The 72089-nt window shown below is 40.9% G+C and overlaps 1 protein-coding gene across 1 annotated transcript; it reads left to right on the top strand.

The window, feature by feature from the left end:
- Positions 1 to 22174: 22174 nt before the first annotated feature.
- On the top strand, positions 22175 to 67021 carry MAP3K7CL (MAP3K7 C-terminal like). Its single transcript, XM_068981541.1, has 5 exons — positions 22175 to 22200; positions 24267 to 24375; positions 39022 to 39083; positions 50832 to 50947; positions 66841 to 67021. The coding sequence occupies exons 2-5, from the start codon at positions 24306 to 24308 to the stop codon at positions 67019 to 67021; spliced, it is 429 nt and encodes a 142-aa protein (XP_068837642.1). The 5' UTR covers positions 22175 to 22200; positions 24267 to 24305.
- The last annotated feature ends 5068 nt before the right edge of the window (positions 67022 to 72089 follow it).

Below are 72089 nucleotides of genomic sequence, written 5' to 3'. Positions count from 1 at the left end.
TCCCGTCTTGATTAGCTGATTCCCCCAGAATACCTTTACTCTTCCTTCCACCTTCCCTCCCACATGAGACCTTTGGAACGTTTACTCCAAATCCTCCTTACCTCCCAGCTTTCATTCTCAACTCCACTACTTTGGGGTGAGATAGTGGAGAATTTTTGATTCTGCACTCCTGTTAGAATTTCTTCTTGCAGTATATTTTTTCTTCAAGAGTGCCATTATGAGAACAATTCAGGGTTGTGTTTAAAGAACATGAGATCTGGAGCCAGACTATGTGGGTCTGAATATGGGCTCTGCCCCTTCCCTGTCTTGTGACTGTAGCGAAAGTCACAAGTTAAATAAATCTAATCACTCTGCACTTCAGTTTCCTCCTTGGTGAAGTGGGGTTAATATTAGTATTGTTCTCATAAGGGATTTCGTGAATGTTTAGTTACTGAATGACTGGAACTTAAAACAGCATTTCTTTTATAGTTGAGTAAGTGTTCACTTATTAATGCTTTTATACACATTATTAGATATTAAGTCTTTGTTCATTTACATATATATTATCAAGATATATATGTGTATAGCTACACTACATGTATATATATATATACGCATACATACATTTCCTGGGAGTGAGATGGTAAAGGTGGGTGGCATATTTAGAGGGTCTGGAGTAAGGTGGGTCTTTCAATATGGCAGAGGTTGATTGGGCTTTGGGAAAGTTTGTAATATAATAATTGGGAGACGTAAAGAGAGTTGTAAGGCCAATCAGGAAGCAAACACACTCATCTGATAAAGTGGTTAATGGAAATGTTGTTCTGAGAAGGTGATGTTTGCTCTGATGAGGTCTGGTGAGTGGTCTAGTGCTTGGATAAATGACTTTTTTTTTTTTTTTTTTGAGAAGTTTCCAGAAATGCTTAAGTTACTTGCAACTTCATCTTCCAAGTTTCCTGGAATAGTAGAGCGATGTTAATGTAGATAGTGAACTCTGTGGTGATAGATGGTTCCTGGGTTCGGGGGTCAAAGTCAGACACCATTCTCTTATGCTTGTCTGCTACCAGCCATAGTCTTCAACAGGTGCATCTTCAACTCTGCTCTTTGAGGGTCAGAGTTTCTGACTTCTGGCTGCACACAGAGCAGTGATGCCACTAAAAGGAATTCAGGGCCAGATTGGAGGGACAGTTTGTCTCACAAAAGACAAAGGCAGAATGGATTTGAGGATGGGGAAGACTCTTTGGAATCCTTACTTGGTCCCTTACAGTTCTAAGCAGGGAGATAGGTTGGGAGACCTTCTAAAGGAGACTGTTGTTGGTTAACTGACTAAATCTTTAAAGTCATAGAGACTCATATGATTAAGCAGAAAACCATAATAGTCTAAGAACACTGGGATCCTGTTGGCTTTACCAAATCCGACTAGAAAATAATATGCAGGTTTATAGTGAAAGACAAGAAAGCCTGGCACGCTTCAGTCCATGGAGTTGCAAAGATTTGGACACAACTAAGCAACTGAACAATGACAACAACAACAAATGCAGGTTTATCAGAGAATCAGTTCAGTTCATTTCAGTCGCTCAGTTGTGTCCAACTCTTTGTGCCATGCCAGGCTTCCCTGTCCATCACCAACTCCCAGAGCTTGCTCAAACTCATGTCCAGAGAGTCAGTGATGCCATCCAACCATCTCATCCTCTGTCATCCCCTTTCCCTCCTGCCTTCAATCTTTCCAAGCATCACGGTCTTTTCCAATGAGTCAGTTCTTTGCATCAGGTGGCCAAAGTGTTGGAGTTTCAGCTTCAGCATCAGTCCTTCCAATGAATATCTAAGGACTGATTTCCTTTAGGATTGACTGGTTGGATCTCTCAAGGGACTCTTGGGAGTCTTCTCCAACGCCACATTTCAAAAGCATCAGTTCTTTGATGCTCAGCTTTCTTTATTGTCCAACTCTCACATCCATACATGACTACTGGAAAAACCATAGCTTTGACTAGATGGACCTTTGTTGGCAAAGTAACGTCTCTGCTTTTTAATATGCTGTCTAGGTTGGTCATAGCTTTTCTTCCAAGGAGCAAGCGTCTTTTAATTTCATGGTTGCAGTCACCATCTGAAGTGATTTTGGAGCCCCCCGCAAAATAACATCTGTCACTGTTCCTCATCTATTTGCTATGAAGTGATGAGACTGGATGCCATGATCTTAGTTTTCTGAACAGTGAGTTTTAAGCCAGCTTTTGCACTCTCTTCTTTCACTTAGTTCCTCGACCAGGGATCAGACCCACACTCCCTGCAGTGACAGCGTGGAGTCTTAACTACTGGCTGTGCTGTGCTTAGTTGCTCAGTTATGTGATTCTTTACGACCCTTTTAACTGTAGGCTCCTCTGTCCCTGGATTCTCCAGGCAAGAATACACTGGCGTAGGCTGCCATTTCCTCCTCAGGGGATCTTCCTGATCCAGGGATCAAATCTGTGTCTTCTGTGTCTCCTGCATTGCAGACTGATTCTTTACCTGCTGAGCCATCAGAGAAGCCCTTTAACCACTGAACCACCAGGGAATTCTCGGAGTAGATTTAAAAAAAATTTTTTTAAACTTAAATGACCTATATTTGGGAGATAGTTTTATAATTAATAAAAACAAAAGATTTTTATTCTGATATTTAAAAAGTCAAAAGCAGAATGCAGACAGAAAACTAAATAGCAAATACGAAGATAATGATGGTAAGTCTCAGAGTCTACAAGCTATGGCTCTGGCCCTGGACTCACAAGGAATGTCTGCAGTCCATCCCCTTGAGCTCATAGATTTTTGTCAAAGCAAAACACCCACAGTTCCCTTAGATAGAAGACAGAGATGGGAAGGGTCAGGCAGGAACTCTGAAAGCCAAAGGAGGCAAGATGCTTCTCTCAACGGGGGACTTGACCTTCGACTCCAGGCCCTCAGGAAATCTTGACTCTTTTCTTTAGTATTTGATCCTTAGCTGATGCAAGCCTTTTATTTATGTTCACCCATTGGCCAACAGGCTGTTGGGCTGTTTTCACGTCTATAAAAGGCAGTGCAGAGTGTTTCCTTTGATCTGACCCGCCCCTGCTGTGGCTTCACCATTCCCAGCTAACTTGGTCTTCCCCATGTAAGGGCTCTGGATCCCACTCCTAAAAGCTCTAATTTGGGGATTAGAGCTTGAAATAGCCCCAAAGGTATCCTGTTTAGCTTGTCATTTAAATAGCTAAGCCCCTGCCATGGCCATTTAAAACCCTCTCACCTTTCATTTAGCTAAGCAGTTCTTTTTTCAAATTGGGCTTGTTTGTGAATACAACATCTCTTTTTCTTTATCCACTGCGATTCTGCATCTATAAAAAGCATTGATTGAGGGAAGAGAGAGTGAAATCAACACTCCTTATAGTAAACGACCTTAGCTGGGATTGTAGAACTAGCTGAGAACTGATCATAATGGCTTCCAGCATCTCCGTTGTGGCTGCAGAGGCATGTAGGGTGTGACTCCTGGCTCCAGGAATGACTAGCTTTTTGACTTTGGGCAAGTTACTTAACTGCTCTTTGCCTCAGTTTCTGCACCTGTAAAATGGGAGTGTTGCTTGTCCGTAGCTAAATCGTGTCTGACTCTTTGTGACCCCGTGGACTGCAGCACGCCAGGCTCCTCTGTCCTTCACTGTCTCCCGGAGTTTGCTGTAACTCATTTCCACTGAGTTGGTGATGCCATCCAATCATCTCTTCCTCTGTCACCCGTTTCTCCTCCTGCCCGAAATCTTTCCCAGCATCAGGGTCTTTTCTAATGACTTGGCTCTTCACATCAGAAATGACAAGCTTTTTGACTCTGGGCAAGTTGCTTAATCTCTGTTTGCCTCAGTTTCTGTACCTGTAAAATGGGAGTGAGAATAGAGTTAATCACCTACCCCGGGATTGGTTGCATAATCTGTAGAGCTCCTTGTTTAAATTCTGATGTTATAAGAATGCTGGGCCCAGTTTCTAGAAGGTGGGAGCAGAGCATTAAACCAAGCATGAGGTCCTTCTGAGCATGAAGCCACTGTTGCTGCCCAAGAAGCTGGCCCTGCTCCTAGCACAGTTGTGAGGATTAAATGAATTATTGCATTTAAAGTCCTTAAAGCAGTGTCAGGCACATATGCAACCTCTGTAAATGTTATTTAAATCTAAAAATAAAGCAGTGGATGAATTGGGAACTGAAGAGCTTATTGACAGCTCAGGAAGCAGTGAGTTGGAGGTAAAGTGAGGCTTAGTCGGGGTCTGTTCTATGTAGGGCAGTTGTGGTCATTGGTGTCTGATTCTTTACAGTCCCACGGACTGTAGCCTGACAGGCTCCTCTGTCCATGGGATTTCCCAGGCAAGAATCCTGGAGTGGGCTGCCATTTTGTTCACCACCAGGTGCTATGGTTCCCTGCCTAATTTATTTATTAATAATATACTCCATGCTTTCTCCAGTGAGATTCATTCAATCAGTATTTTTTTAATGACTTTTATGTTCCCTGCACAGTGATAGGCAGTGATACTACGAAGCTCATGAGTTTTATTTCATTTACTTGTTCTGTTCTATTTATTTAAAGTGCTGTAAAACTCTAGAATAGACCTCAAGATATACCAACTTTGTCATTGGACAAGACATGGAATTCTTACCTTATTAAGCCATAAGAATTTAGAAGAGTCAAGAAAATGATGTTGGAATCTTGCTATCAAAATATGAATGAAACTTGTGAGTATGAATTATTTTAAGAAGATATTGGGAGATTGGGGTTGACATATACACACTGTTGCTGTTGTTGCTATTGCTAAGTCACTTCAGTCGTGTCTGACTCTGTGCGACCCCATAGACAGCAGCCCACCAGGCTCCCCCGTCCCTGGGATTCTCCAGGCAAGAACACTGGAGTGGGTTGCCATTTCCTTCTCCAATGCATGAAAGTGAAAAGTGAAAGGGAAGTCGCTCAGTCGTGTTCGACTCTTCACAACCCCATGGACTTGCAGCCTACCAGGTCTTCCGTCCATGGGGTTTTCCAGGCAAGAGTACTGGAGTGGGGTGCCATCGTCTTCTCCATATACACACTACTATGTATAAAATGGATAATTAATGAGAACCTATTGTGCACAGCAGGGAACTCTGTTCAATGCTTTGTGGTACCCTAAATGGGAAGGAAATCTAAAAAAGAGGAGAATCACGTGTATGTGTAGCTGGTTCCCTCTGGTGCACAACAGAAACTAAGGCAACATTCTAAAGCAACTACACCCCAATTAAGAAAAAGATAAATGTAGATATAAATGTAAATTACACATGAGTTTTCTCATGGGGTGAATCAGGGGGTAATTTAGGTGAGCCAAAAGAAATCTTCTAGTTCTAACATTAGTAATATAATTACATGTATCCCAATTCTTCTTTCTCACTGCCCATGTAGACACAACTTGAAAGTCCTAGTTAAAATTATTCTATTTTTTATTCTTAATGTGCCCTTAAAGAAAATTATTAAAACATCTCAGATCAATGGCAGATAAAATTTTCTTAAAATCTTAGTTAAAAAAAACCTAAATGGAGTACAAAATACTATTCCGTCGATATTCTGATTCATCTTCATTTACTTTTTTCTTGGTAAAAAGGGAATGTCATTCTTCATTGTGAGTTTCAGAATCTAAATGTGGAAAGAGAATTCTAAAAGCATGCTAATTAGGCTCTGAAGAGAATTCTTTAAGATTTTGAATATATAAATAATTTTACCACTCAAAGTATGAACTAGCTATAGTTAGTCCAGAGGACTTATTTATTTAGTTTTTAGTCCAGAGGACTTTTTAAAGCAATTTACTTTTCTTCCTGTTCAGGAGTGTTTTTCTGCCATTTTCCCGGAACTTAGACCAGAAAGGGCCCTATAGTACAGACTTGTCTAATTTGAATTGTTTGGATTAATCTGACAACCCCTGAAGTATCCCTTTGATTCTTATCTCGGTCATGGTAACCTTGGAACAGATTTTTCGTTGGTTAATAAAGCAAGCTCTCCTTTCATACACAAAAGCACTTGTGAACACTGTCCTAATTATTGATAGATTTCTTATATTTAACATATTCTCCAATCTCAAAAGGAGATAATCTCCTGTCCTTCACTGGGATTTGTCTGTTCCAGGAAAATGTCAATTTCTATTTGTAAACTCTTCTAGGAAATCTTCATTCTCCTTTAGCTGGAGCAATGATGGGAAGCTGCTCCTTCTCTGATGGGCTTAACAATGCTATTTCTACATCTCATTTGAGAGGCTGGGCAGCCATTCATTTGTGGTTAATACTGTAATTCTTAAAATGTATTTTTAAGAAGGGGATGGAAATAGCTGAAAGCTCCATTTTAGTCTGAATGCTATCACTGCTCAGGCACATTCAGAACTGTCAGCAAAATGCTGTCTGTGTTGAGCAACGCTCATGAATTGAAAGTAGCTAAGCTAAAAAAAGGGAAATTGACAGGTGTCTTATTAGGCCCTAGCTATTAGTCATTTTTGTATCTGCACAAGTAATTGACACTCCACTTCTAAACAAAGAGGGTGCATTTGCATGCTTTCAGGAAGAAGTCCTGCTGGGTGATTCTAATACACTATTTTAGGACGTCACGGCTTAATTTGTAAAATGTTTTGATGAACCAAATATGATCTCTTCCTTGTCACTTTTCTGGACGTCCTCAGGGTTCACAGTATAATCAAGGACTGAATGGATTTTGCTCGGGTATGAAATATCTGATGACTCAGGGAGTTTGGCAGTAAAATTGGGGGTGGTGTTGGTAAGTGGCTTCAACAGGAAAAAGAAGAGGGATTATCTCCCTTCTGTTCTTTTCTTGACAATTGCTGTAAATATATTTTTGGTTCATTACTGAATCAAAACTAGGGAAGGAATTCTGAAGATAATTCTTCTTTCAATTAGGGGTTGTTCCATTTCCTAAAATGAAAAAAAAAAAATTAGAATTGTAAGGAACTTTAGAGCATCAATTTTAAATCTCTCCCTTACAGATGAGAAACTGTTGTTCAGAAATGTGAAGTGGCGATCTCAATGTGGCTAAATGAGATAAAGACAGAATGGAGATGAAAAGGTTACTAAAACAGTTTGATAAAATTTATGGAACTAGATTCCTCTTTCTTCTATGTTTGTGTTAGTGACTTTTTCCACAAAGAGGTGAATTGCTAAAACCACATCATACTCCCCACTTCTGCATTTTGGAGTCACTTTACTTTTGACCCAGCCTCGGAAAACATGGAGTATGTCTAAACTGATAATCTGATGGCAAAGTCCGAGTTGGTGATTTGATGAATTAAACACCACCACCTCAACAATAAAATGTTTACCTACCAACAGCTTCTCATTTAGGTGATTGCTGTAACTTCTTAAGTTATCGGTCTTTGTGACATTATTCAGGAATAGTGTAACCCCAAAGTGACTGTGCCCTTTGGGTAAACTCTATTGTCTCCCTGTAACCAAAGGGAAGTGGGTCCGCCAGGAAAGAGTTGGGAGCAGCGCTACACGTAGCTAAGTGCTTTACATGCAAATGATCAAAGAGCTTTGGGAATACCAAAGGTAGAATGATTATGCAGAGGAGGTGACAGCAGAGATAGCCTTGATCTGTAAGAGTACAAAATTGACACCAAGACTGAACGCTGAAAGCTATCCTCTAGGCGAGAGTGAGTCAACACGGGGATCTTTCAACATTCTAATTGCTATCTCACTTTTACATGGACTTTGACTTACATTAAAGAATCAAAACCCAAACAAACAAAACAACCCTGCAGGGCTCAAGCTTCCTCCTTGCCATATTGAAGACTAGCTCCATTTCCTTGCAGTCTCCAGTGACATTTGTGAGAACTACAAAAACATTTCTGGCTACTGATTCATTTTTTTTCTCATTTTCTGAGAAGTGTAATCTGCTTTGATACTCAGCCTTCCCTGCTTGTAGTTTGACTCAGCCCTCTCAGGGCTACTATTAATAATTCTCTCTTACCACTTTCCCACTTTCTTTCCAGCTCACAAAATTTTGTTTCTATTGTCTTCTTTCCCATTCTCCACTTCCTTATGAATTTATACCTAAAAGCACAACAAAAGCCCAAACAAACAAAAAATACAACAGCAAAAGTTTATTATTTTAGTAGAAGGATTTTGAAAACAGAAAAATGTTGAAGCTACCGTATTTACCTGGAAGTTTCTTTAGAAACAGAGCTAAAGTTCAGTTCAGTCGCTCAGTCATGTCTGACTCTTTGTGACCCGTGAATTGCAGCACGCCAGGCCTCCCTGTCCATCACCAACTCCCGGAGTTCAGTCAAACTCATGTCCATGGAGTCGGTGATGCCATCCAGCCATCTCATTCTCTGTCGTCCCCTTCTCCTCCTGCCCCCAGTCCCTCCCAGCATCAGAGTCTTTTCCAGTGAGTCAACTCTTCACATGAGGTGGCCAAAGTTCTGGAGTTTCAGCTTTAGCATCAGTCCTTCCAATGAACACCCAGGACTGATCTCCTTTAGAATGGACTGGTTGGATCTCCTTGCAGTCCAAAGGACTCTCAAGAGTCTTCTCCAACACCACAGTTCAAAAGCATCAATTCTTTTGTGCTCAGCTTTTTTCACAGTCCAACTCTCACATCCATACATGACTACTGGAAAAACCATAGCCTTGACTAGATGGACCTTTGTTGGCAAAGTGATGTCTCTGCTTCTTAATATGCTATCTAGGTTGGTCATAACTTTCCTTCCAAGAAGTAAGTGTCTTTTAATTTCATGGCTGCAGTCACCATCTGCAGTGATTTTGGAGCCCCCAAAAATAAAGTCTGACACTATTTCCACTGTTTCCCCATCTATTTCCCATGAAGTGATGAGACCAGATGCCATGATCTTCGTTTTCTGAATGTTGAGCTTTAAGCTAACTTTTTCACTCTCTTTCACTTTCATCAAGAGGCTTTTTAGTTCCTCTTCACTTTCTGCCATAAGGGTGGTGTCATCTGCATATCTGAGGTTATTGATATTTCTCCCAGCAATCTTGATACCAGCTTGTGCTTCTTCCAGCCCAGTGTTTCTCATGATGTACTCTACATATAAGTTAAATAAGCAGGGTGATAATATACAGCCTTGATGTACTCCTTTTCCTATTTGGAACCATTCTGTTGTTCCATGTCCAGTTCTAACTTTTGCTTTCTGATCTGGATATAGGTTTCTCAAGAGGCAGATCAAGTGGTCTGGGTATTTCCATCTCTTTCAGAATTTTCCACAGTTTATTGTGATCCACACAGTGGAACTTTTTAACAATTAAACAAAATTTTTTGTATTGAGGTATAGCTGATGGTGGCTCAGACAGTAGTAATCCGCCTATAATGTGGGAGACTTGGGTTTGATCCCTGGGTTGGGAAGATCCCCTAAGAAGGGAACGGCAACCCACTCCAGTGTCCTTGCCTGGAGAATCTCCATGGACAGAGGAGCCTGGTGGGCTACAGTCTATGGGGTCACAAAGAGTCAGACATGACTGAGTGGCTAAGCATAACACAGCATGTAGCCGATTAGCAATGTTGTGATAGTTTCAGATGAACACTGAAGGGATTCAGCCATGCGTATATATGAATGGATCTTAATTAGCAGCTTTTGAAGTTCATAAAGTACTGTTTGAAATAAAGGCTACAAAATCACGAATGTCCTCTAGAACATATTCATTACATAAGCTGACTGATGGCCCTACATCTGTGAACTGTATGAGTTGGCACAGTGGGCAGTGGGGTTATCTTGGAAGTGATTTCTACACTAGTTTGACCAGTAACACACTTTATACTGAGACAGAGAACCACATAAATATATGGATGGTAAATGTAGTCCCAGTGCAACTTCCATTTAGCCAAATTTTCACAACTGCTCCATCTCCACTCAAGTGTGGAAATGTGACAGAGGGGATGTTGGATGGTAAAGGACAGAAGTCTTAACAAATACATTGAAAATAACCAGCTGTCTTTGTGCTTTTGGATAAACCCATTTTGAAGCAAAAAGCCTTCTGGATTTCCTAGTGATATGAGCCCATAAATACTCTTTGTTATCCAAGCCAATGTTGCATTAGTTTTTGACTCTTGCAATGAAAAGAAGACTAATTTAGATCTAAAACTTCTTTTGTCTTTCCTCTCATATTCACATGGGAGATTTGCCTGGCCTTTGGTCTTCTCCTTCCTAGAAGGCTCTCACAGTGAAGCCATACACTGAAAGGGCAGAAAGGCACTGTATTTAATGGATCATGAAGCTCAGTGTTTGGGATTTTTAGAAACAGTTCAATGAGTTTCCTTAATAATTTTAGTGAAGTTGTGACCTTAAAATTGAAGCTTATTTGAGAAATGTGTGAAAGCCACTCAGGATACATTTCTTTAGGCCTTTAAATTTTAACAGGCTTATGTTCATGGGTTAATAGGATACAAAGGAAGCAGTTGTGGTTAGAACCAAAAAAGGAGGTCAACATTTACAGATGCCAGATGTTCAGCATTTTTCTCAAATAATGTACAAAGGCCGAGGATGTCATGGACACCACTCAAACATGAGTTTCAAAGCAGGTCACAGAGGGGAAAGTCCCACAACGAATCAAGTGTCCTGCATGTGGCAATGTGGACAGGAAGAACCCTAATGGACCAGTACCAGAGAGTGAGGAGTCCTATGTTCAAGCTGTGTGCACTTGCTTATTCTCAGGAAAGCAGTCTGTCATGTTAAATTAATGTGGTCAAATTGTAGTTTAACTTTGGTACTTTCAGTTCAGTTCAGTCGCTCAGTTGTGTCCGACTCTTTGTGACCCCATGAATCACAGCACTCCAGGCCTCCCTGTCCATCACCATCTCCCGGAGTTCACTCAGACTCACGTCCATCAAGTCCGTGATGCCATCCAGCCATCTCATCCTGGGTCGTCCCCTCCTTCTCCTGCCTCCAATCTCTCCCAGCATCAGAGTCTTTTCCAATGAGTCAGCTCTTCGCATGAGGTGTCCAAAGTACTGGAGCTTCAGCTTTAGCATCAGTCCTTCCAAAGAAATCCCAGGGTTGATCTCCTTCAGAATGGACTGGTTGGATCTCCTTGCTGTCCAAGGGACTATCAAGAGTCTTCTCCAACACCACAGTTCAAAAGCATCAATTCTTTGGCACTCAGTCTTCTTCACAGTCCAGCTCTCACATCTATACATGACCACAGGAAAAACCACAGCCTTGACTAGACGGACCTTAGTTGGCAAAGTAATGTCTCTGTTTTTGAATATACTATCTATGTTGGTCATAACTTTTCTTCCAAGGAGTAAGCGTCTTTTAATTTCATGGCTGCAGTCACCATCTGCAGTGATTTTGGAGCCCAAAAAAATAAAGTCTGACACTGTTTCTACTGTTTCCCCATCTATTTCCCATGAAGTGATGGGACCAGATGCCATGATCTTCATTTTCTGGATGTTGAGCTTTAAGCCAACTTTTTCACTCTCCTCTTTGACTTTCATCAAGAGGCTTTTTAGCTTCTCTTCACTTTCTGCCATAAGGGTGGTGTCATCTGCATATCTGAGGTTATTGATGTTTCTCCCGGCAATCTTGATTTGTATTCAATTTGTAAAGCTAGTTTTATAACAGCGTCATAAACTTTTATAACTCTAAAACTCTTTAAATAAAGAGTTCCTTAAGAAGCTTGCACACAGTTTTAGGCTGTCCTTAAGTAACATTGTTATCAAAATCATCTAAGTTAATATTGGAGAATGTTTTCTTTTAAGAATAGAAGACACACATATTTACTGCCTATGAAGTAGTCCTGCAAAAAACAAAATCAAGTTTGAACCTGATCAATTTCTCGAGCTCATTGTTGATTTACAAGTAATCTAGAAGACAGAGAAGTGTGATAAATGATATGATGGGGGTACAGTTGTGGGAAACTGGTTTTGAAGACAAATAAACTGCCCCAAATTAGTTGGCAGTGGTACTTACAGATTTTTTAAAATGCAATAGAAGTAGCAATCAGTTCTGTATTTGAAACTTATTTGGGTCTTGATTAAAAATAAACAATAAGCTAAAAAATAATAGAAGACATTTGTGAGAAAACCAGAAGTTTTGAATGTTGTCTGGATGTTTGATGGTGTTGCTATTGCTGTCGTGTTTGGCATGAGAGTACTCTTTTGTTGTGTAAAAGAGGGGAGTGGTCTTGCCTGTTGGGGAATTTTACAGACAATAACTTTTTGTTTTCTTTAAGATAACATGAAAATGATAAACTAAATTTATCTGCTCTATAGTAACAAGTTTTAAAATTTTGTCTCAGCAATCCTCCCAGATTGTGTTCTTAGAAAAGATGCAAATGTTGAAATACAAGATCAACATGGCTTCTCATAGTCAAGACTATTCAAGGGAATTTCATCCTCTCTCCAAAAGCTCGATGTTATTTTAGTTATTGTAGAAGTGGGAACATGTGAATCAAATCTGTTGTTGTTTAATTGCTAAGTCATGCTGACTCTCTTGCAACTCCATGGACAGTAGCCCACCAGGCTCCTCTGTCCATGGGATTTCCCAGACAAGAATACTGGAGTGGGTTGCTGTTTCCTTCTCCAGAGGATCTTCCCAACCCAGGGATAGAACCCGTGTCTCCTGCATTGGCAGGTGGATTCTTTACCACTGAGCCATCAGGGAAGCCCAAATCAAACCTACCCAACTGTAAATAATATGTGTGAAGTGTGAAGTGTTAGTCACTCAGTTGTGTCTGACTCTTCACGACTGTAGCCTGTCAGGCAAGAATACTGCAGTGGGTAGGCATTCCCTTCTCCAGGGGATCTTCCTGACCCAGGCATTGAACCTGGGTCTCCTGAGTTGCAGGTAGATTCTTTACTGTCTGAGCCACCTCATATAGAATTTGAATAGTTTTTTTGTTAAAAACTTATAATATATAAGCTTATATATTATAATTTAAATGGTTTTATATTATAAGCTTATAATATAAATCCATTCAAGTCGTATATGAGATTAGAAGGCAAAACGATGCCTCCCCCCCACCTCCCTGCAACACCTATACTATATTATCCCAGTTTGGGAAAACTTAACTTTTCCTTTGCTTGCTTGTTGGCTAATTCTATAGGTTAATAGTGTGAAAACTATGGACCTTGGTTCAGATCTGTCCCACTACCTGTTTTGGTGTGGTCCATGAGCTAAGAATTTTTTTTAAATTTTTAAATCATTGACAAAGATTAATAAGAGAATAATATTTGGTGACAGTTGGAAATTGTATGAAATTCTAATTTCATTGTCTATAAATACAGCTTTATGGAAACACAGATGAGCCTGTTTTTACTATTTTTGTAAATAAAGTTTTATTGGCATCCATTGAACCATTTATATTTTGTCTATTGCTGCTTTCCATGATAGAAATGACAGAGATGAGCATAGTCATTACTCAGTAGTGGATTGGTTCCAGCAAGCCCCATGGCCAAATCCGTGGATGCTTTAGTCCCTTATATGAAATAGTGTAGTACAGTGTTGTGTGTCTACAGGTTCTGTATCTCCAGATTATACATCCGTGGATTCATGGAGCCACAAAGGTTGAATCCATGCATGGATTCAGAGGGTCCACAGTAAATGCCACAGAGATCATAGGGCTTCCTAAGCCTAAAATATTTACTCTCTGGTCCTTTACAGCAAAACTTTGCAGACCACTGGCATAGGTGAAAACACTGAAGTCTCAGAAGTGTTTGGTCTCAACTTGCACAGCTTTCTGAAGGCAGAATCATAATTCAGACTTAGATCTTCTAAATCTTCCAGTGCTGTTAGTCTTCCCTATATTTTGCCCCCTTGAAATCATAATTTCTGCTCATATAGTGCTTATTATCTTTCCAGCATTGTTATAATTACTTTCCTTATATTATCTTTTAATCATCAAAATTGCCGATGATAGGCACTGTAGTTATTCCCCATACTTGGGAAAATTGGGGCACAGATTTGTTAACTAGTTTTATGAAAGTCCCACAACAGCAAGAGACAGAGCCAGGTTGGGGACCCAGGAAGCCTGGCTCTTAAACACTGAGTAGTGGGAAGGAGGCTCAAGAGGGGAGGGATATATGTATACTTATAGCTGATTCACTTTGCTGTACAGCAGAAACCAATACAACATTTAAAGCAATTATCCTCCAGTCAAAAAAAATAAAAAGAAAAAAACACTGCATAGTATTTGGCCCCTTTCCATGAGAAAAACACCAAGCCCAAGAAACAGAACACTTTTGGGTGTTTTAGTGCTTCTAGTTCTAATGCCTCTCTTGAATTTTATGATATAAAAATGATAGAGAGTTGGTCATTCGGCTATCTCAACCGTGCAGTGAACTTGGGCTAGGCAAGTGGCTCCCAGTCACCTTTAAAATAAAAGACTGTGACAGTGTACGACCAGAAGTTCTTGGAGGAGGGCCACCTAGTTCTTGCTTTGGGGCTCCCATCTTCATGCTATGATCTTTCGCTATATTACGAAGACAAGCAGGTTTGGGAAGGAATGGCAACATCACTGCAAGTAAGGATCACAAACAGGCTTCTCTGGGGCCGAGGGAAATCCTAGCTGAGGTTTGACCAGGGTCAGGAGCAGAGGAAAGGACCACGCAAAAGAGCAACTGTGTGAGACCCTCTCACCGCATACACAGGACCTCAGGATGCTTTCTCACCCTTCCACTCTCAGTCCTGGAAACAAGGGAAGAATCTAACCTCCTGAATCTGTTGCAGGGAAAAGCCAATTCTGACTCTTTGTTGGAACTGTTCTTTTTTTTTTTTTTTTGGCTTGCTTTTCGTAGCATTTGCCAACAAAGATCCGTCTAGTCAAAGCTATGGTTTTTCCAGTAGTCATGTAGGATGTGAGAGTTGGACTATAAAGAAAGCTGAGCACCAAATAATTGATGCTTTTGAACTGTGGTGTTGGAGAAGACTCTTGAGAGTCCCTTGGACTGCAAGGAGATCCAACTGGTCCATCCTCAAGGAGATCAGTCCTGAATATTCATTGGAAGGATTGATGCTGAAGCTCCAATACTTTGGCCACCTGATATGAAGAACTGACTCACTGGAAAAGATCCTAATGCTGGGAAAGATTGAAGACAGGAGGAAAAGGGGACGATAGAGGATGAGACGGTTGGATGGCATCACCAACTTGACAGACATGAGTTTGAGCAAGCTCCAGGAGTTGGTGATGGACAGGGAAGCCTGGCGTGCTGCCGTCCATGGGGTCTCAAAGAGTCGGACATGATTGAACAACTGAACTGAACTGAACTTCCGGAACCTTTGCCATTATAATCATATATAATGGCCTGCCTCAGAGAGTCCTTTCCCTCTACATTAAACTAAAATGCCTTTGTTCAGAATCCTGTATGCCTATGGATGGCAGGAAGAAAGAAATGAACACGTCCTTTGCCTGAGGCTTGCCATTCTAGGAGTATTTGCAAGATGAATGGCCTTTTTACTTTGTTTCTTCACCTCTCCCCATCTCTGATCCGTAAAAGAAAGTGACCTCCAGACCCCATAAGAGGGTTAGTTTGAGACATTTATCTGCCCTCTTCTATTCCTTGCCCCAACACCTCATCTCCAATTCATTGGCCTGTCATGGGGTGAAGAGCTGGACTTGGTAACAAATCTATTCAGCTTTTTTTTTTTTTTAAATTAATTAATGGTTGCGCTGGGTCTTTGTTGCTCGGCGGGCTTTCTCTAGCTGTGGCAAATGGGGACTGCTCTTTGTTGTGATGCAAGGGCTTCTCACCGTGGCATCTCTCGTGGAGGAGCACAGGCTTTGGTAGTTGCAGGAGGTGGGCCCAGCAGTTGTGGCATGTGGGCTGTAGAGCTCGGGCTTAGTGGCCCTGTGGCATCCGGAATCTTCCTGGACCAGGGATCGAACCTGCATTGGTAGGCGGATTCTTATCCATTGTACCACCAGGGGAGTCGTACACAGCTTTTTTTTTTTTATTTAATTTCCTTATTTGCTTCTGCTGGGGCTTAGTTGTGGCATGCAGAATCTAGTTCCCTGACTAGTGATCAAACCCCAGGCCCCCTGTATTGTGTGTGGAGTCTTAGCCACAGGACCATCAGGAAGTTCCTTTACAGCTTTATAACAGATTTGCATTCACTAGCTCAAAGCAGCCTACTAAAATCCTTGTACCTTTTTGCTTACTTAAGTATTCATTCCCTCGTGTTTGTTTCAAGCAGATGTACCAGTCCTTTATATGATAGAACAATAGGGTTCAGAAGGAGCTTGGGGGCTTTTGTGTGATTGGTGGAAGAAAAGTCTGACATACAAGAATTTTTTGTGGGGATGGAGTTGGAGGGATGAAGAGATAATTTTCTCCAAGGAGACTGCTCCTGGCACTCTGGGGGAGCTATGTCTCCTGGAGCTTCAGATTGCGGTGAGGTGAGGCAGGAGCTGGTAAACTATACCCTGCGTCCTCAATGTGTCCGATTCTTTGCGACCCCAGGAACTGTAGCTTGCCAGGCTCTTCTATCCCTGGAGTTTCTCCAGACAAGAATACTGGAGTGGGTTGCCATGCCTTCCTCCTGGGGATCTTCCTGACCCAAGAAGTGAGCCTGTGTCTTTATGTCTCCTGCGTTGGTAGGTGGGTTCTTCACTACTAGTGCCAACTGGGAAGTAAACTGTGGCTGTGGGGCAAATCTAGGCTGCTATCTGTTTTTGTAGATAAAGTTTTATTGGAACCCAGATACGTCCATTTGTTTCCTGCTCTTGTAAATCAATGGAGGCCCTCCATTCAAATGATCTTTTTTTAAAAAAATAGCATTATTTATTTTTGGCTGTGCTGGGTCTTCGATGCTGCATGCAAGCTTTCTCTAGTTGTGGTGTGCAGGCTTCTCACTGCAGCGGCTTCTCTCATTGCAGAGCATGGGTTCTAGGTGCACAGGTTCCGTAGTTGTGGGGCCCTGGCCTAACGGCTCCTTGGCATGCGGAGTCTTCCTGGACCAAGGATTGAACCTGTGTTCCCTGCATTGGCAGGTGGACGCCCATCCACCGCACCACAGGGACGTCCCAAGCACACCTTGTCTGTGGCTGCTTTTGTGCTACCGTGGCAGAGCTGAGTAGCTGTGGCAGCGATCACAGTAGTTCATCCAGTGTGGGACATTTATTATTTGATCCTTTACTGAAAAAATTACTGACTGATGATTTTAAGGGAAGACTAATTACTTCACTATCATAAACCATTTCTTTTTTGGAGATTATAGGTTGCATATGTCAGATAGCAGGGGGAAACTAACTTTAAATTATTGATGAAAATGTCTTTAAAGCCGTTCTCTAAATGCTGCACAGAAATTTTTTAAATTTCTGTTTACATTTTTAAAATTTTTAAAATGTTTAATGTTTACATTTATAAAACCCTGGACCCAATCCTAGCCATGGCAGAGCCATGGGAATGGGTATTTTTAAAAGGCATGAACCTGGAATGAGGAAGTTTGGGAAATACTAGCCTGGTACATACCAAGTCTTCCCAAGATGCCTATTGAATTGTGTCAAGAAATTGAGATCACATTAATTATGACAACAGTCTGTACCCTGAGCTGCTGTGTGTATTATAAACCACAATTCGGAAGCAAGTCAAGGGTTCGTTATTTGAAAATCTCCTTGATTTCTATTAAAAATAACTTTCCAGGACTCTCTTGGTGGTACAGTGGATAAGAATCTCCTGCCAACGCAGGGGATACAGTTCTGATCCCTGGTCCTCTATTCCTGGTCTGGGAGGATCCCACAAGCCTTGCAGCAACTAAGTTCTTGTGCCACAGCTACTGAACCCATGTGCCTAGAGCCTGCGCTCTGTAACAAGAGAAGCCACCGCAACGAGAAGCCTGTGCACCGCACGCAGAGTAACACCCGCTCGCTGCAGCTAGAGAAAGCCCTCAAGCAGCAGGGAAGACCCAGCACAACCAAAAAGTAAATAAACAAAAAACCTTACAAAAAATAGCTTTCCATGTAACAATAAAAACCCATTTACTGCTGAAAAGAACAAAACAAAAATTTTAGATGTTGCTCCTAGCCAGAGACATACCGCTAATCTGTTGATATTTTGAGGTACACACCCTATTCTTTCTGGATTGAATTAGTATACTTCTATTGAATTCTTAAAATACCATGTAGTTATTTTGGGTTACAATTGTGGGAAGGGATTTCACTTGAGTTTCAGATTTGTTACCCTCTTGGAAGTGTTTAGATAAAGAGCCAAGAAATACATCACTGCTCCCATGGGAACAGAAGAACTGGTGAATATTATTATTTAAAGCCTTGAATTTGCGTGATTGGGCTTGGACAGAGCACATTTAGAATATTTAGATGTAGTCTTTTTGCTCCTTTGTTGTGATTGTCATTGTCCTTTAATGACGTCTTTTCCTTTGTATTTCTTTACCAACTGGGCATCATCACACCGCTGCTAATGTCATGAGAATGTAGCTGGACATAGCAGACCACACAATAGGTGGTCCCCAGGACTACTATGAAGATGCTGGAGAATTATCTGAATAAAAACCTATGCTACATCTGTCAGGTGCTTTTGACAACATCATAAGAGGTGATATTTCTGTTGTGTCTAGCATATAACTGCCTTTTTCTTTCTCTGGTTGGCTTGCCAAGGGCTTTGATGATCAGGGCAGAGGAAAAAGATGCTACCTCCTTCTGAGGCCTTCCATTATGAAGGGTCAGTTTCACTGGACTCCAGATGCCTTCAGTTACTGATTCCCTGATTTGGGAGCCAGTGCAGAATTGGTATCCACTTCCTCATCAGCGCACACAGGATCCACCAACTGCAGTTTTCTTGAAGTTGAACTTAGGTGTCACGGTAAAGATGATGTCAGGGGAACCTAGATGCGAGACCATACCTTCGTCTCCTTCAGACCCAAACTTGAGAGTCAGGCATTGTTATTTGCTTGTTTTTTTTGGCCATCCTGGGCTTCCGTTGCTGCTCGTGGGCTTCCTCTAGTTGAGGTGAGCAGGGGCTACTCTTTGGGTGTGTGGGCTTCTCGTTGAGGTGGCTTCTTTTATTCCAGAGCACAGCCTCGAGGTGCAGGGGCTCAGTTGTTGTGGCCCATAGGCCTTGACTGCTGGCTCAGCAGTTGTGATGCACAAGCTTAGCTGCCTTGCAACATGTGGAATCTTCCAGGACCAGGGATCAAATATGTGTCCCCTGCATTGGCAGATGGTTTCTTAACCACTGGACCACAAGGAAGTTCGAGAGTCAGACACTGTTAACAGAACAACCCAATCTGATCTTTCATACAGAGTGCCTCCTGGTACAGTGGAAATAGCGTGGACCCAGGGATCGAATCCAGGTCTCCTGCATTGCAGGCAGATTCTTTACCAGGGAAGCCCCAAAATGAGAGAAACTGAATCTTTCCTGGGTCGTTATTCCATAATGATTATTTCTCCTTGAACCCGTTACTTAAATTGTCTGAGTCTCAGTTTCCTCATCCATTAAATAGAGATGACAGGATTGACCATGTTTATTTCACAGGATTATTGGGAAGATGAAGATGAACCTCTTGGATAAGACTCTTTGATAAATTTTAATGCAATAGATAAATGATGTTTCCATAAAATAACATCAAACAGTATAATAATTTCTGGAAAGATTTGCCGATAGAAATGCAAATCGGCTTATATGTGAATGCTTTTAATCATTTGCATCTATACCTCTTATTACTGTTCCTGGGCTTTCCAGGTGGCGCAGTGGTAAAGAAGCTGCCTGCCATTGCAGGAGATGGGTCAGGAAGATCCCCTGGAGGAGGAAATGACAACTCACTCCAGTATTCTTACCTGGGAACTCTCATGGGCAGAGGAGCCCGGTGAGCTACAGTCCATGGGGTCGCAAAAAGTCAGACACAACTGAGCATACACACACACACACACATACATACACTATGTATAGCATAACAAATTAGCCTTTTATTCATTAGAGCAAGGAAACTTGCTATATCCTTTTACTTATTTATTTAACATTTCTTGAGCAATTTAAAGTTTACAGGAAAAAATGAGTGGAAATCATGCAGCTCCCATCTATCTCCTCCCTCCACTTCTCCTCCCTTAATTTCCCCAATTCTTAACATCTTGCATTAGTATGGTACATTTGTTACAATTGATGAGTCCATATAGACACATTATTATTAACCAAAGTCTGTAGTTTGTAACCGTTGGTGTTGTACTTTTTATGGGTTGTGACAAATGTATAATGACATAAATCCATCATTAGAGTGTCATACAGAATAGTCTCACTGCCCTAAAACCCCACGAGCCACCTATTTATCCCCCTCTCCCTCTCCACCCCTCTTCCCCTCTCCCCAAACACCGTTAACTGCTGGTCTTTGTACTGTCTCCGTAATTGTGCCTTTTCCAGAACGCCTTGTAGTTGGAATCATACAGTATGCAGTCTTTTCACACTGGACTCTCTCACTTGATAATACACACTTCAGCTTCCTCTGTGTCTTTTTGTGGCTTGATAACTTATTTCATTTTATCACTGACTAATATTTCATTGTGTGGATATACAGTTTGTTTAGCCATTCACCTATGAAAGGATGTGTCGTTTGCCTCCAAGTTTTGGCAATCATGAATGAAGCTGTTGTAAACATCTGTGTGTAAGTGTTTGTGTGGACACAAGTTTTCAGTTCCTTTGGGTAAATACCAGGCAGTGTGACTGTTGGATCATATGCTAAGAATATGTTCAGTTTTGTAGAAAACTACCAAATTGTCCAGTACCAAGTGGCCACACCATTTTTCACCCTTACCAGTATTTGGCATTGCCAATGATTTTTTTTTTTTTTTTGGATCCTGGCCATTCTAATAGCGTATCTATTAGGGTATCTCATTTTGCTTTGATTTGCAATTTCCTAACGACATACGGTATTCAGCATCTTTTCATGATTATTTGTTGTCTGTATATCTTTGTTTGTGAGATGTCTATTCGGAGATTTTGCCCACTGGATTGTTTTCCTGTTGCTGAGTTGTAAGAGTTCTTTTTATGTTTCGGATATCTGTCCTTTACCTAGTATGTATTTTGCAAAGATTTTTCTCCCAGTTTGTACATTCTCTCTCTTTTATTTATTTTTAATTGGAGGATAATTGCTGTACAATGTTATGTTGGTTTCTGCCATACAGCAACATGAATCAATCAGAGGTATACATATGTCCCCTCCCTCTTGAACCTTCCTCCCACCTCCCACCCATTCCACCCCTCTAGGTTGGCACAGAGACCAGGCTGAGCTTTTTGTGTTATACAGCAAACTCCCACTGGCTACCTATTTTACATATGGTAATATCTATGTTTCCATGTTCCTCTCTCAATTTGTCCCATCCTCTCCTTCCTCCACTGTGTCCACAAGTGTGTTCTCCATGTCTTCATCTCTATTGCTGCCCTGCAAATAGGTTCATCAGTACCACCTTTCTAGATTCCATATATACGTGTTAATATACAATGTTTGTTTTGATGCATCCTCCTAATATTTGTTTATCTTTCATCATTTAAACTCCAACATCCGACTCTTCTGAAGTACTTCTGACCTCCAGGTTGATGGCTGTTAAAAAGTTTGGACAGTTTGAACTCTCCCGGCCTGTTTACCATTGACTCTTGTTGCGCGGTCAGTTGCATCGTAGATGGGATCAAGTCATCAAGCCCAACAGCAGCTCAACCTCAGCCCTCACGTTCTTCCGCGGAATCATCGCTCTATCATCTCCTCCGAGTCCGCCGATGGCCCGTCCAAGTTGGCCGGGTCCCGGGGAGCCGATTGGAGCGGCCGAAACATTTTTGCTGACTGCAGTCATGCTCTCCCGGCCCGTTTGCTGGAATAGACACAGACACCGATTGGGTCACGCTGAAGACATTCCTGTCTTGTGAAGCAAGTCTGTTTGTATTTTAGGTTTGCCAGGACTAATGAATTAAAACATTTGGACGCTCCGCAACTTGCTGTTTATCAATGCCTCTTGACAGGAGGAGGGTTTTTCTTTTGCGCTTGCTTTTTCTAGAAGCATGACAACATCCTGGCTGCGGGAGAGGCAAGGAAAGGAGAGAGGGGTCGTGGAGGGAAGCGGAACAGGGAGAGGCCCCGTGGGACGCCGGGGTCTGGGGGACAGCAGGTAGCAGCGAGCCGCCCTCCCAGCTGTCACTGCTGCTCAGATTGTCACGCTGCTATGTGGCAGGTGCAGCCTGGACTGCCACTAGGTCTCCACTCCACAAAGGCAGCGACCGGCCAAGGCAGTGGCTGGCCCTGGATTACACGAGTCCAGACACTCGACTAAGTGAGGTAAGGCGACAGGTGTGAAAGGCCAACGAAACGCTCAGAGCACCAGCAACTTCACCAAAGCTCTGCTACCGCCCCGAGGAGGAATCAGCCCATTTCCCCCAGGCGGTGTGATGAAAAGGCAAGTGGGTGAAGGGGCTGACACCGTGTGGAACTCCAGATCCACCCAACTTTGCCGCCCGCCATCCTTTGGGAGGCAGACAGATGTTCTCCGTTGTGTGGAGGGGAGGGGCTCTAATTAGCTGTGTTGATCAATTTCATTCTCCCTCACCCCTTGGCTGGAAACCCTGCCAGGGATCTCTCTACAGAACCCCCGGAGGCAAATTTCCACCCCTTGTGGTTTCTGTCTTGGTGCAAGAAAGCACTGGGAGATTTAGCCATAGGAGGAGTGAAGCTTTTCACCCTCAGATGTTCCGATAATATGGTTTGGTGATGGTACAGGGTGTGATGATAAGACTTTTTCTTTTGGCTGCAACTTTAAGGGGATTTTTATTGTTTGTTTTGTTTAATTTGAGACAGTCTGTTCTATTCCCTAGGAACAGGTGGCTAACGAGATGGTTGATTCTAACCAGACGAGACTACACACAAATGTATGTCAGAGCTAAGATAAAGCAAATTTTGAGTCAAGTAACAGTGATTTTATATTACCCTTTTCTTGAGTCGAATGTTTCATGTTAATACTTTTTTCTAACTTAGAATGACATGACTTGGAGTGCTTTATGGTTCATTGCTATTGCAGTGTTAAATGAATGGGCCAAGTATGATTCTAACTGGGTGATAAACAGTTGCTGGTTTTTCTCCAAAGCTATACTAGGTGTTTAATATAATAAGCCTGTTCTCTTTTCATGTACTGGGTAAGATGATTCCATATGTATGTATGTCTAAATATACATACATATATATATATATGCATTTGCTTTCACTCTATAAATAATTATGAAAACAAAATTCAGTTTTCTAGAACACTATTTTTAGATAGAGAAAAGTTATGGGAAAGAATCAGAACCCTTGCTGTGAGAAAATGCCCTGCTACAGCAGTTCCCAGAATCTCACTAAGGATGGGTAAATAGATGGTTTATATTTTGCCATTTTTAGAAACATTTTCCTTAAAATATCATTCAGAGTTTTTGGTTTACTGTCTCCATGAGAAGGAAAATAGAGGGCTTAGGGGGATGCTTGATTAAAAATAGAGACGTTAAATATATGGGTTTAAATGACAAAGATATCGTGTATTTATAATAACATCTTTTCCTAGTTCCATTGAATAAAAACAATCAAATATCTTTGTTAAAATGTACTTGGGCTACATTCTGTTATTTTAACAAAGAATACTTATATATTTTCACCCACCCCAATCCATCTTATCTGTAGTATGTTTTTCCATTCATTTCTATCTTAGTTTATTAATTCAATGACAATTTAGTAGGTGGGGTGGAGTATGCGTAGGATGTTTTAGGATTTTCTTTTGCTTATATTGTATGTTGTCTTTTGCTTTTATCATATCTATTTTAGAAATGTTTGATAGACTTGTAGGTAGTTAATCAGATATTTAAAGCACATACTATTCATAATATAACGGGGGAATGTCTTTAAGTAGTCTTTGGTATTGAAATAATTAAGTAGTCATTGAAATAATTCCATGATATGATACTCATTTGTTACCACTCCCAGATCAATAATTCAGATCCAATTTAGGCTTCTGAGTGTGAAGAGCTGTCTGATGCCTTATTAAGATTCATTATCCCCCTCAATTAAAAATAAAGCACTATGTAAGACCTCAAAGGGCCAGGGCTGGATGGGTCAGTATAGGGGATATTAAAAAAAGTGAGGTGGGTGGAGATTTTGCTCCATCCTGTAAATCTCATTCTAGATGTATTTCTAAAGGAAATTTTTTTTTTTATAAGCCAGAAAAAGAATTTTAAGTGGAGCAGGTGTAGGGAAAGGAAGCTAGGAGCTAGAAACAGCTTTAAAATAAGAAAACATTGCTTACTAATTTTCTTTTCTAATTTCCAAAGGGCTCTTGGGATGATGTTGGATAAAGTGACCATGGCTCTGTCTTGTCCTTGCAGCTGGAAGACCCAGAGGAAGGCCAAGGCTCAGGTGCCCACATGATCAGCACAGCCAGGGTACCTGCAGATAAGCCAGTACGCATTGCCTTCAGCCTCGACAATGCTGCAGGTATGCTCTGCTCTGAGGAAAAGAGCCTCCCTACCCCCACCCCACCTGCTGCCTTCTTACCATCTTCTTTTTCATGAAGGGTATTTAAAAATGCATGCCTGGGGAATTCTCTGGTGGTCCAGTGGTTAGGACTCTGCACTTCCTCTGCAGGGGCCACGGGTTCTATCCTTGGTCAGGGAACTAAGATCTTGCATGCTGCATGACCTAAAAAAGAGAATGCCTGATATGACCCAGTGATGGGGAGTATGATTTTTTTTTTTTTTTTTTAATCACACATTGTTGAAGTGTGGCTTCCAGAAATCCCTCTGGTGATATTTCCATCTCCAAACCTTGGGTGGTTGGAGCACATTTCTTTTTCACTTTCTCCGTTTTCGCTTTCTTTTATTATAAAATTCATGGAGCTATAGCAATTTCAAAGGAGAGCAAATTATGTCATTGTTCAAACTGCATGAGGAAACGTGTACTAAGAGCTGGCACTTGGCTAGGTAAGATAAAAATATCACTGTCCTGGTTCGAGTAGCATTTCCTGAAGCCCAGTTCCAAATGCTGGTTTCTCACTGGTGCTCCCACACTTCCGGCTAAATAAACAGTCTCCAGCAGGAGTGATGAATGGGACAGGTGAGGCAGACCCTCTTGAAACAGTTCGGTCTGAGGTGAGGCTGCCATACTTAGAGCCTTGTGTCACGGCTTCCTTCAGTGACCTCTTAACACGCATATTCAGTTGCACCTCCTTTAACAGGGGACCCCAGGTGGTGTGAGGTCACAGATGTGAGGAAGGGAAGGCTTGGGTTTCTTCCGCTGGCATCAGCTTTTGCTTGCAGTCTAATGTCATCCATTAAAGTCACATAATCATACACGTTAAACCACACCATCATTTAAACCTTAGATCTTCTGAGAGTTGATTCTTTCCTTCCCTCCTTTTCTTCCTTCCTTCCTTCTTATGGTGCTCCTGGAGGAAGGAACACTTTAAAAAGTAATGATTGAAAGAGGACAAAGTAATACAGAGTAAGAATCTGGGCTCTGTGATGGCTGACATTACACAGCCCATTCAGACTTGACTATGTGCGTGCAGTCGCTCAGTCTTCGCGACCCCATGGACTGCAGCCCTCCAGGCTCCTCTGTCCATGGAGTTTTCCAGGCAAGGATACTGGAGTGGGTTGACATTTCCTCCTCCATCAGACTTTACTAGATTGCATGATTATGGTGGTGACAATTACCCTGGGGTTCCTAGACTGTGCAGCCCCCAGGGGCGGATTCGTTCTGCAGGTGAAAGAGGTGAAGCCTTGATTCTTCATCACTTGCTCTTTCTGACACTTTCCCCATGGCTGGTGTTATTCTGTATTCCCACTCAATGTTGCCCTGAAAGACAATGGTGAAGGGAAATCCTCCCAACTGGCGAATCAACCCATCCTAACTTAGAAATGACAGTGACTATCCGTTGCATTTGTCTATTCATTAGACTTTCCTTTATACTATTTCTGATCTTTGGAATAACCATGCTGTGTACCTATTAGTATTCTTAATTTGCAGAGACAAAGATTGAAGTCCAGAGACCACACTGTTAGTAAATAACAGAGTTATGATTTAAACTCACATCCCTGGACTGGACTGTTTAAACCCTCTCCATTATTCCAAGCTGCGTCTCTAAGAAGAAAAAGAAAACTACGTGTGTAGGGAGAAAGAGTCTGTAAGAACTCTCTATACTTTCTACTTAATTTATCTATAAACCTAGAACTGCTCTGAAGAATAAAGTCTCCTGTTAAAACAAAAAGAAAAACCAAACAAAAAAAAAAGAAAAGCTCCTTCTGTTTTTATGCATTTCCTAAATGCAAGATTTTGAGGAATAACAAGTGCTTGACTGGCTGGCTCTCGAGACAGACACATGTAAACCCAAACTCCAGGGAGAAAGCAAATGTACAGTTTTCTTCATTGTGCTTCTGTTCCACATGAGCAAGACAAGTCCTGTTATAATCAACAGAGTTCCAGAGAAAATGTAGTATATAAAGCTTGTTTGTTCTAAATAGTATGATTTTGTCATAATTTGGGATGACACAAATAAATGTTCCCTCATTTTCATTTTAACAAAATTTATGTACAGAAAAGAGCCATGGAGAGAGGAGGCTCTTGCTCTCTGGGTTGCATGAATAGATTCTTCCTTGAAAATACAAGATGTACAACTTGTAATTAATTTACCATCATCTTTTGAGCACTGAGAATTCTTGCATATTTTTCATCAGTCAATTTTGATTGGTTTGTTCCAGTCTCTTTCAAATGTCCCAAGAATGTCCACTTCTGAAATTCATGGGTTTTTTTTGATATGGTAGCTTCCAATAACGGTTGTCATTTATTTCAAGTAATTCCTGCCTTTTACCCCTACAGAAGGATGGTTATGAAGTTTTATGAACAACCTTCAAAAATTAAATTTTAAAAAAGATCAATGCATTCGCATAGATCTAGAAAAGGCACCTAATTAGAGAATCCAAGATAGGAGTTAGAGTTCCCTGTTTCTCGATCTTTCTTAAAATAATCACTGGAGAGCACTCATCAAAAACGTATGTTCCATGGCCCTAGTCCTACCGTAGTAAGTTATGACCGAAGTCCAACAATCTGTATTTCCCAATTCACCTGAAGTTACAAGTGTACAGAAAGATGCTTTGCAGACACTTGGGGACACTCCCTCTGAATTCTTGAGTAAGGAGTGTGTGGAGTGTCACACCACGCAATACTTGCCATCACACGCACTGTGCATGCCTTTTGAATTCCAGTGCATGTTGTCTATAACCACACATGTAGGAGGGAAAACAAAGGAAAACATCTCATTTATAGTAAGTGAGAAAACCAAGTCAGCGTTTACAAAGTGATTCCATATTACTGAATTTATTGTAGGGAATAAGGAGAGTCCACGAGAAAAGGAGCCGTCTTTGTCTATGAATGGTGACTTGTTCATTTCTCAAAAGCCTAATGCAGTGCTTACTCCTCTAGTCATCTCTTTTCTTCATATTTTTCTGAGACAATTTAGTGTGAAAGTTAAGGGCCTAGGGCTTTGGAACTAGTGAGGGGTGGTTTCCAGATTCATTTCCATCACTGTATGGTCTTGCATAAGTCACTCAAATTTTCTGAACTTCAGTTTCCCATATGTGTTTAGTAATAACTCATAGAGTTGTTGGAAGAATGAAATAACACTATATATATAAAGGGGGCTTCCCAGGTGGCTCAGTGGTAAAGAATCCACCTGCAATGTGGGAGATGTGGTTTCAGTCCTGGGTAGGGAAGATCCCCTGGTGAAGGAAATGACAGCCTACTCCTGTATTCTAGCCTGGGAGTCCCCTGGACAGAGGAGCCTGGTGGGCTACAGTCCATGGGGTTGCAAAGAGTCAGACATGATTTAGTGACTAAAACAATAATAGCAATGTAGATAAACCATTTAGCATCATGTTTGATATGAATTAAGGACTAAACTAGCCCCTCTGTTAATGATGACTGATTCTGGAGAATTAAGCTAAGTATAAACCATGAAGCAGCTGTATGTTTCACCTACATCTCACACTTCTACCTCATGTCAAGGTAGGGTTTACAGGATAAATGAGCAGCAACTATTTAGCGACTCCTTATCCACTTGGTGGATTGTGGGTGTCTCTGCTTCTGCTCTTATTAATTAGATGAGCTTTACGTAGTTTCTGTATTTCTAGTACTCTGTCAAAGTCTGGTGGGCTCTGCCACAGAGAAGTACAATGAGATCTCCTATGGGTTTTAAAAGGCAGAGAGATTTTGGGGAAAAATCTGTCACCCAGAGCAGATGGGTACAGCTTCTTGGAAGATGTGATAGTCATCATGGGCTTGAAGGCAGGTAGGGTATAGAAAGAGAGTGTAGGAGAGATACCATTTCTGGAAACCAGGTGTAAAAAAGGACGCTACACATCTTCTGGGGCTTCCCTGGTGGCTCAGCAGTAAAGAATGTGCCTGCAATGCAGACGATGCGATGCGGATTTGATCCCTGAGTTGGGAAGATCCCCTGGAGAAGAAAATGGCAACCCACTCCAGTATTCTTCCCTAGGAAATCCCAGGGGCAGAGGAGTCTAGTAGGCTATAGTCCAGGGGGTCGCAAAGAGTCGGACATGACTTAGTGAGTCAACATCAACAACAACACATCTTTTTAACAATTCTTTTCTCCTTCAGACAGAAATCATTAGCAAAACCAATGTCAGGAAGAGCACAGTTTGTTCAGGAAATGCTTAAACTCTCTTCAACCAGAGTAGAGGTCTGAACTGTGGAAGAGTAACCTGACATTTACTAAGCCCCTCTCTGAGCTGGGCATTTTGCTGGAGTCTTGTGTGGAAAGTTTGTTTGCAGTTCTTCAGTCGCTCGCTTTGTTTTAGATAGCAGTAAACTAGCATTACCAAGTCAATCTTCAGAGTGCAATGAAGGAGTTTGTTTTGATCAGAAGCAGCAGAGTGTCAAGAATTCTTGAGCAAAGGAGTAATATGATGAAAATGGTAAGTGTTCAGTTGAAATAGCCTGGAATGTGAGGATATGAGAGAATGGAAGAGGCTTCTTATCATGGCACACAGATAAAGCGGTGAAAGCCTGGATTACAGAATGGGATGGGATGACTGAATTCAGAGTACATTTTGAAGGAAGGGTTGGAAAGATTTGCCGACAGACTGGCCTGGGAGATGGGGAATTGATCATTGATAGCAAAATGAGACACAAGTCTCCAAAAAGACTATGGACTTCAAGGGGTTAAATAAAGGAAGTCCAATTTTAGGGGGGGGGAAATACCTTTTAAAATACAATCACCATTTCTAGCCTAACATTAGAATACTTTATTAAGTAACATTTAGCTAACCATAACTGCCAGAGGCAGCAATGGTTGTCTTTCTTTTTTTTAAGAATATATTTTATTGGAACGTCCCTGGCAGTACAGTGGTTAAGACTTTGTCTTCCGACGCGGGAGGTGCGTGTTTGATCCCTGGTCAGGGAGCTAAGATCTGACACGGCTTTGGGCCACAAAACCTAAGTCATAAAACAGAAGCAATATTGCAACAAATTCAATAAAGACTTTTAAAATGGTCCACATCAAAAGAAAAAAAGAATCTTTAAAAAATTTAATTTAAATTTATTTATTTGGCTGTACCCTGTGGCTTTGTAGGATCTGGGAATCTCAGTTCCCAGACCAGGGATCAAACCTTGGCCTTATACAGTGAAAACTTGGAGTCTTAACCACTGGACTGCAAGGAAATTCCCAGCAATGCTTGTCTTTAATAAACCAATGATATAACTTGTATTGCCTCCAAACTTCTAATTCCGAGTTGACTTTCTAAATAGGGACTTTCACGGAGTCAGTTTTTCTCAACAGAATATGTGCAGAAGAGAAATATGGATCGAATCTCTTGGGTTATTAGGGAGAATAACCTGGCCCTTCTCCAATTAGAATTTAGAGTCTGATGGACATGCAGGTTTGATGTTAGTTACTTGAGAATTTTCCTTATCTTCAGTGGAGCCAAAATCTGGCACACTTTTGAAGAAAATCTAGGCCTTGGAGTTAAAAAAAAATTTCTTCTTATTATAGTCAGAGATACTTATTATTTAGAGTCAGAAATTTAAGCCCAAGCTCATAGCTTTCAACGTTTATTTATTTATTTATTTTAAATCTGGGTATGATTTCATTAGAAAACATTTAGTTAAAAAAAATCAAGACTCACTCTGTTTATGTAAACTGTTTTGTCCCCACAAACCAGGTGTTTTGTATGGCAGTGGGAATTATGTGGAGTAGCTGAAACAACTATCCTTGAATCCAATTTAACTGCATATTATACGAATGTCTCTTTGGAAGCAAGCTTTACACATGCAAAACTAGCTCTCAGCAAAATTATGATACAGGTGAAGTGTCTCTTGTCATCGTTTTCTTCTTTTGACTTTTTCTACCTTTGGTATCTTTTGGTGTTATTTCTCTTTTCCTCCTCAGGGTCCGAAAGTTTCCATACTCCCTTCTCTTCACATTTCAATCCTTGTTTTCAGGAAAGACTCTGGAAAATCTCATTCATGCTAAGCAATAAGTAAATGTCAAGACTGACTCTTATCTCTCTCGGTGTGTTTGTGCGTATCCATGGGGGAACCAGTAGGAAGCCTAGGGATCAAGTTCCTGCGGGAATTCTACCAGCCAACTTGGTAAGGGTGGCATTTGAGGACATGGGCTGGGTGAGTCTCTTTGCATTTTCCTGAGTCACATTCTGTCCCAATTCTGACCCTACTTTGAGTTCATCTCTGCATGAGCTGACAACAATCAGCTGAAAACCACTCAAGCTCTTAGAAGTGGGGGCGTGATCTCCTATATCTGTGTTCTTTTCAGGAGCAATCCCCAAGCTTTTTGGCACCAGGGACCAGTTTCGTGGAAGACGATATTTCCACAGAAGGCGGGGTAGGTTTTGGGATGATTCAAGCACATCACATTTATTGTGCACTTTATTTCTATTATTGTTATATTAGTTCCACCTCAGGTCATGAGGCTTTGCATCCCAGGTGTTGGTGATCCCTGATCTATAGAGCACAGAGTAGAGAATCCTAGTAGAACTTAATAAATACTATAAAATCTATAATACAATATCGATAACCCCTTTGAGTTCGTGCTTCTGATACCAGGTGAAGATTTTTTGAGATATAGCTGGATTTATTGGTTGGAATCTGTTGCTTAAGGCTGTAAAGAAGAGATCAGAATGGAAATGAATGCTTATGGAGTTCCTGGGTGCTTTTGCTCGTACTATCTCATCAATTTAGTCCAAGGGATGACTCTGCTGAAAAGATGTTATTATACCCATTTTACAGAAGTGGAAATGTTGGCTAAGGAAGGTTAAATAACTTGTGGAGGCACTAGTGGTAAATAATTCACCTGCTAATGCAGCAGACAGAAGAGAAACGTGTTTGATCCCTGGGTCAGGAAGATCCCCTGGAGGAGGACATGGTAACCCACTCCAGTGTTCTTGCCTGGAGAATCCCATGGACAGAGGAGCCTGGTGGGCTACAGTTCATGGGGTCGCAAAGAGTTGGACTGAAGTGACTTAGCACACAGGCACTCTAATCAAGCAGCTGATAAATAATGGGAAAGGATTCAAAGCCAGGCCATTGGGGTAAAATTTTATTTTATTACCCATTTGGAGGTAGGGTCCAGGTAGCACAATGGTAAAGAATTTGCCTGCCACTGCAGGAGACACAAGAGACGAGGGTTCGATCCCTGGGTCGGGAAGATCCCCTGGAGGAGGAAATGGCAAACCCCTCCTGCATACCTGCCTGGAAAATTCCATGGACAGAGGAGCCTGGCAGGCTATAGTCCACAGGGTTGCAAAGAGTCAGACACGACTGAGTGCAAGCAAGGAAAGAAGGAATCCAAGTAATAAAAAAATCAATGTTCCCGTCAGCAAATGGCTTCCCTAGTGGTCCTGGGAAATGATGAAGGAAAGTTAGCTCTGATACATTTTCATAGAGTAGGAAAGAAGAAAGGGAGAGGAAAATTCTACTTAGTGGGGTGTGAGAAATATATTTCCAAAGAGTTCTTGGAACACATTTTTCTGAGTGAGTGACTATGTTTCTAAGCTGAAAGTGAAAGTCATGTCGCTCAGTCGTGTCTGACTCTTTACGACGCCATGGACTGTAGCCTACCAAGCTCCTCTGTCCATGGGATTTTCCAGGCAAGAGAACTGGAATGGGTTGCCATTGCCTTCTCCAGGGGATTTTCCCGATCCAGGAATCGAACCTGGGTCTCCAGCATTGCAGATAGAAGCTTTATTGTCTGAGCCACCAGGGAAGCCCGTTTCTAAGCTAAGTAAGTCCAAAAATTCTTACAAAAGGATAAATCAGTAAGATTCACAAAATGATAGCTACAATAATAGTGCCTAGATGAGTGTTTCATAGAAACATAAAATCTGTGTTTAAACTTAAAAAGGTCTCTCCATGCAGAGAAATATCACTCAGTCTATTTGATATACTGTCTTGTTTGCCTGATAGTTTTAGGTACTGGTTAAAGTAACATGGTAATTTTTACTAATTGACAACCTATTAGGTATCATACCAAAGCTGTACCTTTATCCATATCTGTATTTCTAGTCCTAATTTTATGGACCCTGAATATTCAATGTGTATTAAAACAGTCTCATCTCTAATGTTTAACAAGCAGAAAACAAAGTTTAAAAAAAGGATGAAGTGTTTCAAAATGATATGATGCTCTAATAAGAACCAAGCTATCTATAAATCTTAAAATAGGTTTTTGATGTATTAGTAATGTGAGTTGGCCGCTCTATGTCATTTATTTATTTCTAATAATAATGTGAATCTTTACTTAGATTTCAAACGAAAGTACTCAAGAGACTTTTCATGCATAAGTTAAAAATTTTTAAAAACATTATTGTATATAATGTTTGCTTTAATAGGGAAATAAAGAGAAATCCTTTTAAAATTCAGATTTGAATAAAGAGATTAAACCTTAAAGACCCAAAGTTATGGCCACACCAGGGAAATCTTTAACTTGGCATAGGGTGAGTTAAATTACATAGAGTACTGAATTACTCTAATTCAGTAATTAGAGTCGGTGTTCTTGATCTTACCTGTTCTCTTTGGATTATTCAGATGATGAAGATAATACCCTTAATCCCCACCATTATACATACACTCACACATGCCTGCACGCGTGCACACAGACATGCACACACACACACACACACCCCTTCTCTCGCCATTACAACTTTGACTGAGTTTATGGTGAAAAGATGGAAAGTAAATGCAACTATATTAAGCATTCATTACTACTACTGATTATTTCCTAGGTGCTAGGCTTTAGGCTAAATGATTGACATATGAATTCCTTTACTAATAATACATTTCTGAGACAGAGAAAGACACACCCATTTTGCAGAGGAGAAAACTGAGTCTCCAAGAGACATTGATCTTCTGCTCTCACCGCTTAAATAGTGGCCAACTTGAGATTCAAGTGCAGGTCTGTCTACCCTACCGAGTGGCACTAACCCATGTCCTTAGTGGTTAGGAGTCTTCACAGGCAAACGGTCACCAGGAAAGGTTTCTGATGAACCTCTGCACTGTGGGCACTGCCCAAACCTTGCCTCTCTAGCGTCAGCTTGCCCCTGATGTATCTTGAAAGACGGTCTTCTGGGCACCAGCACCAGGGGTTGTCCTGTAGGTAGGACAACAATTTGTGGAGCCACAGTGCAAAAACTCTGGGGCTCTTTGCTCAAAAATTACTAAGAATTTCAAGACAGTGTACCCAGATCATTAAGCCAAGTGTGGATCGCCTGGGTGAAGGGCAATTGCGATTGTGTGGGTGCATTCCCAGGAAGCCGGCTCTGACTGCCAGACGTGTAGATGCATTGAATGGATTCTATGCCAGCTGTCTCTCAGCTTCTTGGTTGGGGAGTGGAATGAGGCTTGGGAATATTCTCTGAACGTGACTTCTTCCTCTCCTGAGGTCATCTTCTCTGGGTGGAGAGCTACACTTGTTTTACCAAGGATTTAGAGTTTGGAAGGCTAGATAGACTTAGTTGTATGTAGGATTGGGGGCACAGGGGTTGGGGGGTAGGGGGAGATGGTTGACTGCAGAGTCCAGTCAAGATGTTGTCTAGAGCAGTTGTTCTCAAACACTGGCTCATAGACATGCTTTGGTTTTGATGAAGTTTTCCTCTCTGATGTTAAATAAGAACATGGTAGTGTGTGTGTGTGTTATGTGTGTCTATAAAGCTAAATTTATCCAGTGTTATTGTTGTCATGGGGCTTCCATGGTGGCTCAGATGGCAAAGAATCTGCTTACAATGAGGAGGCCTGGGTTCCATCCCTGCGTTGGGAAGGTCCCCAGAGGAGCCTGGTGGCTACAGTCCATGGGGTCGCAGAGTCAGGCACAACTGAGTGACACACACACACACCACACACAAGGGCATGATTCCCAGTGTTTTTGGGGAATGTGTTCCTGGCTCCTGAAGTACAAAAGTATGGGAGACTGTGGAGCAGAAGGTGGAGCAGCGCAGGGCAGCATGAGGAGCCCTGGGTGGGGTGACAGCGCTTATGAGACTCCTTGCCCTTCTTGGGGCCCTTTGTCTTCAGCTCCGCTCTGAGAATCTGGGACCAGATGATTGCCCAGTCCCTTCCAGCTGCAGCATTCTCTGAGCGCTCCGGCCGCATAGCTCTAATTACTAAATATCAGTGAGGATTTGGGTTACAGACCCAATGGGTCTTGCTTATCCCATTCATGGAGAATCACAGAGCAGACAATTTAAGGAAATCTGAAACAGAATAACCACCAAAGCAATCCAACAGCTGCTAAATAGATGCTTAGACAAGCCCATCATAAAATGTACTATGGTATGTCATAATGGTTGGGATACCAATCAGAAAGTTCTATCTTAAGTACCATTGACTTAGTCACAGTGTGGTTGCAAAACAGGCAGTGAACATCTGTTTATTAAAAAAAAAAAATGTCTCTTTCATTCTTTCCTTTATCTTTCATCCTTTTATAAATTCCTGGGGCTACGTTTTGCTTGATCCATCAAGCCCACAGTGCCATTTTGAAAAGGAAGCCTACGAATTATTTTCTTAGTGCATTAAAAATGTGATAAAGTGATGTGCCAGTTGAGCACAGAACCTCAGTCCCTGCCTTGAATATAAGAGGTATTCAATAAATATTTGGTAAATAAATACATTTTAAAAGATGTACTTGCATTCTGATTTTTATCACATTATACACATATCGAGCAGCTATTCTCCTTTTCTTTTTTTTTTTTTAAACAAAAGCCAAATTTGCCAAGGTGGTGTCTTACATAGCTACTGTACACTCTACTTTGTGCTTCTGGAATTGTCAAAACAAACCTAACTGCACTTACGAACTCTGATCTGATATCACTGTCAAAATGTTTTACAATGATTTGGCCAAATGTTTGTGGAACAGCTGTGCTACTAGTCTGCCTGAGTCATTTTTCTTCTTTCATTTTGGCCCGATCCAGTGATTCATTATTCTGCTTTTAGAATATTTGCCTATTTTTAAAACCAGTCAGAGAAGGCAGCCACTGTTTAAAAGTAAACACACCACACATCAACTTGGAGCAGCTTTGTAAGCAGCTTTGCAAGCCCTGAAATTTCTGGCTGGCAGGGATGCCAGCTAAACCAGATGGCATCAGGCAGTGAAATACAGGACTGGCTTTTAAACGCAGCCAATTCCTTACATCTGTCTTTGGTTTTCTTGTTTCCACTGCCATTTCCTGCTTGGATTAATCCAACCTGATCCATTCCTTAACAAAAATCTTGCCTTTATTTTCTGAAATATTTTTTATGTGTTTATTTCTATGTCAATCAATCAGACTTTTTTTTTTTTCAACTCTAGGAATTCAATCTTAAGCCTTTACTTATCTGCAAAATTGTCAACTTGGTGCCATATATATGCTTCTGTTATATATGGTGTGAGTATCAATAATGACAGATTTTTATAATGGGCTTTATTAACTCTGAGTCACACCAGATATTTGCTGTTTACTACGGTAATAAAGATGAATAATTCCCCTCTCCCCTTTTGATAGTTAAGCAGGAAGCAGTGTGATTTCACAGGGAACAAGGTGGATTAAGTCCCAGGAAGCCTTGAGTTCCATTCCTGGCTTGTCTTCTAGAATTCTGGAATGCACTATCTACTCTGGTACGTCACATGAGTGGTTTCTCCTCCTAACAAGTGCCTGCTCGTCCATGACTATTAGGGTTGGGGTGCCAAAGTAGAATAGGTTCCCGTTTACCCATGCCAAACAGTGTTGCTGGCCTTGAGCTCAGTGAGCTGAAATAATCATGATTTGGGTTATTGTTGATGTTTAATCTCTGTGCAGGGCTTCCCTGGTGGCTCAGACAGCAAAGAATCTGCCTGCGGTCAGGAGGCCTGGGTTTGTACCCTGGGTTGGGAAGATCCCCGGGAGAAGGGAATGGCTACCCACTTCAGTATGCTTGCTTGGAGAATTTCATGGACAGAGGAGTCTGGCAGGCTACAGTCCATGGGATCACAAAGAGTTGGACATGACTGAGCGACTAACACTTTCCTCTTTGAGTCATTGAAGTTTTATTGAAGACAATTTAAATGCACCTTAAACCAAAATCTGTTTTACAAACGATAGGTTTTATAATAAAGGCTACCTCCAAAGAGTCAATAGAAACAAGGACTATTTCTTTTAAAAAAAAAACCCTGTTTATTGTCCAATTCTTTGTGAATGATGAGATGGATTGAAAAAGTCACAAAATATTGAGCAGAAGTTGTCACTTCTGAGTAGGAAGAGTCCATTCGAAGGACCAGGGGATTGACTGTCCTCATTTCAAGGTGAGATGGCCCTCCAGCCTGCAGCGAGGGTCTTGGGAAGAAGGTCCCCCATTTCTGCTTGCCCTCTGAAGCTGCATAGTATCAGTGAACATGGGGGCATTGTCTGGTAGGTTCAGACACAGATGAATTCACAGTTGGTACCGTATTGTTATTGTCTGAAGCCACTCTTAAGTGGGGGTATTGTTACGCTTTCGTTGTTGTTTATACTACTCTTGGATAAAATGTACCAGATGCTCTTGAGGCATTTGGCAGGGATGAATCCTGTCCTTGTTTGAATCATCTTTCTGGTGATTATCTTTGGTGCCTTGGAGGAAATGTAATCCCTCAGAAACCCAGAACTCTTCTGGATGAAAGTGAAAGTCACTTAGTTTTGTCTGACTCTTTGCGACGCCATGGACTAGACAGTCCATGGAATTCTCCAGGCCAGAATACTGGAGTGGGTAGCCTTTCCCTTCTCCAGGGGATCTTCCCAACCCAGGGATCAAACCCAGGTCTCCCTCATTGCAGGTGGATTCTTTACCAGCTGAGCTACATGGGAAGCCCACACTCTGTCTACTGCATTTTATTTGTATTGTGCTGTCAAGGAGTGGATAGAGGATGCTGGATTTTGCACTGTGTATGGCCCATATCCCTTCTCGAGTTTCAAATAGAACTTCAATGGTTTTTATAAATGAATTTGGTTATGGTAGTGAGAACATAAAAAAAAACCCAGGATCTTTCTTTCTTATAATTTAAGATAGACTTGGCTTTTCAATTATTCGTTTCGCCTGTATTGCATCTTATTCTCATAGTCATACCTGGGGTAGGTGTTGTCAGTGAGGAGAGGACTGGAAATGAATGGTGAGTGGACCCACAGGGCCAGAGATACAGAGATTCTGCTGACAAGAGGGCTGTCCTTTCAAACCATGGCTAAAGGTCAGAAGTATGTTCTTTTTTTTTAGAAAACCTTTAAAGACAGTCTTTATTAATGCTAAAATTGCTTAGTTAAGTCTCAACTGGAACCACTACACTTCTATCTTTTTTTAAAAAAAGTATCTTTTCTGTTCAGAATTTTCTCATTTTTTGTTCGTTTATATTTTATGTGTTAATTATTTTTACCCACACCTAAAGACTTGTGGGATCTTAGTTCTCAGACCAGGGATTGAACCTGTACCCCCTGTGTTGGAAGCTCGGAGTCTTAACCACTAGACTGCCAGGAAAGTCCCCTATAGTTCTGTTTTCATCTGTACAGAATAATAGAATGAACACCAATAGCTACTCACTACTCTAAATCCCATAACTCTTAAACTTCCTAGCGAGGGACAAAACGCTCTACTTCAAGGTCATATTATTCTTGAAAAGCACTTTCTTCTGGCTCTATGCACAGTTTTTCTTACCATGTGAATCCAACTGGCATGAATTCTTTCAGAAATTCTGCTGTAGAAAACCTTTCCTCCTGCCCAGTGATTGCCTGGTACAATTCCCATAGTCTTTTTGTCTAAGGAGGTTAGCCTTATTGCTACTGCAAGGATAGCAGCAGCAGATTTTTGAAGAGATTTGGGTAAGCTTATCAGGTTTCCTCTGATGCTTCTGTGAACCACCTTTTGATCCAGCAGCACCTGCCTATTTTTAATGTTTTTGGCTGTACCGAGTCTTCCTCGTGGTGCTTGGGCTTTCCCTAGTTGCACTGCGTGAGCTTTCTCGTTGTGTCATGGGCTTAGTTGGCCTCTTTGGCATGTGGGGTCTTAATTCCTTGACCAGGGATTGAACCCACGTCCCCTGCATTGGAAGCTGGATTCTCAGCACGGGGCCACTGGGGAAGTCCCCACCTGCCTATTGCCGCCAGCCAGTGGAGGGTAGCCAGTGGAGAGCTGTGGACACTCCTGCATTAAGGGGAGTGGGTTGTGGTAAGGGCAGAGGGCAAACCCATCAAAGCTGGCCGCCCTTGGAGTCTTTCAGGGCAGAAGTAACACCTCTCTTTTTCACTCACACGTTCTTCTGTTCTCTTGCAGTTGTCCTGGCCACCTCATTATCACCTTATTAAATAAAGCACTTTCCTGCATATCATATTTTTTGGTTTTGGCTAACGTCAGAGTATTGAAAGACAAGCAGTGCTTCATTGGGGAACTATCAGACTGAGCATTTGAGGATTCTGCTTGCAAAATTTTGGGACAGAGAGAGCACAGTGTACCAAAAATGAGCAAAATTGCCTTCTGCATTCTTTCTGTCCCTAACTGATGTTTAAAGGTCCAAAGATGGTAACAGCAGGACAACTCTCCCTAGAGAAAGGGCTCTCATAGTGAAGAATTTTTATTTTCATATTTTAGATGATACACCACCTGAAGATACCATTCCTCTGGTCTTTCCAGAATTAGAGCAGCAACTACAGGTAAGCATTTTTCTATAGAGTCTTTCACTTTTTCTCCTTAGTTTCATAAAATACAGTGAATGGAAAAGTCATCTAATTGGGAAAGACTGATTTGTAGACAGAGTGGAGATTTCACATCATCAAGGTCTGTATTTCTAGGACTCCACAGTCATGAACTCTCAGGTAATGTCCCTGTCTGTTTATCTGGCTATAGCACAAGAATATTAAGAACTCAGGGTATAAAAAAGTTCCTACATTAAAAAAAATTATTTATTTTAACTGAAGGATAATTGCTTTACAACGTTGGTTTCATTTCTGCCATATATCAGCATGAGTTAGCTATAGATGTACATAGGTCCCCTCCCTCGTGAACCTCCCTCCCATCTCCCACCCTCTCCCTCCCCTCTAAGTTGTTATAGAAAGCTCCTCCTTTGAAGGAGTTTTGGAGTGTGGGGATGGTCTGGTCCTTGCTCTCCTTACCTGTGGATGTTTCTGGGCCATTGCAGTTTTGGCCCACGGTGGATTGGTTATTTAGTGATAAACTACAAGGGAGATTTGCCATGTGTGGCAAGATTCAGAATAATTTTCATTTCTCAACTCCACCCTTATCTCCTCCCAAGTTCTCTGAGAATTCTTAATAGAATGTAATTATTTTAAAGTTAAATCTTCTGAATACTTTATGTACTTATGGAAAACCCCAATGAACTTTTTGGCCAATCTGATATTTTCTATGCATAATTTATGGATGACCTATCAAAGATATCCTCTTTTAATACACCAGAATTATTTGGAAGGAGCTAATTTATGATATATTAATTTTCTTCAGATGATATATGATGATTTCAGAAAGATGACTTTAGGAAGAGATTCTGCTGGAAATACTGGATACTGGCCTTGGGTCGGATGTTCTCTTGAGTACTTCACTTTGCAGTCACATTTAGACCAGTCTAGTAGGGTCCTGGAATCCCATTACAGATATTTGTTTAGTCACTACTTTTTTTTCACTAAATACCAATTCTGAAAATCTTTGACAGGGGCAGGGGGGTCTACCACCTCCAGTTAGTTCCCAGCTGATGTTTCTCCTTGACTTATACTTGGCAGTTTTCCCATTTGTGGATGTGCCTGGTATCCTAATGTCATTTGAATTTGGGACCCCTGGACCAGAACAGCCCTTGACAGAGGTGGAAAGAACCAAGAATGAGCCCTGTGCATCCCGAGATAGGGTCCTTTTTTTGTTATCTGGAAGCACCTAGGTTGGGTCTGAAGAGTGGTGCTCCACTGCTGGGGTAGTCCCCTGAAAATGTACCCATCATGGGTATATGTTGACTAGAGGTGGTGCTGACCCAACACGGGCCAACATCAGGTGTGATCAGACCTCCTGGAGGAGCCCTTACCTCATCTCTGCACAGTCCTGGGCATCGTCCCAGCCCTCCAATAGAAAGCTTGCCAACCGAGCCATATCAATAATGTAGAGATTACTGAAGGTGGTCCAGGAGGTAGGAGGTTATGACCACACAGCTGTCAAAAGACAGCTCCATTCTCCTCTAATATGTTTTCTGCAGCTATTACCTACAGTACCTCCTTCCTCTCCCGTCCCCATGTAGGATCTTCCACCCAGCGCTCCTGATTCCTGAGATATAACCCCACCCCCCAACCTCTCGTCTCATGATGGAGGGCAACTCAGCCGTTCCTCTGCTTTCCAGTCTGGCATGTTCACATGACATACAGCCCCCCTTGCTTAGGTTCTGTCCTTCCAGAGGCCTGGGTATGTGCTACTCGTGGTGTAGTTGGGATTGCAAAACAATAACTCTATTTTTTTCCCCAGTCACAGCTTTTCTCCTTTATTTTACTGTTATGTCAAAGCTATTTTATTATCATAGGAGTCAGCTGAAATTAAGGAGTTAACATATTTTGAAAATAAAAGAGTGAATGTGTGTTCAGATTCTTATTCCCCCATCAATAGTGTGGATCGTGAATTCTACTTTTTTGTATTGACAGTTTTTTTTCCTTTGGGAACATTAATGGTCTTCTCTGACTGGTGGATCATTCTTCACAGGATTCATAGCACCCCTGGAAGTTATCCAAATAATTCTTCTGTTAAAGTATTGCAAGATCCATTTGAATTTTATAGCTTTAATCCCATTTGACATATATTAGAAATTAAGTCTATTTAATTATTTAATCCAGTGAGACTATTTCATCTTCATTGAGCTTTAATGAATTAGTCAGTTGAGAGGCTGTCTTCTGCTTCAGGGGTTATGATACCCCCAACTTTCCCACCCCTCAACTTTCCCACCCTAAAATATGGCATTGCTTTTTCTTTTTTTTTTAAAAAGAGTTTTTGATGTGGAACATTTTAAAAGTCTTTACTGGATTTATTACAATATTACTTCTGTTTTATATTTTGTTTCTTTGGCCATGAGGCACGCAAGATCTTAACTCCCTGACCAGGGGTCAAACCCACACACCCTGCATTGGAAGGCAAAGTCTTAATTCACTACTGCACCATCAGGGAAGTCCCTATAGTATTGTTTCACCACATCATGACTAGAGAGAATACTCCCAGCAGTACAACTAGAAGCACTTAAGTGAGGGCTTGTTTTTTGGGTGAAGGATCTGATTGAGTTTGTTATAAACATTTACCATTAGTCAAGCCATTTGGTTAGGGTTGCCTCTGTCTAAGACTGTTGTCTGTTACTTTTATTGTATACTCTAGGGTATGAGGGACTAAAATATAAGAAGGTAAGGATTGAAAGGGGAAAGTTAACACAAAGCTATATCTAAAAGCAGATTCTTATTTCTATGCTTAGCATGAGCATATAAATTTAAGCCACTCTGCAGCAGAAAGTCTCTATATTGAAAGCAATAAAAATGCTTTATGTATGAAAGGAACCATCGATTCCGTGGAGCAGGCTGTCTTTACAGTCAGTTCCTTGTGCTTTCATCACATAATAATGGCTCTTGAAATTTTACCGACCATCATAATCCTCCACAGAAGAATAAAAGTTAGGTTACAGAGGTGTATGAGTGCTTTGTGGTTGTAACTGTTTGCTTGAGGATGAACTGATTCTTACTTGTCTCTGAAAAAGTGTAAGTGAAAGTTTCTGACTCTTTGTGATACTATGGACTGTAAACTGCTGGGCTCCTCCCTCCATGGAATTCTCCAGGCAAGAATACTGGAGTGAGTAGCCATTCCCTTCTTCAGGAAATCTCCCCAACCCAGAGATCTAACCCAGGCCTTCTGTACTGCAGGCAGATTCTTTACTATCTGAGCCACCAGGGAAGCCCTAGAGCCTTATAAATATGAAAAATAATTGATGCTAGGTGATGATTGCTAGCCCTGCTCTCTGCATTTAAATCCCACTCATGCACATTGAGTGTCACTTGGACAAGGGGTGTTTCGCCACAAATGATCTCATTTGATCCTTGCAACACTTGTGTAAACTAGTATGGCTCCGCTTTAAGGATGAAACACGTGAGTCAAATTTTGGCCTACATAAATTTGCTATTTCTGACTAGGTCTCTGATTCTGAATCTAGGTAACATTTTTTTCTTTTCAACTGTAGCAGAACCTATGGGCTGCTTAAATTACATTGATAGGTGGAGAATGTTTGATTTGTGAGGTTGCTATACTGTGGCTGTAGAACAGACTTGTAAAATCTGTTCTGACTTTCGGATGTCCATTACACACACTTTCATAGTTTATAAAATGCAGCTATAAAGTATTTGGTAGTTACGCTACCACCAATTTGACCCCCAAGATTTTTCAGTTGCTTTGCCAAGAATCTGGACATGTTTGAGCATGTAATTCATGGTGCTTCTATTTTCACAGAAGCCAAAAAAAGCCCTGGGCAAGAATAGCAGTGACAAACATTTCTCTTGATGTCTCTATTAATGCAAAACGTTGGGCAAGAGACCTTGGGGGTAAGGTAGGTGTTAAAATGAGCAACTCTATATAGGCCTCAGCCCAGTGGCAGATGGTAGGTTGATTCTATTTTGTGTGGATTCCTTTCCTGGAACTTGGTTTCTAAATTCTCCATGTCCATTAGGGGCAGTGTTTGGGCAGAGCTAGTTTAGACCATACTGTCAAAAGAAAGGAGGTTCAACTCTATGTCCACTTGTAAGAATGAATGAAAACCATGACTTTTCTTTAGGCCTCTGTTTCCTTTTATTTGAAGAAGAGGCTGTGACTGACCTCCCTCTCTTTTCTGAAGGATGGCACAATCCTTTAACAGTCCCAGGGTCTGGTCAGAACCAAATTAATCTTATTAGTAAAATTTAACCACGTTGTTATGTTTTGGAGATTGTAGTTTGACCTATGGAAGATCCAAAGCTAAGCTCTGTGGTCTTTATTACCTTGGGAAGATTATGCTTTTATAATCAGGTGGAGGATATGCCAACAACTAGATTGTAATAAACTTGTTAAGGGGAGTGACAACAACCGGGGTATGCACAGTGGCATCAGGCTGAGCTGAATTTGGACCATAGCTCCCCGTCTACCAGTTTTGTAATTTGGAACATGTTATTTCCTTTCTGTAAACCTCACTGTTTTTTTTTTTTTTTCAGTTTTTTTCTCTATTTTTTTTTGGCCATGCCATGGGGCATGTGAGATCTTAGTTCCCTATCCAGGGATTGAACCCACATCCCCTGCATTGGAAACCCCGAGATGTTAAACACTCTACTGCCAGGGAAGTCCCAAACCTCACTTTTTTACCTGGAACGTAGAGAAAATATCTCATATCATTGTGCAAATTAAATGAGATGCTGAATAGGTATAGCACAGTGCTTGGCAAAATAATTGCTCAATTAATGTTAATTTCCTGCTTTAGTGAAATTGTTTATTGAATGAACTATTGAAGTACTAGTATCTTCATATGTGTAAAATGAAATGAGAGAAGCATCTCTTTGGATTTTTGAGTTAGGAATAGAGATGGCCTCTTCTTTAAGATATTTGGAAAACAATGACTTTTTTTTTTTTTTTTTTCAAACCAAATTGAGCAATAGCTTCAATCCCTTCTAAAGTCCTCCATCTAATCTGAGAAGACAGTAACAGGTGTCTCTGCGGTACACATTGAACTTGCTTTTTTCTCAGACAGAGTTTGTTAAGTCCAGAAACTGATGTCACCTCCACAAATAGCCAATTTCTTAGCTTTGGTGGTGTACTATACTGTCTTGTTATCCTAGCAGTCTCTCCTGAAACTTCTTTTAGGTCTTGCATCAGTATATCATTTGCTGTCTGGGAAACAAAGATGGTATAAAATGGATGGTGAACATTCCAGGATTCTACTACACTGCTCTTGAACATCCAGCTAAAGCACTAAAAAAAGTTCTGCCATTTTCTCTCTCACATATGTATTAAAAAGTATATTACAGCTATTTTTCTTGGGGGGCTGCTGTGACTACACAGAAACATATATAGATAACTTGGAGCTTTACAATGATACCTTTATTATTATTATTTTCTGAGCAGCCCAGTTTTTAGGCTATGCATTCTCAGAAACATTTGGGACACTCGACTTATCTTTCCCTTTAATACTGCTTATGTTGATAGAATTGACCTAAATATCCTTCATTCCAATATTATATAATATAATGTTATATTATATGTATATAAAATTTTATTTATGTGTAATGTAAAATTATATATGTATAACAATATATAAAATTTTATGTGTTTAATATTATATTATACATATTTAACATATAATGATATAATGTATTATATAAGATATGCTATAATTATTACTTAGTGATGACTTTGACCATGATGTAGATACTATGGAAATGTCAATTCTTAAAATATTTAAAAAAATATTTACAATTCTGAGATAAAAGGGTTTTCAAATATGGCAGTTAGTCCTGACTGTGGTTTTCCACTTAGTTATGACAAATTACACTTCTTCATTTGGGGGCATTGAAATGAAACAAAATTTAAACCAGACACCCCCTTTGCTACCCCCAAAATAAAGATAACATGGAGAATCAAGGAATAAATAAGAAGTCTGCTCAGCAACTGTAGAATATTTATTTCTCTAAATATATCTTCTGTGTGGGAAGCTGGGAGAGGAAAATTAAATTCTTACGTTTTTTAAGTGGATGGGGCCAGTAGTATTTGAAGAAGCCAAGTAGAAAACGGAAATGCTTAAGCTGGCTTTGCCCCTTGCGGAGAGATGCTTGGCTTGGTCCGTTCCCACGGGGCTCTTTCCAGAGGACAGAGTCCATTTTGGGAGGAGCTAGCTATAAAACGATGGATAGGATGGTGTGGCTCAAGCCAGCATTCTTGGAACAGGAGCCTGTGGTTTCTCTCTTACTTCATCTTGTTAAATTGGTCCTGATGATTGGGGTGGATACCAGAGATCGTAGTGGTTCACTCACGCTGGTGTGTAATTTAAAGCCCTTGCAAACTCTATCCTGAGGCAGCGGCAGGATGAGGGAAGGGATTGGGGTGAGGAGGAACTGCCTTCTCTGGGGCTCTGACTTCATCCAAACCCCAATCTGTGTCTTGGGAACGTGCGTTTCAACGCTGGCTTGAGACACTGTCGAGGGAAGGTCTTAATTTAACCTTCTTAGAACTGGCTGTGTTGTGAGTAGACCAGAAACCACATATTGCGTGTATCGGAAAAGTTGTTTCTGCAGTTTTGCAGAGTTTGCACTCTAGTGCCCGAAGAATACTTCTATATTTTCATTTTCTTTTCTTTTTTCAGTTTTTTCTTTTTTGCAAATGATTGTAACTTGGGATTTTTTTTAAATTAAATCTTTTATTTTATATTGGGGTATAACTGGTTGACAGTGTTGTGATAGTTTCAGGTGAACAATGAAGGGACTCAGCCGTACATATACATGTATCCATTCTCCCCCAAACTCCCCTCTCATCCAGGGCGGCACATAACATTGAGCTGAGTTCCCTGTGTTATACAATAAGTCCTTGTTGGTTATCCATTTTGAATATAGCAGTGTGTATGTGACCTTCCCAAAGTCCCTCACTCAAATAGGGTATCTTTGGCTTCCTTTTCTTTGAAATTCAATATTTCATTCTTTAAATAAGAATGGGCAATACATGCATCCAAACCAAGGGAGAATTTAGGGTAACTGTGGAGAAAGTAACAAGGAAAATTTCTCTTCATGAAGTGAAAAGAAATTCACTGTCAACATGGAGTTTATTTATGGGAAAAATCTCTTGACAGAGAATAGTCAAAATCAAGCAAACAGAATTGAAATAAACAATAAAAGTGTTATAGATAAATGAGAATTTACTGTATAGCACAGAGATACGTATTCAATATATTGTAATAACCTATAATGGAAAAGAATCTGAAAAAGAATATATATATGTATATGTACACTTATATAACCAAATCACTTTGCTGTATATATATATATCATCTGAAACTAAAAAAATATTATAAATCAACTATACTTAAATTTTTTTAAAATGTGTTAATTATTATTCCAAGAAATTAATAGCTGTTTTTCATCTGGTTACTACAGGCATTCTTTTACATTATTTTTTAGGTTTTTTTTTTTAATGTGAGCACATGCTAAATAGTATCTTAAATCAGCGTGTGACTGATTGATTCATGAGCGCCAGTGTTTTAAATGTCATCTGATGTAAGCCTACTAGTAGCTCCATTTTAAAATTGGAAACCTGATTCCTGTGCTTGAATTTTAGGAACCTATTTCCTCAGGCGAACACTTTATTCAGTGAACTCTGTTGGTTAAATATTGTCTCCTATTTTGAGGGCTTATAAGAAGGGAAGAGAGACTCACTTTTGGTGAAGGCCGTATGGTATGACGCACACACACACACACACACACACACACATTATACCATGAAACAGTGAGAGTGGGCTATGTCATGCTGGGCTACACATCTCATTACTCTGTAGTTCTGTCTTTATATCAGGTAAACTCCTGTTGGGATGAGAACAATATGTGCTTAGAAAACTCTTGGATTAGTTTCCTGAAATGGGGTAAATGACCATTGATGTTAAATGCCATTCCAGAGACAGTGGGTCCTGCTGACCAGAGGGCACTTTGGTTTGTCCAGCAACATTTGGGTTAGTGGTACACAGTTTCAAGTTATAAAGGGGTGGGAAATTTTAATTCCCTGGGGAGAAATTTGGGAAGGAGAGAAAGATAGGGTGTGAACAAAGCGAGTCTCAGATGGGGAATCCTGCAAGCGATGCTTGGAAGATGGGTTGGGGGCAGCAGAAGGATCTAATGATACTTTTTGTTTTCCATTAACTTTTTAAAAAATTGTGGTAAAAGCACATAAATATTATCATCTTAATCAGTTTTAAGGGTACAGTTCAGTAGTGTTAAGTATATTTGTATTGTTGTGCAACCAATCATCAGAACATTTGCATCTTGCAAAACTAAAACTCTATTCTCATTAACCAATTATTCCTCATTTACACGCACCAGCCCCTGGCAACTTAAAAAGATAATTTTACAATATTGTGGTGGTTGTGCAATATCACTTCTCGCCTTGCTTAAAAAAAAATCTATTTTGCTCTTCAGTGCTTTCGTGCAAATGGAAGAATGTGTATTGGTGCTGAGTTAGAAGTCAGGCTGGGTGAAGACAGAGCTCTTAGGGGCAGGAGACTGAAGTGAACCCTGGCATCATTTTACTCCCTGAAACCCTGAACATGAAGTATTTTTGTCTTTTTAAAAAGTTAAGAAAAACTTCTTAATTGTGGGCAGTCTTGAAAATATTGTGATATATAGCATGGTCAGCCTAATGAGAGCGTGTGAGGAAATTGAATATATCTTGAAAAGCTCCCTTTCCTCATGTCCCTTTAGCATGATCATGCTACCAGCACATAAAAACATCTTCAAATTTCCCACAGTTAAAAACTGCCAACAGGGACTTCCCTGGTGGTCCGGTGGTTAATACTTCTCCCTTCAGTGCAAGGGGGTGCAAATTCAATCCCTGGCCAGGGAACTGGATCCCATATGCCTCGTGGCCAAAAAACCAAAACATAAAACAGAAGCAATCTCACAAAAAACTCAATAAAGACTTTTTAAATGGTTCACATAAAAGAAAATCATTTAGAATATACAAGGGATTACCTGGTTCTGACTTAGCTGGGCTTTTTTTCTTAAAGTCATGATAAACCAAGAAGACACATATATTTGAATAATTTAAAGATGAATCTAGGGACTTTTCTGGTGGCCCAATAGTTAAGACTCCTCGCTTCCAATGCAGGGGGCACGCTTTTGATCCCTGGTCAGGGAACTAAGATTCTACATGCCAGGCAATGCAGCCACAAAGTTAAATAAATTAGTTTAAAAAAGCTTTTAGAAAAACAATGCCATTAAAAAAAGAAGTCATGAAAACCTTGTCCCTTTAATAAAAAGCATTTCATGTTGGCAAGCCAAGGGGGGAAACAGGCCTCTCGCCTCTTAAGAAAATTATTATCTGTAATTTTCAGTGTTCCTTTTAAACTATAGCAGCGAAGGGCATTTCTCCCTGTCCGTGACTTCTCTCATCTGTACCCTCTTTGGCATGCAAGCATGGAGTCCTAGAATTTTCTGGCTGTCACATAGGTGGCTATGCTGAATTCAACGTGTGGGTACCTCCATGTGGCAGCTTATGGGCTGAGCTGAATATAGTTTATGAGTATTCATAAGGGCAGGAAATAGGATGCGTTGAGTCTTAGGGCTTTCCAGTAGGCAAATCCTTTAACAGGGCACAGGTGATTTAATAGCAGCTTGGCAAGGGTACCCAGAATAAATTGCTTTCATTACCCTTCCTCTTACACCTGGTCATTTGCCAGTGTAACAGGTGAAAATTGAGGAGGGGGTGGTGATTTCTGAGACTAGAGGAGCCAGGAGTTCTGAATGCCTTTGGCGATGGCTTTATCTCCTGGGGTGGGTTGTACTGTAATACTCCTGGGCACTACTTTGCAATTTATTTCACTGTAAAAAAGCATAATGGTTCCAACAGGGTGAGTTTATGCTGTGAATGTGTCCGTGGGGCAGTGGGGAAAGATGCTACGTAATAGAATTATTGGATTAATTTCCATAGATTAGAACACAACAGATGTTCCACATAAAGGTTCATTTCATCCACATCTGCTTTGAATTTTATTTCCTTTAGAAGATCTCTACTCAGAAGGCTTCATGACAAGTAGGAAGGGTTATCTTATTTATCAGTCAGATTTTATAGAATTTTGTAGAACTTTCTAGAATTTTTTTGGCATCTTGGGTGAGACTGCAAAATATGACACCCCAAAAAATCAGTTTTCTTGAAGAATATAATGAGAGGCACAAGTAGTAAGGAATTCATTATTTCTCATTTACTAATATAAAATTAGTGAGATTGTAACCTAGTCAGACACATAGCTTACATATTTAAGAATATTGTGAAGAGAAGATTAGACAGAAGAGCCTGTATAACAATTAAGTCATCTTTCTCAGATATTGGGCTTCCCCGGTGGCTCAGATGGTAAAGAATGCAGGAGACCTGGGTTCGATCCCTGGGTTGGGAAGATTCCTAGAGAAGGGAATGGCAACTCACCCCAGTATTCTTGCCTGGAGAATCTCAAGGACAGAGGAGACTGATGGGCTAGAGTCCTTGGGGCCGCAAAAGAGTCAGGCACAACTGAGCGACTAACACTTTCTCAAATATTATGCAACATTTTTCTATAAATACTTGAAAAGGGTGATTACAAACCTCTTTAAAAGAATGTTATCTAGTTTTTCTCAAAGTAATGTGTTTAATAACATGCTGCTAATTAGAACTTAGAATTGCGAACCGAGGGAAAGCCAGTTCTTTAAAAATAAATTCTAGAAAGAAGTCAGCATGTTGTGGTTAGAAAAACTTGTGTGCTGGCTGTTGCACCCCTCAAGGACGGGAGAAAAGCACAGACAGGAATCCTTGTTCTCTTTGCCTGCACATGTTGTAAGCACCGTTTTATTTGTGATTTGGTCTTTCATATGGTTTGTTAATTGTTGCAACCATTATTTCCAGGCCAGCATCATTTCTTCAGTTTGGATTCCTTTCTTTCTTTTTTTTTCTCTTGGAGTATAGTTGATGTACAATGTCGTGTTGGTTTCAAGTGTACAACAAAGTGAATCAGTTATACACATGCATCATATTTTTTTAAGATTATTTTCTCACAGAAGTCTTTACAGACTACTGAATAGTGTTTCCTATGCTATACAGTAAGCACTTATTAGTTATCTATTTTATGTATAGCGATGTATGTATGTTAATCCCAATCTCACAACTTATTCCTCCCCCTATTCTCCCCTGGTAACCATCGGTTTCTTTTCTATTTCTGTGACTCTATATATTTATTATTGTTTTTGTAGGTAAGTTTATTGGATTCCTTTCTTGTAGGGCTCCTCCTCTCTACAAGTTGCATTTATGCCTCTGGGCATCAGGAATAGAAATCAAGGGGTGATTGAAACAAACAACCAAAATATTCTCTAAAGCGGAGTTTAAGATTCTTAGAATTATAGGGGACTTATTTTTCAGTACATGGCAGGTAACTGACCTGTCATGGGTCTCAGAGCTCTGGCCTGGGCCTGAGGGTGCCCTGGAATAACACTGGAAGATGCACGCGGCGGGGGGTGGGGGGTTATCGGGTCACTTCTCCATTTGTAGTCAAATAGAATCGGCCAGTCTCTGTCCAGTGTGGACTGACAATGCCATTCTCCTGCAAAACCTCTCCCTCTAAAGATCATCAGGATAGCACGGCGGTTGGTAATTTATTCTGCAACAAGGAAACGGACTGATTTCTCTTTTTTGTGTGTGTGAAGCCTCTGCCGCCTTGTCATGACTCCGTGGAATCCATGCAGGTGTACAAGCAGCACTGTCAGATAGCAGAAGAATACCGCGAGGTGAAAAAGGAGATTGCCCTGCTGGAGGAAAGAAAGTAAGTACTTTCCGCCCCCCGCCCCGGATGCCCTCATCCTTGACCGCTGACTGCTGCTCATGGACTGTGGATGGTAGGGGAGGACAGGTTGAGCATGGGGGCGAGAGGGAAGGAGACAGGTGGGCAGGAGAACTTTCTGTGGTTCAGGCCTTCTGTGCCTTCATCTGTGATTCTAGGAGTGATACAAGCAGAACTGTGCTAGATGAAAGAGAGTGGCCAGAGGGACCAGGGGAGTGTGTCCTACTCGAAACTTAACTTTTTAATGAGCATTCTTTAATTCCGGAAATTAGAGATGCTAAAACACCACCTAGAGCCACGTGATGTTCCCTGTGAATGTGCTCAAAGGCCCCAGGGCACTTTGTCTTAGGGTGGATTTTAATTAATGCTTTAATGCTGGCATGCCCACCTCAGGTAAAGAAGCCACTGGGATAGCTCCTTGGGATAAGGTAAATGTATTAGTTGATTAACTGCATTTTATAGCTCAATAGTCCAGTAAGTTTTCTTTTTTTTTTTTTTTCAATCTTCACAGCTTCTATTATCATTAAAGTTCTGCTGAAGGGAGTTAGGCAGTTTATTAATTAAAGCATTCTCACTTTACGTACTCATAACTTTATGCTTCTGAATTCTCCTTTTTTTATATTAAACTTTTTGCTTCGTATTGGAGTATAGCCGATTAACAATGTTGTGAGAGTTTCAGGTGGACACCAAAGGGACTCAGCCATTCATGTATCCATTTTCTCAACTGCACTAAATTCTGCCGATATCAACTCAGTGATCCCCATTCTTTCATCCTTTGAAAGCCTCAGACACTTTTTCGTCATAGCTTTGGTCAGTGTGTACTTTACACATTTATTAGGGAGATCTTTTGATGAATATTGGCATCTCCTGCTAAGTGGTAAGTGTCCTAAAAAGAGAGGATAGTCAGGTGTTTCCCACCATCATTTGCCTAAAGCACAGTACATAATACGTAGATACTGAATAAATTTCTGGTGGATGAGTGACACATAAGCCAAACATATTGTGAGTCTTTAAGTTTCTGCTCTTCTTCTTCTTCTTACTGGAGTGATACATGGTATCACAACATATTTATATTTATACTTATATAAAGCATAATTTTTAAATGACTCTAAGGGAAACATTTTGTATTGAGAGATTTATGAAGCTCTCAGGACCCTTTGAAGACTCCCCAGAATGGTAGTTGGACAGGATAATATTGTGGGGAGCAGCACTGGTTTTAGGGTCGGACGTCATTTATGCTAAGACCAGTTGGCATGTTGCAAATATCTTCTTACTTCCTTACTTTCCTTCAAACATAAAGTCATACCTGGACTTTTGGCTATAGGGCATTGAAAGATGCTCATGAGGAGATGAGAAACACAACTTTTGCTTTGTATGTCTGAGACTTTCTTTTTGGTCTAAGAGTTTTCACAAATTGGTTGGAATGCTTCGATAGTACATTTGCATACAATCTGAGTCCTTCAAAAAGTGCCATAAAGGAACTGAAGATGCCTATTAATAATGTAACCAGTGATGAAGTTAAAGGAGGACTTGTATTATCAGTGGCTTATAAATGTATCTTCCTGTTGGTGTGTATGTGTGTGTTAACTATGGTATTGTGATAGGAAAAAAAGCCCCAGGTAAATTATGTATTTATTTGTAAATAATAAATATTTTAGACTGAAGGTATAGTGTTATTTAAATTAGCCCCATGTGTAGCTTTTTTTGGGAGGTGGCAATACAAGACTTTCCCACTAAATTATATGTTTTGTAAGTGTATATTTTTGTATGCTGCATCAAAAAATACAATAGGACAGTATGAGAATGATTCCTTGCTCTCTTATTGAAACATATTCTTGCTGTTTCTGCAAAACTCATCTTACTTTCTCTCTCAAGCCTATTTGGAAGGGTTTGGAGTTTTCTTGAAATTATGATGTTGTCTTTTTTTTTTTTTCCATAAGTAATTCACTAGACTTTAGACAAAGGCCAGATTCTTTATTTATTTTCTTTCTTTTTGGTAAAATCTCTCAAAGTCCTTTTTATTCATTCCTGTTTCTGCCATTTGGGATTGGGACTTGTTACTTCAAATCTTGGTCAGCATAATATTCTAACTGGTTTCCCTGCCTGTGGTTTCATGTTGCTAGAGAAGGACATGAAGTTTTCCACCTAGATTGTGAGATCTGCCTCAGTATGGGGTTAGTGCCTCTGCAGAATGTTTTAGCTCATTCTCGCCTATTCACTTTTTCTGCCTCAGTGCCCTTGCTCACACCAGGCTCAGTCTAGAGTCTCCTTCCTTCCTCTTCATCTGGCCAAATGCTACCCTTGAAAAGAACTTAGCCTGTATCCCTCCCCAACCATCCCACTGTGATCAGCACTTTTCCTGGGTGAAGAAAAACTTACTGGAATGATTCTTTGGGTACTTTTTGTAGGCGAGTATTATCAGTAGTTACTCACTGACTGGGGTCAGACAGTAAAGAATCTGCCTGCAATGCAGGAGACGTGAGTTTGATCCCTATACCATGAAGATCCCCTGGAGAAGGAAATGGCAACCCACTCCAGTATTCTTGCCTGAGAAACCCCATGGACAGAGGGGCCGACAGTCTACTGGCTACAGTTCATGGGTCACAGAGTCAGACACGACTGAGTGATTATCACTATCACTGAACTGTATGTCCTGTCTTTCTGACTCTGTCTAGTTCCCTGCAGAGCTCCATACCCTTTAACCTCTTTTTGTATCCCAGTCACTGAATAGGGAGTTGAGCATAGGATAAAATATGAGTTGGGGTGATTTATAGTGGCCGATTATAGGAGATCATTATATCCACCATGTAGCATTTTTTATTTGTAATTTGTATGGTCTGTATTTAAAATATGGAGTCAGTATCACAAGTAAAGAATTGCTAAGATAAATTGTTAAAACTGGAAGTATGGTTATATTTTATATTTGTAAAAAAATGAGCTTGGTCTTACAAAGGCTTTGTGCAGTTCATGTTTTTTTTTTTTTTTTTAACACTTTACTGAAGAGGGCTTCTCTGGTAGCTCAGACGGTAAAGCATCTCCCTGCAGTGCAGGAGACCCAGTTTGATCCCTGGGTTGGGAAGATCCCCTGCAGAAGGAAATGGCAACCCACTCCAGTACTCTTGCCTCAAAAATTCCATGGACTGAGGAGCCTGGTAGGCTGTAGTCCATGGGATCGCAAAGAGTCGGACACAACTGAGTGACTTCACTTTCACTTTCACTTTACTGAAGTAGAAATTTATTTTGCAACAGATATTTTCCTAAATGGTCTTTTTGTTTAGGCAAGATTGTTGTCCAGTTGCTAAGTTGTGTCTGACTCTTTGTGACCCCATGGACGGCAGCATGCCAGGCTTCCTTGTCCTTCACTGTCTCCTGGAGTTTGGTCAAACTCATGTCCATTGATTTGGTGATGCTATTCAACCATCGCATCCTCTGTTGTCCCCTTCTCCTCCTGCCCTCAATCTTCCCCAGCTTTAGGGTCTTTTCCAGTGAGTTGGCTCTTCGCATCAGGTGGCCAAAGAATTGGAGCTTCAGTTTCAGCATCAGTCCTTCCAATGAACACTCTGATTTCCTTTAGGATTGACTGGCTTGATCTCCTTGCAGTTCAAGAGACTCAAAAGTCTTCTCCAACACCATGATTCGAAAACATCAATTCTTCGGCACTCAGCCTTCTCTATAGTCCAACTCTCACATTCATACATGACTACTGGAAAAACCACAGTTTTGACTAGATGGACCTTTGTCAGCAAAGTGATATCTCTGCTTCTTAATACACTGTCTAGCTTTGTCATAGCTTTTCTTCCAAGGAGCAATTGTCTTTTAAATTTGTGGCTGCAGTCACTGTTCACAGTGATTTTGGAGCCTGAGAAAAGAAAATCTGTCATTATTTCCACTTTTCCGTCTTCTCTTTGCCGTGAAGTGATGGAGCCGGATGCCATGATCTTAGTTTTTGGATTGTTGAATTTTAAGCCAGCTTTTTCACTCTCCTATTTCACCCTCATCAAGAGGCTCTTTAAAGAAAAAAAAAAAAAAAAGAGGCTCTTTAGTTCCTCTTTACTCTCTGCCATTAGAGTAGTATCATCTGCATATCTGAGGTTGTTGATACTTAGTCAAAATAGAGTGGACCATATGGATTTGACCGAAATAGATCAGCTCTTCATTTTTCAGTCATTTGGATGAGAATTTCTTCCCTTTTATTTAATAAAATGTGACTGATTACGTTGCTTCTGGTGATCGGCTACCATAAGCTAGACGCACAGAGAGATGCTAATCCAGGTGTTCTATTTTAATTTTTAAACATTTTATTTATTTGTTGTGTCTTTCAAAAGGCTTCCTTCAGTTCTATCTAACCCGTCTATACATAGCAAATATCTACTATGTGTCCTACACTGTCCTCATTGTCACAGAATTTATAGTCTTGCATAGAAGAAAAACCTACACCAGATGGCTTACAAAGCAAGATAAAATGATAGCAAACTTATGCCATAAAGACATGCTGTAAAACTTCCCCAAATTCCTTCCCTAAGAACAGCCAAGGACTCAGGCTTTGAGACGGAGCTTATGGTTGCTGGGGGCAGGGATGGGGGAAGGGCTAGTGAGAGAGTTTGGGTTGGATGTGTACACACTGCTATATTTAAACTGGATAATCAGCAAGGACCTACTGTATAGCACAGGGAACTCTGCTCAGTATTATGTGGCAGCCTGGATGGGAAGGGAGTTTGGCAGAGAATGGATATATATATAGTGGATATATCTATCCAATGGCTATATGTATATCTATATATATGACTGGATATATATGAGTCCCTTTGCTGTCCACTGAAACTCTACAACATTGTTAATTGGCTCTACACCAGTACAAAATAAAACGTTAAAAAAAAGAACAGCCACCGCATTCAGTTGTGCAGTGAATGTTCCATACCACACTGAGAGGGGCACTGTCCATATTAACCCAGGTGTTTTAAAAGAGAGTTTTTACATGTTGGAGCCATGTGGGCACAGGTTAAACTGAAATTCACTCTCATCTCCAGAGGGGGTCTCCCTGGATCTAGTTTGAGAGACTTCACAGAAGGGAGAGAAAAGTTGATTATATATTATTTTAAATATTGTCCGTTGGGTGGATAAAGAGAATCAAACATTTTCTAAGATTACAAACTCACAATAAGGTGAATTTAATTTAAAGAATATTTTCTGTTTTATTGATTAATGATATACAAAAAGCTGCTTCTTACTTTCATTGGAAAATTTTCTCTTCTCAGTTGGAAAAAAAAGACAATTTTACTGAAAGCTTTAAAAATTTACCAATAAGTCTGACATCTTTGCAAAACTCCTACTATCATTTTTGCCTATTTTTTCTAACTCTTTTGTATGTGAATAAATATATTTATATAAGTACAAATATAGTAACATAAAATATATACATACTTTTTCAATAAATATTATGAGCATTTTTATAGAACGCATATAAATTTTGTGTATGTAATGGAAACTCATAGAAATGAGATTTTGTTGTTGTTGGGCTATAAACTTGAATTGGTTATTTTGTTATTATTTTCTTTTTGTTTCCTCTTTCTTTTTTTTTCTTGCCATTTCCTTGGTTTTTTTCCTTGCCATCCTGTGGGTTAATTGAACATTTTTTAGAATTCCATTTTTATCTATTTTAGTATTTTTTTAAAAAAATTTTATTGTGATATAGTTGGTTTACAATAGCAAAGTGAGTCAGTTATACATACATATAAATATATATGTATATATATACGTATACACATATACATATATTCACTTTTTTTTAGATTCTTTCCCATATAGGTCATTACAGACTTATTGAGGAGTCTGTATAGTAGTATACTGTGCTATAGAGTAGATCCTTATTAGTTATCTATTTTTACATATAGTAATGTGTATGCTGCTGCTGCTGCTGCTGCTAAGTCGCTTCAGTCGTGTCCGACTCTGTGCGACCCCATAGACGGCAGCCCACCAGGCTCCCCTGTCCCTGGGATTCTCCAGGCAAGAACACTGGAGTGGGTTGCCATTTCCTTCTCCAATGCATTAAAGTGAAAAGTGAAAGTGAAGTCGCCCAGTCGTGTCTGACTCTTCACGACCCCATGGACTGCAGCCCACCAGGCTCCTCCATCCATGGAATTTTCCAGGCAGGAGTACTGGAGAGGGGTGCCATTGCCTTCTCCAAGTAATGTGTATATGTCAACCCAAATCTCCCACAGATATTTTATGACATTTGAAATTTATCACTGAATTGTTTGCATGTCTTAAAAATGTGTTTTTGGGAATTCCTTGTCAGTCCATTGGTTAGGATTCTGCACTTCCACTTCAGGGGCCTGGGTTCAATCCCTGTCGAGAAATTAAGATTCTGCAAGTCATGCGACACAGCAAAAGAAAAAAAAAAGAGAAGGTATAGTTAAACTATAATTAGTTCTAAAATTAAAGTTGTAATTAGTAAAGTTTGCTTTGTATTTTATCTCATTCAGAGGAGAAACCACTTGTTGCTCTATGTATGAAACATTGTGTTAGGTGCTGTAGTGTTTAAAAGTTTGGCTTAGAGGGGCTTCCCTGGTGGTTCAGTGGTTAAGACTCTGAGCTTCCACTCAATGTGGGGAGGGGATGGTGAGGGTTAGATCGCTGGTTGGGGGACTAAGATCCTACATGCTGTGGGTTGTGGCTGGGGTGGTGGTGGTGGGAAGATTGACTTAGAATATCAGGAAAAACTCTTAGAAAATTTGGGTTGAAAAATGTTATGTAACAAAAGAAACAATTCAGGGGTTTTTGGTAGACTCAGAGTTGTGCGACCATCATCACAATTTTAGAACATTTCCATCATCCCCGAAAACAAACCTGGTGCACTGAGTAGTCAGCCCCCATTCCTCTTCCTCCTGCCAGCCGCTGGCAGCCACTCAGCTATTTTCTGTCTCTGTGTGTTTGCCTGTTCTGGGTATTTCAGAGAAGCGGAATCATGCGGTTTGTGGTCTCTTGTGACTGGCCTCTCGCACTTAGTGTACTGTTTTCGAAGTTTATCTGTGTTGCGGCATGTGTCAGTGCAGGTAGACCTTGGAGGTGTTGCAAGTTTGGCTCTAGATCATGGGCAATAAGGAGAATATCGCACCAGAGAGTCACACAAATTCTTTGGTTTCCCAGTGAATATGAAAGAACTTGCCTGCAATGCAGGAGACCTGAGTTCGATCCTTGGGTTGGGAAGATCCCCTGGAGGAGGGAAAGGTTACCCACTCCAGTGTTCTTGCCTGGAGAATTCCATGGACTGTATAGTACTGCTGCTGCTGCTGCTGCTATGTCACTTCAGTCGTGTCCCACTTTGTGTGACCCCATAGACGGCAGCCCACCAGGCTCCCCCGTCCCTGGGATTCCTCACGCAAGAACACTGGAGTGGGTTGCCATTTCCTTCTCCAATGCATGAAAGTGAAAAGTGAAAGTGAAGTCACTCCGTCGTGTCCGACTCTTAGTGATCCCATGGACTGCAGCCTACCAGGCTCCTCCGCCCATGGGATTTTCCAGACAAAAGTACTGGAGTAGGGTGCCATTGCTTTCTCCTGGTACATGGGGTCTCAAAGAGTCGGACTCGGCTGAGCAACTTTCACTTTCGCTTCACTTTCATGTTTATACTATTAATCTGTTAAGTATACTATGTAATCTATTAAATGTGTAGCAGCATTATGTCTAAAAAAGTACACGTGTGCATGCTAAGTTGCCTCAGTCGTGTCTGACTCTTTGTGACCCTATGGACGGTAGCCTGCCAGTCTCCTTTGTCTGTGGGATTCTCCAGGCAAGAATACTAGAGTGGGTTGCCTTTCCCTTCTCCAGGGGATCTTCCTGACCCAGATACCGAACTCACATCTCTTGCAGCTTCTGCACCGCAGGTGGAGTCTTTACTGCTGAGCCACCAGGGAAGCCCAAAAAAGTACATATCTTAATATAAAAACACTTTATTGCTAATAAATACTAGCCTTCAGAAAATTGTGGTCTTTTTACATAATAACATCAAAGATCATGGATCACAGGTTACCATTACCATTACAAATACAGTAATAATGGCAAAGCTTGAAATATTTTGAGAATTTCCAAAATGTAATACAGAGACACAAAATGAGCAAATGTTAAAAAAAAAAAAAAGCAAAGCAAAATACAGTATCTGTGAAGCACAATAAAGCAAAGCGCAATAAAATGAGACACAGCTGTGCTTCATTTCTTTCTATTGTCAAATAATGTTCTGCTGTATGGTTATACCACGTTTATTTATCCATTTGTCAGTTGATGGACCTTTGGATTCTTTGCACTTTTGGCTATTACGAATAATGCTGCTGCAAACATTCATGTGGAAGTGTTGTGGGGATGTATCTTTTCAGTTCGCTTTTACTAGGAGTGGAATTGCTGGGTCCTGTGATAGTCCCATGTGTAACCTTCTGAAGTGAAAGTCACTTAGTCATGTCCGACTCTTTGCGGCCCCATGGAGTATACAGTCTGTGGAATTCTCCAGGCCAGAATACTGGAGTGGGTCGCCTTTCCCTTCCCCAGGGGATCTTCCGAACCCTGGGGTCGAATCCAGGTCTTCTGCGCTGCAGGAGCATTCTTTACCAGCTGAGCCACAAGGGAAGCCCCATAACCTTCTGAGGGGCTGCCAGACTGTTTCTGAAATGGCTGCACCATTTTATATTCCCATTAGAAATGTATGAATGATCCAATTTCTCCACATCTTTGCCAACATTTATTATGTCTTTTTGGTTATAGTCATGCTAGTGGGTATAAAATGATATTTCTTTGTGGTTTTGATTTACACTTCCCTGATAGCTGAAAATGTTGAACATCTTCTCACGTGCTTTGTGACATTTCTATGACATCTTGGAGAAATGTCTATTTGGATCCTTTGCCCATTTTTAAATTGAGTTGTCTTTTTATTATTGAGTTAAAAAAAAGGATATATAATTTTAATGGTAAAACATTAGAAAAGGGTTTTCATAGGGGGAATACCAAAATTAACATCTGATCTGTATTTCTTGTCTTTTTTTTTTTTTTTTTGCTGCTCTGCATGGCATGTGGGATCTTAGTTCCCAAACCAAGGATCAAACCGACATCCCTTGTATTGGAAATGCAGTGTCTTAACTGCTGGATCACCAAGGAAGTCCTGTCACGTCTTTTAAAAGTATTTAAAATGATGCTTGAGGGAGCAGTATCTCACTGAGGGGAATATATTGGGATAGAGGAAATGGAGTGAAAGAAATTTGTAAAGTCAGTTTAGAAACAGCCCTATTTTGATTTGTTTTTAGTTATGGTATTTAATTTGTTTTGAAATTTCCAGCAGCAAGAGGTTTTTCTATTTCACAAGAAACGTTTATTTCTTTGGGATATTTCTGTGTTACATTTTGGAACTCAGAGGTGTTTAACCTGTGTTCTGGGGAAACTCTCAAAGGTTGGGGACAGAGAGGGTGAGGGGCAGGGAAGGGCCAGATGGTGGAAGTTCAGTTTTACGTGTTTTACTTGCTTGACTTCAGGGAAGTTTTCTTTCCACAGTACCACAGTTAGCAAACATTGGAAACCAAACCTCGCTTTTTTTCATTCCCAGCATATTTTTCTGAGAATATTTATGCAGCCCTCAGAAAGTAGGTTTTCAGGGTTATAAAGAAACAGTGAATGAGGATAATTCTCCACAAGTGTTTGCAGGGTATGTAGTAATGAGGGAACGAAATTTGACCCTCTTTCCTAAAATGTCTAGTATAGATAAGATGGTTTGGGGTAAGTTATAGAATTCGCGTTCATTTTCCAGCAGGTGAGATACGCTTCCTGATAACTAGCCAATCGAGAATGGAGGCCAGGGCTTGGCTTGTAATAGGATTTCAACAAATATGTGTTGAGTGACTGAGTTGAAGGGCCAAAGAAGTGACGTGACTCTTCACTTTGCTCCAAGAGGCGGAGATATGGTCAAGGAGATTCTTTCATTTTAGGACTGAGCTTTATGTGAAATCCCAGTATCCCAGATTTCATCAGACTACGAGGTTACACTTTCAGTTGGTGCCCCAGTCATAACGATTTGGGCCTTTAAAGAATCCTCCTACAAACGCAGGAGATGCAGGAGATGGGGGCTCAATCCCTGGGTCAGGAAGACCCCCTTGGAGAAGGAAATGGCAACCCACTCCAGGGTTCTTGCCTGGGAAGTCCCATGGACAGAGGCACCTGGAGAGCTACAGTCCATGGGATTGGAAAGAACCCAACTGGACTTACAGACTAAACACCACCAGTGCACATATCTTTCGAGAATCACTAACTGTGCAGTCTAAACCTTCATTTAAACTAAACGTCTCCCTATGATAGAGATAGTATTGTATTACTTTATTATTTAAAATGAATACTTTAGCTCCTAGGGGCTAACCTACCAGGATTTTCTTTTCCAAGTAAAAATCTTTAGTCAGCTTTGAAAGTTCAAAGAGCCATAGTAGTGGTCTTCACAGAAGCAGAGAAATATTTGTCCTAATGATGAATCTATTTCCAACCTCCTACAACATAAAGAATGTCCTTCATTTTGGAATTACTTTGCAGAAAGTCTTCAAGTTCTTTCTACCAACTCACTAGGATTTCCCCTTTTCCTATTTGTTTTAGCAAATCAAACCTTTGCCAGGCATGCAGCTTAGGATGGGGACAACAGATGATCTCTGGTGCAGCCAAGGTTGTGACCTTTTCACTGTTGAGGTACATCATGTGGAAAACTATGTTACAGGTTCTTGACATCAGAAATAAGATTCCTGTAATGATTGTCTTCTGCACCTTTATCAAACTCTTTTGAAGGGAATGAAAGAAATGATAAATAAGAAATCAAAGCAAGACCCTATTTAGTCAATTATACATATTGACTTGTTCTTCAGATCATCTATTTATAAGACTATTTTTGTAGCTTGATGTGCCAGGATTTAATTATGAATTGCTAATGGATGAACATCAATTTGTCTATGTAAATGGGAGACCTGGGTCTGATCCCTGGTTTGGGAAGATCCCCTGGAGGAAGGCATGGCAACCCACTTCAGTATTTTTGCCGGCAGAATCCCCATGGACAGAGGAACCTGGCGGGCTACAGTCCATGGGGTCGCAAAGAGCCAGACACAACGGAGCGACTAAGCACAACACAGCACAATGGATGAGCATCAGTTTGTCTGTATAACTAGGTCTTGGACAGGAGGCAACAGATGTTTTGACAGTATTCATTAAATAGATGTATAATTGCTTATAAAATACATTAAAGTAATTTAGAAACCTATCAATCGAGTCTTCTTGATTCCAGTAAGGAATAAATTATTATTGACTTTCTCCAACGCAAGAAGATTGGACTAGACAATCACGACCATTCCTTTTAGTTGTAAAATCTGTGATTTTGTGATTTATTTTCCCTACCAGTTAAAACTGGTAATGGATGTCCTCAGGAGTTTTAAACAAGATCAGATATGGAACCTGGACAGTAGCCACTGTTTGTGTGACACAGTTAATTTGAAGAGATGAAAAGAACAGGAATAGAGCATCTGATGGGTAAGGGATTTGGAGGCATGTCTCTTTTTACTTACATAAGTTTTACTGATCAATTTCTTTAAGAAATTTCTTCAGGACTTCCCTGGTGGTAAAGCATCTGCCTACAATGCAGGAGACCTGGGTTCAGTCCCTGGGTCGGGAAGATCTCCTGGAGAAGGAAATGGGAACCCATTCCAGTATTCTTGCCTGGAAAATCCCATGGACGGGGGAGCCTGTAGGATACAGTCCATGGGGTTGCAAAGAGTCAGACATGACTGAGCTACTTCTCTTCACTTTCTTTAAGATCATTACATAAGAAACTGTGTGTGCATGCTCAGTTGCTTCGGTCGTGTCGTGACCCTATGGACTGTAGCCTGCCAGGCTCCTCTGTTTATGGGATTCTCCAGGCAAAAATACTGGAGTGGGTTGCCATGCCCTCCTTCGGGGTATCTTCCCAACCGAGGGATCAAACCCACATCTCCTGCATTGCAGGTGGATTTTTTACTGCTGAGCCAACGGGAAGCCCATAAGAAACTTAACAAATGTTTAATTATTAACGTTTATTGCTTAAGTTAAGTTTAGAGGCAAGAACCTTAAACATTTAATCAGAAGAATAGGTTCGATTCACAGCTGTTTCTTAATAGGTGTGTGACTTTTCCCAATTAGATTAAGTACTTTGAGTTTCTATTTATCTTTAAAACATGTGTTGACCCTGAGGTATCTTATTCTCCAATTATATTTAATCAACAAGTATTTTTTGCAGACTTTATATGTTTTCCCCTCTTTGGTCACACTGAATCCGATCAGGGATCAAACCCATGCCTCCTGCAGTGGAAATGTGAAGTCCTAATCACTGGATTGCTGGGGAATTCCCTATATTCTTTTTTCAAACCATTTTTAAAAACCATTTTAAACCATTTAAGTATAGTTAATTTACAGTGTTAGGTTAGTTTCAGGTGTACAGCAAAATTATTCAGTTAGGTATATGCTGCTGCTGCTGCTAAGTCACTTCAGTCGTGTCTGACTCTGTGCGACCCCATAGATGGCACCCCACCAGGCTCCCCCATCCCTGGGATTCTCTAGGCAAGAACACTGGAGTGGGTTGCCATTTCCTTCTCCAATGCATGCAAGTGAAAAGTGAAAGTGAAGTTGCTCATTCGTGTCCGACTCTTAGTGACCCCATGGACTGCAGCCTACCAGGCTCCTCCATCCATGGGATTTTCCTGGCAAGAGTACTGGAGTGGGGTGCCATTGCCTTCTCCAAGTTATGTATATATACACATATAAATTCTTTTTCAAGTTCTTTTCCATTATAGGTTATTATAAGATTTGAGTAAGGTGCCCTGTGCTGTAGGTCCTTGTTATTTATCTGTTTTATATATGCTAGTGTGTATATGTTAATCCCAAACTTCTAATTTGTCTTTGGGAGCCTTTGTGTTCTAAACATCATGGAAGATTGAAAGATCAATTAGAGCCCAAAGGAACTTTGTGTGTATGCATATCAGTGTTCCAGGTTATCTTCCCTTTGTCGCTGTTGGGCTGTTTCTTTCCAATACCTGATTTTGCTCAGTGGTCACCAAATTGGGTACACAAGGCAGTCCATTGAATGCAGGAGGAAAGTACTAGAACTTCTATTCTTATTAGTTTTTTTGCCCTTTTTCTTAGGCAACTTTATTTTGACAGTTTCAAATTTATAGAAAAGTTGCAAAAATGATATAAGAACCCCCATATTTCCTTATTGCATTCACTAGTTATTAAAAATTTCCCCAGCTGTGCTTTATTCTCCCTCTTCCCAAAGCTGCACACCACTGGGGTTCTTTCTTTCTTAGAGAGGTAGGATATATATCTATCTATATCACATGTATATATACAGATAAATAGTGAAAAGTGAAAGTGAAGTCGCTCAGTTGTGTCGGACTCTTTGCGACCCCATGGACTGTAGCCCACCAGGCTCCTCCATCCATAGAATTTTCTAGGCAAGAGTACTGGAGTGGGTTGCTGTTTCCTTCTCCAGGGGATCTTCCCGACCCGGGGATCGAACCTGGGCCTCCCACATTGCGGGCAGACGCTTTACCGTCTGAGCCACCAAGGAATCCCATATATATATATAGATGTATATGTGTATGTCAGTATCACTATCTCTATCATGCTCCATTGTCCTAAATACTTCAGTGATGTTTTCTAAGGACAAGGGCATTCTGTCACTTGACCTCAGTACAATAATTAAAATTAAGAAATTTAGCATTGACACAGTACTGTTATCTAATTCATAGCCTGTATTTCAATTGCATCCCCTAGTGGCTCAGCTGTGAAGAACCTATTTGCAAATGCAGGAGACATGGGTTTGATTCTTGAGTCTGGGAGATCCCCTGGAGAAGGAAATGGCTACCCGTTCTGGTAATTTTGCCTGGGAAATCCCATGGACGGAGACGACTGGCAGGCTACAGTCCTTGGGTCACAGAAAGTTGGACATGACTTAGTGACTAAACGACAGCAAGAACAAATTGCATCCCTTTCCCTATAATGTCCTTCACAGCTTTTTTTTTCCCAGTCCAGAATTGCATATTGATTTTGTTGTCATTTCTCTTTAGTTTTTTAACATGGGCTAGCTATTTTTTTTTTAGCATTTCCCTCAATTTGAGGTTGTCTGGTATTTGCGTTTTTTGAAAGGAATACCCAGGTGGCGCTAGTGGTAAAGAGTCTGCTTGCTAATGCAGGAGACATGAGACGTGGGTTCAGTCCCTGGGTGGGGAAGATCCCCTGGAGGAGCATGATAACCCACTCCAGTACTCTTGCTTGGAGAAGCCCATGGACAGAGGAGCCTGCACAGCTGCAGTCCATAGAGTCACAAAGAGTCAGCCACGACTGAAGCCACTTAGCAGAGCATGCACATACCACAGAGAAGATGTAGGGTCTTTTGTGACGCATGCAACATCTACTGATCTCGTTACTAGAAATGTCAAGTTTGATCACTTGGTTCAAGTGGTCTAACAGGTCTCTGCACTTTTTCCTACAGAGGAGGAAGAAATATGACCTACCCTTATATGGAGGTAAAGGAGAATTCAGTTAAATCTAGTTTAGGATTGCTAAGTCACTTCAGTCGTGTCCGACTCTGTTCAACCCCAGAGATGGCAGCCCACCAGGCTCCCCTGTCCCTGGGATTCTCCAGGCAAGAACACCGGAGTGGGTTGCCATTTCCTTCTCCAGTGCATGAAAGTGAAAGGTGAAAGCGAAGTCGCTCAGTCATGTCCGACTTAGCGACCCCATGGACTGCAGCCCACCAGGCTCCTCCATCCATGGGATTTTCCAGGCAAGAGTACTGGAGTGGGGTGCCATTGCCTTCTCCCTAGTTTAGGATTAACTGACACATATATGGGGAGTGGACCTGTTTTGGGTTGTCATGTTTATTAATGGTTTCCTAGGTGGCGCTAGTGGTAAAGAATCCGCCTGCCAATGCTGGAGATGAAGATATTCGAGTTCAGTCTCTGGATTGGGAAGATCCCCTGCAGTAGGAAATGGCAACCCACTCCAGGATTCTTACCTAGGAAATCCCATGGAGGGAGGAGCCTGGCAGGCTACAGTCCATGGGATCATGAACCCCGCACCCCCAATTTATTAAATCTAAACATGGACTACACATCTTTAACTCCTTACTATGTGTATTTACATCAATGAATTACTTACAAATATTTATTGAAAACTGATTTTGTTTAAGGCGTTATCACTACAGGCTCCCTCCAATAACCTTAGCCTGCTTCCTGAATTCTTGAATCAGACTCCTACCAAATGTAGATACATCCTTTTGTAGTTAAAGTGACAAGATATACATAAGGACTAGAGAAAGACATGGAAAATAAAACCTGCAGAAAGCAGCTGGAATTTCTTAGTTCGAAGAAACTTAGTCAAGGTTTGTTAAACTCAGAAAACAAAAGAAGTAATATCTGAACTTGGAAGACAAAACTTATTAATAGATGAGGGACAAACTATAGTCCCCCTACCCTTAAGACAGTAGCATCTTGAGTTGTAAACAAATTTTTCTGCTTTTTTCTCCAAAATAGTGGTAACATTTACAGTTAGTTGATCTCTTTAAAGGATTACTTTTCTTTCTGTCGATGGACTTATTGAGCTATTTGAAAGTGTATTTTAAGTATTTTGGATATACCTAATAGAGGTGCTGGGATAAAATAAAGGGAACTAACATTTGTGAAGCTGGAAAAATGACAGTAAGTCACTGGAGAAGCAGAGATGGGTCCGATTTAGCAGAGCGGAATGACATATTCGGCTTCCAGTATGCTGTTGCTGTGTAATTTAATTTCTTTCATTATGGTTTGTGCTTCTGCCTCACCTGCCCCATGCATCTTCAGAAAGGAGCTCATTGCGAAGCTGGATCAGGCAGAAAAGGAGAAGCTGGATGCCGCTCAGCTGGCCCGGGAATTCGAGGCACTGACGGAGGAGAATCGGACACTGAAGCTGGCCCAGTCCCAGTGCGTAGAACAACTGGAGAAACTGAGAATCCAGTATCAGAAGAGACAGGGCTCGTCCTAACTTGACATGATTCAATGTGAGCATAAGAGGCTGGTGACTGCTGTGCGCTGGCCAAAAGATATTTTATTTTAAAGGGGTAGCGAGTAAAATCTGTTGCTTCTCCTTATTACACACACGACCAAGGTCTACACTAATGAATTGCATGCTTGCCAGTCTAGTTGGACAGAAGGGCTATTTTCTTTTAAATAAGATAATGAAAGCAAACCTTTACCAGATGTTTTTAGAGATCATAATTCGTTTCAAAACATTTTTTTCCCCTTATTTAGCAAGGTATGATCATACTGTATATATCTGGGTAGAAAATGATAGAGAACATTGACTGTTTCTACTAAGAATCATGAGCAGAATTCAGCCATGAAACAGACTAGTAAGATGCTCCCTGCAGTTTCACATCGGTGTATTTTTAAATTTAATGTCTTTAATATTTCAACTGTGCTCCAATGTGAACTGTCAGAAACTTCACTGCATATATTTATGTTCACCAGTTAGGTTTAATCCCTCAGTGATTGATCGCCCTAAGAATACATGGTTGCATATCATAAAAGTGTTCTCATGAAAATATTAGCAGCAAGCATGTTTGTGTCGGTGCACATTTGCAGTGCTAACTTGCTGTTGTAATAAAAAACTGATAAAGGTATATTTTCTTCATGCCATGTTACCTCTTGGTAAACATTTCTGCCTTTGCTTGTGTGTGTTCTGGGGGAAACAGAAAGGTATTGTTTGGACATTACTTTGGTGAGTTCCCATGTAAACATCAGTAAAATTCTAACTACCCCTCTGTTTTGTTTAAGGAGATGTTTTGGGTCAGTGGTGACTAATAAGAATACATGAGTAAATTCAGGATTAATATGATCTTCCCCTGTTCTATCTATCACAATCTTTCCCCAAACTGATCTCTTTCTTTTATGTCCATTTCTATTCTTGTAACTTCTTTTTCATTAAACATGGATCAAAATTATCCAGTCTGTATTTTGTTCCTTTTTTAACCTTAATTTCTGCTAAAAGTTGGCATAAGCTAACCCTAGTCAGAATTTGCTCTTAGTTGTATTTGCAAGTGTCAAAAAAGCAGTGAAGTCTCTTTTCTTGGTAAGATTGTGGTTTCTCATATAAATAATTTAGACCTCTGTCCTGCAATGATGCATTAATGTCTTAAAGTATTTGCCCAGAAAACATAAAACAGAATAGCTGATTAAAGCACTAAGATGGCCTGGGGTAGACCAGTTGTTATTAACTGGGGTTGTTGCCCTCAAGGGACATTTGGCAAATTCTGGTTGTGGTCATGACTAGAATGCGGAGTGCTACTTGCATTTAGAGAGGAGAGGCCAGGGATGCTGCTGGACGTCCCGCCATGCACAGGACATCACAACAATGAAGATTTGTTTAGCCCAGGCTTCCTTTATGGCTTAAGTGGTAAAGAATCCGCCTGCAATGTCGGAGACCTGGGTTCAATCCCTGGGTTGGGAAGATCCCCTGGAGAAGAGAAAGGCTACCCACGCCAGTATTCTGGCTTGGAGAATTCCATGGACTGTATAGTCCATGTGGTTGCAAAGAGTCAGACACGACTGAGCTACTTTCACTTTCAATATGCCAATGGCGGTGAGGTCGATGTACCTTGGACTAATCACTGGACAGTCGGGCAAAGGCCAAGGGGAGACATGATGCAGGGCCATGGGTTTCTTGTCCTGTGCTGCATTTTCATAAGGTCCTTAGCATCCTCACCCTCAGCCTTCTCATTTGTAAGATAAAGATTTTTGACGGATCTCAAATTTGAAATGTTATGCAAGCCTATTCACCCTTAGGCTGCTTTGTAGAGGGCAGAGTGCTCAGCTTGGGGCTCTGTGATGACCTAGGTGGGCGGGATGAGGGGAGGGTGGGAGGGAGGTCTAAGAAGGAGGGGATGTATGTATACATATGGCTGATCTGCTTCATTGTACAGCAGAAACCCACATTGTAAGGGAGCTATACCCCAATTAAAACAACAGCAAAAATAAAACACCGAAGATAGCAAAAGCAAAACAAAACAATAGCAACAAAACAAACATTTAACCAAAGGTGAAAGTCCCTATTATCCTGTTCAGGTCAGTTCAGTTCAGTTGCTCAGTCGTGTCCGACTCTTTGCGACCCCATGAATTGTAGCACGCCAGGCCTCCCTGTCCATCACCAACTCCAGGAGTTCACTCAGATTCATGTCCATCGAGTCAGTGATGCCATCCAGCCATCTCATCCTTTGTCGTCCACTTCTCCTCCTGCCCCCAATCCCTCCCAGCATCAGAGTCTTTTCCAATGAGTCAACTGTTCGCATGAGGTGGCCAAAGTACTGGAGCTTCAGCTTTAGCATCATTCCTTCCAAAGAAATCCCAGGGCTGATCTCCTTCAGAATGGACTGGTTGGATCTCCTTGCAGTCCAAAGGACTCTCAAGAGTCTTCTCCAGCTCCACAGTTCAAAAGCATCAATTCTTCAGCGCTCAGCCTTCTTCACAGTCCAACTCTCACATCCATACATGACTACTGGAAACACCATAGCCTTGACTAGACGGACCTTATTATCCTGTTAGAATCTTCTTTTTTCAGTAACCTCAAGACATAAATACTAATATAGAGGAGGATTGGTTCACTAAATTTATATGTTTGTAAGGTTAATGAATGGATCAATGGTAAGTTACTGATCTTTATATACAAGGATTAGTTTTTGTTCACTGCCCACCTGAAGAAGGTTACACATATTTACAGAATTCAAGCAGTCATGGCACCTTATAGAAAATGGCCCGGGGGAGCAGGGAAATAAAGTTCCAAAATCTCTCCACTCTACTAGAATGAAAATAACCTTACAAGGTCAAAATACTTGAACACGCTTGTTATTATGTTAAGGAGACACTAAGTAAATAGTTTTCATATCTCTGCATATCTAAATAGTTTTCATATCAGTCTCAGCCTGAAATTTTATTATATTCCCAAAAGATATCTATTCATGACTCAAAAGCCAGCATCACTCTAGGTTTGTGTGTATGTGTTTAATATTTTTAAAATTGCAGTATAGTTGATTTTTAACAGTGTGATATTAGTTTCAGGTATACAACACAGTGATTCATTATAGGAGTGTGAGTTTTAAGCAGATTTTATTATTTAAAAATGTGGAAACAAGATTTCTCTGGTGATCCAGTGGTTAAGAATCTGCGGGCCAGTGCAGGGGACACAGGTCTGATTCCTGGTCCGGAAAGATAGCACATGCCACAGGGCAACAAGGCCAGTGCGTCGTAACTACTGAGCCTGTTTGAGTCCTACAGCCTGTGAGCCACCACTACGGAGCCGACACACTCTGGACCCTGTGCTCCGCAATAAGAGAAGCCACCTCAAGAGAAGCCCGTACCTCTGCTCACCACAACTAGAGAAAGCCCACATGCAGCAACGAAGACCCAGCACAACCATAAATAGATAAAATTAAGGAAAAAAATATGCAAGCATCATCTACTTCTGTGGCATTGCCAGGGAAATCTAAAGGCAAAATTTCTCATTGTCATTTTCATCTTTTCATTCACTTGACAATCCCCCCCCATCTTATTTACACTGCTTATCATCTATATAACACAGAATCATTTAAGAATTTTCTCTCTTCAAATATATTTGCAATGTTCTTGTGATTAGCAGTAACGAAAAGTTTATAGAGCATTAAAAATGAGCACAGAGGTTCAGTTAGTATTAAAATGAAGGTACTTGAATGCAAGAAAAATGTAACCCACATTATACTCTGCAATTGCTCTGCTAAAGAATCTGCTGTTTGTGAGCCGTTCAGTTTGTGTAGACATGGGAAGAGTGTGGTCACAGGGGACTGAAAGTCCAACCCCTAGTCATTGGTGTCGGTGTCTCTGTCACTCTGGTGCCTGAGCTGGGATATATTATTAACTCGGGACAAACAAGGAACTGAGAGGGATCTGGAATTCAGTTCCACAGAAGTTTACTATGTATTTACCAAGTGCAAGGCAGAGTAGCCACAATAGGAACCCAAAAGTGAACGACTCAATGCCAGCCTTCCACCCTTTGAGGAGTGGCAGTCTTCCCAGAGGGTATATCTAGGGTGTTAGTGAGAAATGAAGTCGGGAAGTTCCACTGGGCCCTGTTTGTGGGAGGGTTTGGACAAAACAAACACTTTCCTGGACTTTAAGATAGTGAACAGAGTTGCGGGGCACAGACTGCGTGGAACTAGAGACACAAGGAATTGTTAGGAGGTCAGTAGGAAGGGGTGTGTGGAGGCAACAGCAGGGATGGAGCACAGGCTAGGCGCGTCGGGACAGACATAGTGAGAAGGAGAATCCAGGTGCCTTGGGATGGATGGTGTGTGTCGCTGAAGGTGAAGTGAAGTGACATTTGATGAGCCCCTTCCATGCCAGACAATCCACGTTCATCACATTGGCTGTATTATTTCTCAGAACAGCCTGAGAGGTAGCTGTAATTATCCCCATTCTCCAAAGCCAGAAATAAGGACCCAGAATTTGTGCAGTGATCAGTGTTCACCAGGGCTGGGATTCCAATGAAAACTGACTTCTTCCCTCCCTCTCTCCATTCCTTCCTTCACTCCTTCCCTTCCCTTTTCCTTCCTTCTTTGTTTCTTTTTCTCTCCCTTTCTTTCCTCCTCTCCTTCTCTCTTTCATTGAGTCCTTGTACTTTGCCAGGCATTCTGGAAAGTGCCTGAGATACACGGTGAACTGCAGAAATGTGGGTCTAGTACTCAAGGATCCCTTAGTCTAGTAAGAGAGGTAACCATTTACTTAAATACCTACTCATGCATGTGTGTGCCCTAAGTTGCTTCTGTTGCATCTGATTCTTTGTGACCCCATGGACTGTAGCACCCATGAGGCTTCTCTATCCATTCCACGGGATTCTCCAGGAAAGAATGCTGGAGCGGGCAGCCTGCCAACCCAGGGATTGAATCTGTGTCTCCTGCATTGGCAGGTGGGCTCTTTACCTCTACTGCCACTTACTGCTAAGTTGCTTCAGTCGTGTCTGACTCTGTGAGACCCCATAGACGGCAGCCCACCAGGCTCCCCCGTCCCTGGGATTCTCCAGGCAAGAA

Source organism: Capricornis sumatraensis, chromosome 1 (assembly GCF_032405125.1).
Source record: "Capricornis sumatraensis isolate serow.1 chromosome 1, serow.2, whole genome shotgun sequence".
Lineage (NCBI taxonomy): Eukaryota > Metazoa > Chordata > Mammalia > Artiodactyla > Bovidae > Capricornis > Capricornis sumatraensis.
This window is presented reverse-complemented; position numbering and strand designations above follow the sequence as displayed.

Bases quoted from the DNA above. Each gene is read 5' to 3' on its own strand.
- MAP3K7CL (XM_068981541.1), top strand. From the start codon at position 24,306: ATGATCAGCACAGCCAGGGTACCTGCAGATAAGCCAGTACGCATTGCC. The intron at 24,376-39,021 runs GTATGCTCTGCT...TTCATATTTTAG, and splicing joins CAGCCTCGACAATGCTGCAG to ATGATACACCACCTGAAGAT. The intron at 50,948-66,840 runs GTAAGTACTTTC...ATGCATCTTCAG, and splicing joins GCCCTGCTGGAGGAAAGAAA to AAAGGAGCTCATTGCGAAGC.